The sequence below is a fragment of the Choloepus didactylus genome, chromosome 15 (assembly GCF_015220235.1).
Source record: "Choloepus didactylus isolate mChoDid1 chromosome 15, mChoDid1.pri, whole genome shotgun sequence".
Taxonomy (NCBI): Eukaryota; Metazoa; Chordata; class Mammalia; order Pilosa; family Megalonychidae; genus Choloepus; species Choloepus didactylus.
Window position 1 is genome coordinate 45,351,868 of NC_051321.1, and position 72,089 is coordinate 45,423,956.

Consider the following 72,089-nt stretch of genomic DNA (forward strand, 5'->3'; position numbering starts at 1 on the left):
CAATGAATATTTAAGTGCCATGTGAAGTTGTGAGTTAAATTTCTGGCTCTGTCTTACTCCAAAGGTGTTAGTTCTCAATGTTACTACCATTAGTCATGTGACATTTTGCTAGCTGATTTAATTCCCAAAACTTATGTCCTTATCTATATCATGGTGATAATAACACCAAACTTTTAGGGTTAACTGAAGATGACATATAATTACTATAATGTATTGGACAATGCTTGGCACTCAATAAATAGTAGCTATTGTTATAATCTTACCTTCTATTATTCGGTGATTGTTTCAGATGTGTATATCTTTGTTCCCCAAGTACGCCACAAGCTTCTTAAAGGAAAGAACCACATTTTACACTTTGCTTGTATTTAAAATTTTCTTACATTTTGAGTCCCTAGCCTTGTTCCTTCTGGAAGGTTCACATTATTGAACTGAGTTGTGAGTATATGACAACATATTTTATACCAAGCATCTCTCCTCAAATAGGATCAATTAAGAGCAGTTCAGAATTTTTGTTTTCTTATTTCTTCTACAACATTTCTCACTTTTGGATATATAAAGTGCCTTACCTACTTAATCTATAAGTCTTATACTATAGATGGAGCATCTACATACTTTACAATGGTAATTGTTTTCTTTTCTCTTCACTTATTCTGATAAGAAAATTGGGACTTAAATGTGTTAAATAAATTGCTTACCATCCCATAGCTAGCAAATGCCAAAGCTAGGATAGAATCAGATCTATTTTTCTCCATGTTCCTTCCACTGTCTTGTTCCCTCTTAAAAAATTATTCTATAATGAAAATTTCTCAAAGTTAAGTATTGGTAGTCTTTAGAAATTTGGGGCACAGTATAACTTAGTAGATGAGTAGAACAACATGACAATTTTATCTTAACAGATTTGAGTTTTAAAATACTTATCAATGACAAAGTTGAAAATGGCATAGGGCCTAGAAATATGAAAGCAGCCCACATATGCAGGTTATCTGGCAACCAAAAAGGCAAACCTATGTAAACATGTACAACAAACTGGCAGATGTGACATCTTCATAGCTGAAGGAAGATGTGACAACAGGGAAGACAATTATATATAATGTTAAAAGGAAGCCAACTGTAACATTAGTAATCTGAGCTTCCTGTTATCAGTGATGGCATCGTCGTTGGTTTCATATTTGCTTGTTAAAACAAGCAGAGAAGGATAGAGAAAAGAAAGGAGGAAGAGAGTGCAACACAATTACCTCATAGATAATTATTTGGACAAAAGGATAAAAGATTCAAATGTTTAATGAATCAGTCTTACCTATATAATTGCAACCAGCCTAAACTCCAAACTCAAGAGCACTTATTATGCTCCCTTCCCCAATTCCTAAAGAGTAAGAGGCAGGAAGGGAGAAAAGTCTAAGAAAGAAAGAATTACACATTAAATAAGTTTGGCCATTCTGAATACTGTTTTTTTTTTCACTTATTGTCTTAATTGGATATGTTTGAGCAATTTTTCCATATTCAATCTGACAATGTTAAATTTTTACCTGAGCCCTGTGATCCTGTAAAAACAGCAAAGGTTAAGAAATCCCACCATCCTCCGTATTCTGGAAGACAGCTTATGGCAAAGGACCAGGCTTCTCCATATGACTTAGATAAGACCCCTTGTTTACCTGTGACAAAGCCAGACACAGACCCTCCACAGGCCCATTCTTTGCCTCATGAATGATTAGCTGAACTGCTTGTCCCCACTGATCAATCAAAACAAATTTTGTTAATCAAACATTTGTTAAGTTTTTCTCCTTCCTCCAAACCCCTGAACTTTAAGGGTGTCTCCCAGAAAATAGGCTGCTTCCACATAAAATACTCTCAGATCTCCTATCTGACCAAGCCAACCTTTCACCCCACTTCACACCCAGTGCTTTCCTTTCTATAAAAATGATGCTTGTGGACCTTATGGTCAGAGCATTCCGTATTGCAGTAATACCCTCCCACTATTGGAATAGCCTCTTTCCCCCTTTGCAATAATCCGTTCGAATAAAGTCCCTTCTTACCAAGTCCAGAGTCACTTTTTATTTGACAAGTTGGTAAACAATGTTCTTGGTAGACACAAATAGGGCTGGACTTGAGCCATGAATTTCTATATATTTCCCAGTGAGATATTAGCAGAAAGTTTTATGACAATTATGTACCCAATTTGTTTTTTGCTCTGTAGATCAAATTGTACATCAGTATTTCTCCAAATGTACATATGGCAGGGAAAATATATTATACTCTTCTCCTTCACAATGTAAAATTAGCAGAGGTACTACTGGGGGTTAGGGAAAGAATTCTAGAAGGGTCAGTAGCCAGAAGGCCTTTTGTTTGGGACTTTCTTTTCCTATCTAGGATAATACATAGACTGGAAAAAAAAAAACCATATTCGGGGCAGCCTACCTGATAAGGTTGTTGTGAGGTTCCAATGAGCTAATGTTAAAGAAAGCATCTTAAAATCATTAATAATTATAAATCCAAAAACCTAAGACATCTATCTTCCTTCTGGAAAAACCCAAGAGAGAATGTGAATGCCTTTTGCTGTTTAGCTAAATTCATTTGAACAGAATTTGAGACAACACCCAATCTCTCATTTGCCATCCCTTGAATGAGGAGATATGGCAGAGGGTGGAGGGACGTTCCGAGAAATCTGGTATCACAACCAGGTATCTAGAAGGGCTTTGAGTTTGTCCCTATGTTTACCATGTAAATGAGCTGGATGACAAAACAGACAGCACCGTGATCAAAACACGTGTGCTGTCTCCTGCTGGCTTCCTATTCTCCCACTCCTTTCCTCACTTCTGGTGTTCTGATTCCAGCCCCACCATTCTCTGGCAACATCCATGGCTTTTCCTCCTCATTCCCCTTAATCCAATTGCATCACGTGTTCTGCCCACCGCTTATTCTTTTCTCCCCATACTCATTCTCTCAGCTGTCTCCCCCGACCACATGCTTTCATATGTTCCCAGATGAGAAATAAACCCAAACCGATACGTCCTCTCTTGACTACTCATCTGAGCTCTAATCCCATATTTCTCTGAGACTTCAGGACATAACCACTTTGGTTTCTTCTTGAAACTTTTAATTCAACATGTTCCCAAATAAAAAGACCTCTTTTCATTTCTTGACTTCTCTTTTGTCTTCTCAGTTATAGACCTATTTTTTTTCTAATCTTGAAAGCAGAGAAAGGAAATTTCTCTTTTTCTTTCACTCTTTTAAAAAAGTTTTCGATTACTGCTGCTTCCTCTCCATCCCACCATCGTATCCCTAGCAACTAGATCACTCTAGTGGGCCCCTAGCTTTCATTTTCTAGTCATTCTGGCCTCAAATCATTACCTATACTGCAGCCAGATTACTTTTTATAAAACCGTTTCCATTAGGTTAAATTTTTACTCAAGAAACCACAGTGAAAGTCTTCCACTTCCAACCATCATGGAATAACTCATACAAAACCAGCTCTCCCACTGTTAAAACATACAAGTCAATTGTTTACAGGCATTGGACAAACAACAGGGTGCAGTTTTGCATTCCCTGAGATAGCCAATAGAGGAATCAAAACAGAATGCTGAATATGTATGATTATCTTAGAAGAAGACAGGAAAGGAGTAATAGAGAAACAAGAAAGAAAGAAAAAGAAGGGACAGATGGAAAACAGAAAGGTGGCACGATTGTAGACTTAAACCCAAGTGTACAAAAAAATTTACATTAACTGCTAATGTACAAAACACTCCAATTAAAAGGTAGGTATTGTCAGACTGGATTAAAAATAAGCAGGGCCCCAGTATATGTTTTCAAAAAGAGACACATTTTAAATATAAAGAGAAATGGGTTGAAAGTAAAAGAAACAAAAAGCACACCATGCAAACAGTATTCATAAGAAAGCTGGCATAGCGTATCAGTGTCAGATAAAGTAGGTTTCAAGACAGAGTATTAATGGAAATAAAGACAGATATTTCACAATGTCAATTTATCAGGAAGACAAAGTCAAGTCATCAGGGAGAAAAAACAATCCTAAATGTGTAGGCATCTAATAATTGAACAAAAGGGAATTCACTGGATCTCGGGGAAGATGGCGGCATAGAGTGGATTGGAAGCTAAGTAGTCCCCCTGGAACAACTAAAAAAAAACAGAAACAACTAGTAAATAATCGAGAATAACTGCGGGGGGACAAACGAGACCATCCACTCATCATACAACAACCTGAATTGGGAGGAATGCCCAAGATCACAGCATAAAATCTGTAAGTAAAACCTGTGGATCCAAGTCATGAGACCCCCTCCCCCATAGCCCAAGCTGCAAAGCCTGGTGGTGCCAGAAAGAAGCTCTCTCCCAGCAAGCAAATATAGCTCAGCTGAGCTCCAACTGTGGTTTTAAGTAGTGAGTGTGAACTGCTCACTACAGGTACGAATCCCCAAAAAATAGACAGAGGCTTTGGGTGATGACCAACCTTGGAGAGCTGGAGGTTCACCTCAGACTAGGTCTGAAGGGGACTCTCTGTTCCTTTTTTGGCTCAGTGGAGAAAGCCCCAGCCATTACAGTTCCTAGGGCTGTGACTCAGAGAAAGGTGGAGACAGCACAAGCAGAGAGAGACCATTGAAATGCTAATGACCTCCACCTGGGGGGTCTATCTTCTCTAAGAGGAAAGGGGTGGGGCCCTTTCCATTCAGAACCAGACCCCAGAACCTGGGGGAAATGGCCATACCTCCTCACACCAGTCAAGAATTATAGGCTAACAGGTATCACCTGCTGGGCAGAAAAGCACAGTGACCTGAGGCATCACAGGGTGAAGCAATTTTCTAAGACACACCCGCAGGGAAACCAGATACTGAATATTTCTTCCCTCTGGGACCTGAGCCTGTTCTGGTCTGGGAAAACCTGATTTGGATAACCAAGGAAACCATGCCTAGACAACAGAAAATTACAACCTACACTAAGAAAAACAAAGTTATGGCCCAGTCAAAGGAACAAACGTACACTTCAACTGAGATACAGGAATTTAAACAACTAATGCTAAATCAATTCAAAAAGTTTAGAGAAGATATTGCAAAAGAGATAGAGGCTGTAAAGAAAGCACTGGGCATGTATACGGCAGAAATCAAAAGTTCAAAAAAACAACTAGAAGAATCTATGGAAATGAAAGGCACAACACAAGAGATGAAAGACACAATGGAAACATACAACAGCAGATCTCAAGAGGCAGAAGAAAACACCCAGGAACTGGAGAACAAAACACCTGAAAGCCTACATGCAAAGGAGCAGATGGAGAAAAGAATGAAAAAATATGAGCAACGTCTCCGGGAACTTAAGGATGAAACAAAGTACAATAATGTACGTATCTTTGGTGTCCCAGAAGGAGAAGAGAAGGGAAAGGGGGCAGAAGAAATAATAGAGGAAATAATTAATGAAAATTTCCCATCTCTTATGAAAGACATAAAATTACAGATCCAAGAAGCGCAGAGTACTCCAAACAGAAGAGATATGAATAGGCCTACGCCAAGACACTTAATAATCAGATTATCAAATGTTAAAGACAAAGAGAGAATCCTGAAAGCAGCAAGAGAAAAGCGATTCATTACACACAAAGGAAGCTTCATAAGATTATGTGCGGATCTCTCAGCAGAAACCATGGAGGCAAGAAGGAAGTGGTGTGATATATTTAAGATACTGAAAGAGAAAAACCACCAACCAAGAATCCTGTATCCAGCAAAGCTGTCCTTCAAATATGAGGGAGAGCTCAAAATATTTTCTGACAAACAGACAATGAGAGACTTTGTGAATAAGACACCTGTCCTACAGGAAATACTAAAGGGATCACTACAGGGTGATAGAAGACAGGAGTGTGTGGTTTGGAACACAATTTTGGGAGATGGTGGCACAACAATGTAAGTACACTGAACAAAAGTAACTATGAATACGGTTGAGAGAGGAAGATGGGGAGGATGTGAGACACCACAAGAAAGGAGGAAAGATAACGACTGGGACTGTGTAACTTGGTGAAATCTAGAGTATTCAACAATTGTGATAAAATGTACAAATATGTTCTTTTATGAGGGAGAACAAGCAAATGTCAACCCTGCAAGGTGTTAAAAATGGGGAGGCATTGGGGGAGGGATGGAATCAGCACAAACTAGAGACTGTAACTAATAAAAAAAAAAAAGAATATAGAAAATCCTAATAATACTATCAAACAAGTTGCTCTAATTGGCATTTACAGAACATTTCTAAAGAATCCATAGATTACTGAAGGATTCAAAAAGGAAATTAGAAAATATTTGCAATGGAAGGATAATAAAATCACAAGAGATCAAAATTTGAGATGGAGCCAAAGTAGTGCTTAGAAAGAAATTTAGAGATTTAATCGCCTATTTTAGGAAAGATAAAGGTTTACAAACAATAAGACAAGCTTCCCTCTTTTAATAAGGTAGGGTAATAAAAAAAGGCAAATTAAACCCAAAGTAAGTAGGAAGAGAGAAGACAAAAGAAAAGAGGAAAAAAGTCAATAATAGAAAAAAACAGAGAACATCAGAGAAAATCAACAAAGGCAAAAGCTGGTAGTCGAATTCTTGATGTAAGTGGTTTCAAAGTCACACTTTGAGAAACATAGGTTTCTAAACTGATTTAAATCCTATTTCTCTGACTTTGTCATTGTGTGATAATCCCAATGGTAATTTCCCTGAATTCTGTCTTTCTTGCTTGGTTCAGCTCTTTTGAGCCACTGGCTGACTGCTCATTGCTCTTTGCTTTAGACTTTTCTTTTAATGACTGCCTGTGACTCCAATAAATATCAGAGCAGTTTTCAATTGTTTCATTTGTGTTGTCTCTTTAATGAGACAGAAAGCTCCTTGAAATATCCTTTCTTTATAAACTTATTGGAAATGAAAAGGACATGTCTTTTCCATCCTCACTCTTAAAATAGATCTGATTTACAATGTTTAAAGAAATAACCATGTGCTTTCCTCTAGATCATCAGTTGGAATTGCTCTTTAGTTTCACTCCTTGGCTGAAAGTTAACTTAATTGTTGAAAACAAAATTCCTTGACGTTTTGCTTTTTATTTCAGCTCCCAATGCTCATTTTAAAAGCAGGTTTTTGGATCTGGTTTCCAAAAGAGAACTTGTCTTAGTATTTGGCATATAGTAGATAATTTGATAGTTGTTTGAATCTCTTTTAACTGACAGGTCACAGAGCCAAATTCATTCATTTCCACATGCTACCACTGGGATGTATGTTATTCAGATTGATTCTTTTTCAGATCTAAACTTTGCACAGAAATTATATATCTTCCCTTTTAAAATGATGTTTTTACAAATAGATAATGGATCAGCAGCACAGACATGACAGAAAGCCGATAGTTCATAAAACCTTTATGTTTCTTTCAGGAATATATACTCGTACTTTCAAAACTCATCTCTCTCTTCTTCTAATCACTAGCAATAAAAACACTATTAGTAATAGTGTAATATTTGAAAAGCAATTAAAATAACAGCTACCATTTTTAGTATCTATCATGATAATAATTACAAATATTAATTTCTTTATTGGCCACATATTTCCCTCAATGATATTATCTTAAAGTACTCACATAATAAGATAACATTTATAAATAATTATGTGTAAATTTAAACTCAGTGACCTCTGTTTAATGCCTTAGGAGTCTTTTTATGGGCAGAGTCCACAAATTTTAGTATATCCACCTTGTAATTACAATTTCATCAGTTACTGGCTTTTTTTGGTTACTACACGATTTTTGTCAGGGATGCAAATGATTGAGTTTGCTAGAAGACTATTACTGTCAATTAGAATGTTTTGGTATCTGCCACATTTTCCCCGTTTAATCTGACAGTTTCAATCTAAAACCAATTGGGGTGTTCACAAAAATTTAGGTTCTCTGGTGCCTCTACCTCCATGCCCTTCTCAAAGCTCTGATATTCTCAATCTCCACCAAAGAACAGTGACTCACATGTTTGCACAACTAATAGCAGCAAAATTAATCAGAATCTAGATCTAAACTGGTTCTCTGCTTTCTGGAATTCCCCCACCCATGGAGCGGAAGACTTAATGAATCAGGAAGAGTGTGGAGACATATCAATAAGAGAATGAAGGAAATATTTACACAGTAGGATACTCTAGGACTGCAAATTTCAGATTTGGCCGTTCAGGCACCTCTGGATCAAAGGAAAGACTAACCAGGCAGCTTTGACAGGATCTTCAGATAGGGCCGGTAAGTCAGAGGCAGCTGAAGAGAAAAGAATTTTAGGATGAATGGGAAATAAAATGTCCAGGGGAAGAAGGAAAAATGAATAGCAAACATCTAGAGGGCACTATATTTTCTAGTCTTGTCTACAATACTAACAAGGACAAAGCGTAGCAAAATGGGCTCAAAAAGATTGCTGCTTCAAATTAGAAAATAATAATAGGTTAAATAACAGTGGAAGAACTGTGCAGGAACTAATTTTCCCTCAACTTCTTACACAATAAAGTGGAGATGGATTAGGTGGTAAAGGAATGTTAAAGCAACTTGTATTAGAATAAAACGACTTCCTTTAACACCGCTTTCCTATCCCCAAATTTAGTTACACACTATCGTATTTCCAGTCTGAAGTGCTAAGTGTGCTAATGCGATTATATTTTGGAACTGGTTTCTATTTTTCAGACATGAAGAAAGTCTGGTAACAATTGCTTTCTTATTTCTGAAAACAGAAAATAAAGTATAAGTATTTTGTAAAAACAAACAAACAAAAATAACAACTGTTTGGCTTTTACATATAAAAATCAAAGGGCGCACATTGACTCTCCATGCCTAAGGGGATATTATCCATCAGATCCACTCATCCTTGTCTCCCAAGCTTCCAACACAGATCTGCATTTACGAGGGGTGGAGAAGCAGGATTCTCTTCCATACCATCCATATTAATGTGAACCACTCCTCACCCAGTAAGGCTATTTATTTCAAGGCAGCAGAAAAGCAGACTTGTGTGTCCTTCAGAAACTATTAGAAGGGTGTTCATTATTTCCATAAGCACGTAGTACAGTGACTCCAGTCGATCGCTTGGCCCCACATTCCCCTACGGATGATCCTGTTTATAAGAAAGAGTAATCATGCTCAAGGCCAATGGAATGAGACAATGAAGGGCTTTTTGAAAACGCTAAACACTTCAAAAAATTTTTATAATTACAAAAATTTTAAATGTTATCCCAACATTATCTCCCAAACCCCTTGGTGCACAACCCTAAAGAAAGTTCTCTTTAATCAATAAGAGTATCTATCACTGGCCTTTCTCAGGTGTAGATCTGTGGTAGTTTCCCTCACTGAAATTCAAATATAGCTATGTCTGCTTTCTAAATGCTACAGCTTTCCGAAAGGAAGACACGTATCATGACATGTCTAAAAACCTCCACAATTTAACTCTCGTATTCAGGAGTGGTCATGTTGCATTCTTGCTCTCTTGTGCTTAACTTGATAAAGTCCAACATTCTTCACTAATATTTAAGATTTATACCTCCAAAACTTCCCATGTATCACGAGATACCATGACCCAGACTCTGCAAATAAATGAACAGTTATTACCTGATTATTGAAGTCTCTGGGGTCTGTTTTCCAGTCCTGGGAGCTTCAGATTATTTCCAGTTCCTTCCAGAAGCAGCTGTCAGTGGAGCATGCTCTGTTCTGGACAACTCAGATGTTGTAATCAGAAATTTCTCAACTGGGGGCAGATTAATTAGGGCTACAGATATGACAGGAGAACCTTGTTGGGTGAGTTCTTAGACAGTGATGAGAAGAGAGTGCTAATGGGACTGAAATCCCTACTCCTGCCAAGCCAGTTCCTGAGTGCTGTGCCTCATGGATCAGAGGGATTGAGATGTATAACTATATATCCTTCTTCTTGTGACCTTGTGATGGCAAAAACCTTGTGACTGACATCCCCTTTATCCAGTGTATGGGCAGATGGGTAATAAAATAAAGACATCTATTAAAAGAAGAAGGAGGATTGGGAGCTTCTTGGCAGAATGTAGACTCAGAAAGTCTAATGGTGGATGCAACGACCCTAGTCATAAAATCACCTGTTTTTAAGGTGTCTAATCAACCTGCTTACCCAAGTGCAACACCTCTAATGGTATGACATTCCAAATTCTTGCTATCTATGGCTTTCCTAAAATTTCTTCTACCTAGTTATGTAAATTGGGTGTCAGAAATGGCAGGAAACCCAGAAAATATTGTATTCAATTCTTTCACATAAAGCCTAGAGAGAGGTTCATTCAAGACCTCCGTCTACCTAAAGGAAGAAACCAGCTTTTTACGAACTCTCCAACCTCTTTCCTACCATATAACAGCTCTAGCATCTGAACGTGTTGAAAGTTTCATATTAGATAACCTGTAAGAAATTTTAGAACTCCATAGATTTCTATTTTTAGCTTTCATAATTATGAGGGTACAGACCTAATTTGGTTAAGTTAAACCAACCCATACTTCTAAAATTATTCCAAAGCTAATTTTTGAAATACCTAAAAATTTTCTGAAGAGGAGTGTTAAAATAAAAACTTGGGCAAAATTTAGTTAGATCTCAGAGAGTTTTATTGAATCAGTTCATGAATTTGGGTGATTCCAATTGCCACAAGGTAGAGAGGAATTCTGCTGAACAAAGAGAGCAACTGGCTTTTATTGATAGAACAAGGGAGCACTTTGGGAGAAAAATTTTCATTGGTTAATGCCGATGGTTGTGCAAGTGGTTGCTTAGCAATGAGGAAGTTAGCTGGTGATAGCTGATTGGCTGGTTTATTCATATTTTCTGAGGAGCCAGGCATTTACAGGGAATAGAAGCTTAGATTTTGGGTTTGCGTTTAGCACAGGCCCTCTAGTTGGGTCTACTAGATTTTGTCAGGAGGAAGAGTATTCTTGAATTAGTTTCTGAATTTTATCGTTGGTTCAGAAGCATCTATGTTCACTCAGAACACGGTCGATAGCTGCAATCGCATTTGTATCAGAACCTGCTGTCACAACCCAGCTCAGCCCTAGGACCAAGAACATGCCAGGCATGGAGTTAAACATGAGTTAATAGGACTCACTTACAGGAGTTATGGTTCCACGGTGGTGGCAGGCCGGGAAGGGTGGAAGTTAGCGCTCTGCAAAAGCAGGGGCTGCTGGGGGATGGTTTATAAGGGTTAGGATAAGGGTGTGTGTGATGGTTAGGTTCTTGTGTCAACTTGACCAGGTGATGGTGCCCAGGTGTCTGGGCAAGCAAGCACTGGCCTAACCATTACTGCAAGGACATTTGTGTCCAGTAATAAACCAGAAGGCTGGTTTATTAAATCGTGAGTCAGTTGTTTGCATCTGTGGCTGATTACATCAATGAAGGGTGTGTCTTTCCGCAATAAGAGAATTCAACCAGCTGGATTGAATCCAATCAGTTGAAGACTTTTAAGGGAGAAGAGAGAGAAACTTCGTTTCTTCTTCAGCCAGCCAGCCTTTCCTGGGGAGTTCATGGAATACCTTCATCAAGTTGCCAGCTTGCTGCTTGCCTTCTGGAATTTGGACTCATGCATCCCCACAGTTGCATGAGATGCTTTTAAATAATCTCATATTTACAGACATCTCCTGTTGGTTGTGTTTCCCTAGAGAACCCTGACTAATACAGTGGGTGTGATAACAGAGTTTCAGCAGGGTTTTGTGACACAAGAGTGTGGAGATTGTTATCAACAGTGATGGGGGAGGGGAGTTTCAATGCTTTGTTAACAATCCTTCTTTTCCTTCCCTGGGGAGGTCTGATGACTTTTAACGTCTGTCCTGGTCAAGTAGGGGACTATGTGAAATTGACTAGGGCAGCCAGGATTCAGTGGCATGAAGCTGATTTAAATGCGTCAAGCGTCCTTTGCCTTTGTGAATGAGAAAATTGGAGTCAGTTTGATTTAAATTGTATTGGAATTGGTTTTGCTTCTCGTAGTATAATAGCATCAGCAGTTAATTAAAATTGTTCATAGATTCATTTCCTTTATTATAAAAGTTTTAAATTCATGTGTATTAAAGAGGCAATTCCACTTACAAAATATTTTTTTTTCAAACATGCCATTTTGGCAGTATTTAAAAGAAAAAAAAACCTACTGGAAAGATAGCTCGTGTGTTGGCAATATATAAACAACTGGAATCTGTACTATGCTAGAAAATACAGATATACTTGGGCAAAAGAAAAGGAAAGAGAGTTTTTGAGTTTTACATAATTTATCAAGATTTTTCAGTAGTGCATCTTTCACTAAAAGGAAATACAAATTGTAGTTTGGAATACTGTTAAACTGACTGAGTTATTCATCCATATAACAGCACTAATTACTAATTACTTTGGGAATTACTAATTTTAAAGGAAAAAACAAACAAACAGAAAAATAGAAGAGTCAATGCATATATTCAAGAGCAAGTATTTTTTGGGTAAAAATAATTATATTTAAAAAAACAGATAAGAAAGTGTGTATAATTCTTTGTACAGAGAGAATTTAAAAACAAATGTAAGGAAATCCTTTGAGACACTATGTTATCATTTCCCAAAGTATACAACTTAGAACAATAGTCCTGTAAAATGAGTTGAACCACAACAAAATATCCATGGTCAAAAAAGTTTACAAAAACCCTTACATTGTACTCTTAGAAGACATTCATAGTGCACATTATCTTTTAGATACTTCTGGATGAAACGGAAATGGAAATATAAATGATCAATATTAACTCCACATGCAAAAGAAAACCTGACTAGATGAATACACTGAAAAGAAATTTAAAAAGCAGTAAAAGCTCTCTTCATGAAAATGCACCAAACTCATGAGATGCTAGTATAAGTATACATTTTTGTGCAAACCAGGAAAGGACCTGAGTTTTATATCCATGTTAACATCCAGTGAAACAGAGTCAATGTATACTGATATGGACATTGCAGGCAGCGATTTCTGAGACAGTATTAGCCCTCAAGATGAGGATAAGAAACCATGGAGAGGGCTTTGGGTTGGCACAGGCCATGGAATAAGGTAGTTCAAATCATATTTATAGCAAGATTACTGATGGGCAGGGGAATTCCAGCTTAAATCAAAGCTGCACATAATTTATCACCTACTCTCTGCTAACATGTTGGCTAATTATCTGTTATAATATGATTCTTTACTGGTAAGCATTGTAAGAAATTCTTAAATACTCAAATCTCACGTTACAGAATATAAATGGTTAAATGAAGATAAGTCTCACACAAGAAGTTGGCTAAATTGAATTAGTACATCATCAGATAAGTAATTAGCTTCTTTGGTAAAAAGACATCAAGGCAATATTTTAAAAGATTTTAGTAGAGATAAGTTCAAATAATCATAACCACTTCAGGGTTAATGTGGTTTTTCTAGTTGTGCAGAACCATTTCCAGGTGTTTTCAAGTGTAGGCTGCAGAGAAATGCAGGCATATTAGATTCACCTAAAATATATATTATTTCCATTGCTACTAAAGTGTCTTTTTAAAAATAAAGTATAATATTCAGAGCATGAGAATAAAATATCAGCTAGTCTGAAAAAAGTTATATGAAGTACATATTGACCATTATATCCTGACATTTTCAAAATTCTTTATGATACAATATAATCTAAGTCCAGAAACTAATATTTTTTTGAGAAATTATGGCCCCATATTTAATGATTTTAAAGTCTCCTACTTAGTATCCATAATCATTAATAGGCATACATGGATAATTACTTATTTGATAAAAATATTTTTATCAAATGTGATCTAGGATTATAATTATATTAAAATCATGGATAAAAGTATTATCTATAAACTTTCCACACAAACATGTTTCTTCTTAACATTTGAAGTATTTCCTACAGTCTTTCCTACCATGTAAGTTTTAAGAGAGCTGTAACCTGAGTGTTGATACAATGTTTATACACCTTTATAAAATTAATTTGCCATAAGAATTTGTCATGCATTTTATATCTTGTTTGAAATGTTTTTGTTTTTTAAATTTTTCGATAAATAAAGCTTAAAAAAACTAGGTCAGTAACTTTATTAGCAAAACTAGATTAACAACTTCTTAAAACAAAACTAGGGAATCAACTCCTTGTAAATATTTTTTCAGTCAGTACATGTTTGTTTCATCTCCTGTATCTTATATCATTCACTGCTGTCAAATATTGCAAATTAATGTTGAGGTTGATTCTTAATAGAAAAATGCTGTATTTACAAGAGAAACACCACTCCTGTTTGTGTAACTTCATGAGGAAAGTAAAGACAAATAATTTTAAATTATTACAGGCATATCCACATCCAAGTATGTGTGTGTGTGTAAATGTATAAAAGAGATTTTTTAATCCAATTTTCAGTTAATATAATTCCAATCTTGTAGAATAAAATTTTTGCCTTTATGAAAATATATAAAATGAAAAAGTCTATATGCTTTCTCACTACCAGAAAATAAGTTAATCTCCTAAAATGTGTATGTGTATATATATTTAGAAAATTGAATAGAAAAGGAATGAAAAAGAGATTATAAATTGTTAATTTGCTCCTTTCTGTTTATTTAGAGGGCATTATAGTTGATGTAGTTTATATATTTAACCACAAAATTAAGATGAACAGGAAGAGATATAGAAGTTTTAAGATTTTTTTTTCAAACGCATTGTTTTAAGTTCCATTTATCTTACATTATTCACTTTTTTAGACTTCCTTTAGATATTTATCCACCTGTCTTAATAACTTTTGAAGTTAAAATTCTCTTCAAATGCTGTAATAATCCTACATGAGTAACATTTGATTTTCTTAATATAAAATACTGTCTGTGGTACCAGTTAGCAATTGTATAAAAACCAAGCACAAAATCTCAGCAGAATTCAACAATAATTATTGATTCAGGTGTCTCTACATCATCTCCGTTCAGCTAAAGTAGGCTTGAGGTCCAGCTGGGAAGGCTCCATTAGGGCACCTCAACTCCACAGGTATCTCAGCAGCTACTTGGGACTAGCTGGCGAACATAGGCTTGTTCTCCCCACTGTGACAGCAGCAGCACAAGTGCAAACTCAGCTGATAAGCTTATTTTCCAGAGCTTTCCTAGGGCTACCCGGAGCCATAACTACGCCTAGATCCATTTCTATTTTCTTATGGAAAATTATTGTATTTTTATATTGGTAATGCATTTGATCTCATGACTTTAAAAAATATAAACATTACAAATGTGTGAACAGTAAAAAGTGAAAATGTCTTTTCCAGCCCACGCCAGTTATAATCTACATCACAGAAGTGAATTTTTAATAATATGGCTGTTATTTTAGATCCTTTGCTTATATATTCGCATGCAAATAATTGTATGCATGCATGCACATGTAGAAATTATTGGTTTGCAGTTTTCTACTCAAAATAAAAATACTTTCATGAACATCTCAACAGTCTACTTCATAAATATGTGCAAGAGTGTGTGTGTGTGTGTGTGTGTGTGTGTGTGTGTGTGTAGGGTGGTTACCCAGAAGTGTAATTATTAATTTAGGATGCAGCAGAGAATATCTGCTCAATATCCATTCTCCCCTTATTCCTTGCTTACAAAACCTCAATCGTTTTGGGAATGGTAATGTGGCCAGCTTAAAAAATAAATACAAAACCTTTATTTCTCAGCCTTCCCTGAACGTAACACTAAGTACTGACCAATGACATAACAGCTGTGGTGTGTCTTCAAAGTAATCGTATTTAAATAGATGCAACATGGGACCTGATACATAGCAAGAAGCATGCCCAATAATGACTAAGAAAAGAAATAAATTAGATTCCTGTGTTATAGTGGTAAATCTTATCTTCAGAAATTTTCCTTATATGAGAGAAATTTTAGCCACTGTACTGGGGTCTTCTGAGCAAGCATCCTTATGCATTTCTTAATTGTGGCAAAAGGCATGTGTATTTCAAAACAGAGAGACGCTGCTAAATTATCCTCCCAAAGGAAGAAAAAAGCATCACTACAGAACTCCAACACTGTTAAGAAATATTTGTTTCTTCACATACTTTCCATTATCAAGTATTATGCCTTTTTTGTTGTTGCTCCAACAATCAGAGGGAAGAAGTGTTTTATTTGTCCTTCACAATGTCATTTTAAATTATGCATTTATGATCATGATGAGGAACAGAGTCTTAATATTATATTCACCATTTATACTTTACTTTTTATGGATTTTCTACCCTAATTTTGTTATTCAATTTTTACCTTTTCCTTATTAATTTTAAGAGATTTATGTGTTTATTAATCTACATAATTAAATCAATCCCATTCTTTTTATTTCATGACACAATAATATCATGAATCCATGTAAATCACTTATCTCCTTTTATTATGTTTAATTTTGTTTTACTGATTTATTTTCCCTCCTATCCCTTAATCACTTCTCCCATTTTAATAAATGTAATATAGTTTCTATATGTGTGTCAGTATATCATGGAAAAATATATAGCATTTGAGTATGCATTTTTAATTAAAAATACTAATGTGCACTAAATCTCTTTTTCTTACTTATTTCATTTAGCAATAGATTTGTGAGAGCTACCACTGCTGCCAAAAGTGAATATCTTACATAGCATTCTTGCACTAATTTTATCCACCCATCCATCCAGTAATTTCAGTGAGGAATTATTTACCAACAACAAAATACTAGGTTTTAAGAGTACAGCTTGGTAGTTTATATGGGTTTTGACAATTGTATACACTCCTGTAACTCCAACCCACAGCAATATGCTCAAATACAACCTCACTATCTCTTTCCTTGCTCCTTCCCAGTCAATTTCATCTCCAGAAAGGCAACCACTTTCTAATTTCTATAGCAATATGATGGTTTTATATGTTCATGGATAATCATCTATTTCTGACTGTAGCTCAAGGTAATATTTCTGAGTTTTGTCTATATTGTTTTCAATAATTTTTATTAACTAATATTTCCTGTTGATAGTTGGGTTTACAATTATGACTTTTATAAATAAGATTGCTATGAAAATTATTGAACAAGGATTTTTTTGTGGACAGTGTTTCTTTTCACCTTAGTAAATATCTAAAAGTGGCTTTGCTGCATCAAAGGAGAGATAAAAAAAAACTGCCAGCTTTTTCAATAAGTGCTTGCTGATTGTTCCTGTATGCCTTAGTGTCTAATATTATGAAATATATAATATTTCACTACACCTGCTTGTTAAAAAAGAGGTATTAATGTGTGAAGAATTTAAAAAGAAAAGAAAAGAAAAGGGGAGAATAAAGAGAAAACATGGGAGAAATACCCATTAAACTCAGAGAGAAAAGTGTGCACACTTCACGACCTGTTACGTTGTTCATGGTAGAGAGGCAGGTGGGTTTAGAGTTTAAGATGCTGGCTGTGGGGACTACTGCATAGGTTTCAATCTCGGCTCCAGTGCTTACAAATTGTAAGCTCATCTGGATTTAGTGTATGCCTGAGATTTCTTTTTAGTAGTCAGGTGGTGGGTTTATCAGGAGGGGTGAACTTGGTAGGGACAATCGGGAAACAAGCTCATCCTTCTCACAACACTGCTCTCACACACTCTCTGTTGGATTCTCTTCCTGATCCTTCATGACATCTTAGGGGGTGCTCAGATCTTTCTGGTCATTTCAGGGGCTTTTGTTTGCTTGCTTGCTTATTTTAAATTCACTGCATTCTAAATGAAAATTTTCGTCACATCCCACCAAAATCTTTTTCTCTATGTACAGCAAAGGACTGCTATTCTTGAGGTCCTGCCATTGAATGGGCCAGTTCCTGCCTGCTTTCCCCCACCCTTTGCACCAGGTCTTCAAATATAGGAGAGATGGACAGAAACTGAGCAGAGGCCTTTGTATTAACTGGGGCTGAATATTGTTCTCTAGCAGCTGTCCGAAATAGTCTGAAATAATAGTCATCCAAATGACCACTCTTCTGTGTTTTAGGAGCACCCTCTTCCTATCTTCCCTTGAGGCTGCACTGTTTCCTATTCTGTGCGGTAACATCTCTAACTGACTTCCGCCAATCCTCCCACAGATTCTGATCCCATTGGTAAAACCCTTGGAATGCTCTGGTATGAGCAAGCAGTCCTTGTGAGCCAGGTGCTCTAAAACCACTGAAGGCTTTCCACCATCTGAGGCATCCACTTTGCCCTGGGAATGCTCATGCCGTGTGGGCTGCTTCTCTGCCTTTTTTCCTTACCTTGCCATTTTGGGATGTCCCTCCTCTAGCTAAAAGAAGGTTGCTGTGCTAAGGGAGCTCCTTACTGTGAGAGGGAGGAAAAGTGCCACAGCCGCATCTACCCACACAAATTTTTCACTGAGTAATCTCCGCATTGAGTCACTTGCTACCTATTGCATGGGTTGGAGCAGTTTGTAAATTCGGCACAAGCATGCTGTGCACCTTGCTGTTGAATGGTATGTCCCGTATTACCTATTGCCCTTGTCTTCAGGGCCTTTGTTGAAAATCCCAACCAAAGGAAAAGTGCAATAGCACCTATTTACCTCCTTTTACTGTTATAGTTATTAAATAAGGTAATGCATATGAAAAGTGCTGAGAACTAGGTCTGGTACACATTAAGAGTTCAGTAACTATTAGCTCTTGCTATTACATACGTTTGAACTCTGAGTGTTGATCTTGGAATCATATGAAATATAAAGAAATCTTGTTGGTTTTTACCTTCCCTTTGTTTTAATAAGAGGATTTGACTTTAATATTTTAAGGTTGTTCAAGAAGATTTTGCTGTTGTTTTTGTTTATAATATAATAAAACAATGCAAAACCAAGGGTTTAAAATGTCATTAAAGGACTAGCAAAGAATATTCGTGCAAACTGCAGACAGGAAGATCATATTCAATAAGTGAAGGCATCAGATGATACTCATGGTGGAGGGAGGATATGCTATCACAGGTAAGGATTCTTGAGACAAATGCAGTGATTTAAAAAAAAAAAAAACCCACTTCTGAAAATATATTGCTGCATGTTTTCTAGATGATGAGTCACTGCAATTAGAGATTGTATTTAGTGTTTTCTCTCCTTCTACTTGACTTTTCACAGTTCTTGGGTTAACATCTCTTCTAAGTAGTGAGTAGGTATAACATTGGAGGCACTTAGGCATCTAATCAGTGACAAACATACACTCCCAAATTTTGATGATGGTACCACTAACTTATGAGAAATTAAAATTTCCCTCTGTCCCCTTGCATATGGTTAAATGGAAGTAAAATGAAATAATTTCTGATGGTGCAAGAAATAATTGTCAAATTATTTCAGTGCAAATTGTATTTGCTGAGGCAAAATACCTTACCCTGGAGCACTTTACAAATAGAAAATATTAAATAAAACCGATATTCAATACATAATCTTAGAGTTTGTGAAGCAAATATTAAGTTGACATTTTTATGTATCTTGGAATATTCGGTTAAAATATTTGATCTCTTAATCATTTGTAGATTTCAAAATATTTCTATATTATTAAAGTTCCAAATCATTTTAATCATTTTCTTATAATTTAAGACAGATAAGGTTTATTTAAACATACTTAAGTCATGTAAGCATGAAATTATAGAAATTAAAAACAAAGTATTAAGGACCTATAACAGTTTAAGAATTGTAATTTAGACATTTAATTGTTTCTGTTATTCAGGTTTAGTCTATCCATTCTCTCCAAATACATGGTGAAACTCCTTCAGAGCCTCCTATAAAATGGAATGCAATACTAAGGATATAACAGATGCTCAACAAAGATATACTTAATGAGGTCTACAGTACAAAATGGTAAGATTGCAAAGCTTTGGAGTGATGAAGACCTAGATTTAACTCCCAGCTATACCATTTACTAGTTGTTTGGCCTTGGGCAATTATGTAATTTCTCTCTCTGTTTCTACAAATTGTTGAGGAAAATAATTTCTAGTTTATGGAGCTGTTGTGGATGTCATATAAGAAATTGTATGCATAGAACACTGCTTGCAATTGAAGAAGCACTCTGCGTGCTAAAGATCTTTTGTTTGACCTTTTAGATACAAGAACCCCCTTCTCCACTCTGTTCTCAACCCTGTGAGGCTGAGCTTTAGGAATCCATCAGCAGACCCCCTTGACATCTATCTTCCTATTTAATTTGGTCAATGGAGAGCCCCTGTAGTAGACCTGAGGGAGAGAGGTGGGAGGTCAGGGGTTTTATTCCTCTGGCCCCTTCTGTCCAGGGTTGCCTAGGAATAAAGGCATCCCTCAGTTGAACCTGATAGTTCCTGTCACAACAGGTTACCTCTACTGGACTTTTTCCAGAGTGTTGATAACCTTTCCCATTTTTTGATCCTTTTAGGTCAAGGGATGTACAGACCCCACTCTTCTAGCACCTGGTTGCTCTGTCATTATGATTTCCCTGCACCTGCACATACCTTTGTAATGAATGCTGGTAAGGAAATCTCATGATCTTACTCACCTTGATTTTGCCATCTCTGTCCTGTGGGGATCCTATTAAACTCCATAAATAGATGCTTTTATGCCAATTTTTTTTTTGGTGTTCTTATTATTTAATTTTCTTTTGATTTTATCATTCAAATGGGAATGTATTGTCAGGGAAAGGAATAATTGATAAAGAATCTGAGAACTTTGTCAGTTGAAAGTGAAAAACAGCTTCAAATTTTTTTATGTTTAAGTACATTATTTTGATAGTACATAATTTTGATAGTATCAGTTGCACATTAAAGTTATAGGTTTTATGACTTAAATATCAAACCTGAATGGAAAAAAGTCATCAAAATATATTGCATGGCTATTTCATAGTAAGCAAAGAATTGTAGGTATATGAATTTGTAGTACTAGGAAGTGGATCAGTCTGGTCATGCTTTTTATTTTCTAAGCACTCAAAAGAAGCTAGATATTATACAACATGTAAAGTGTATCTGATAATTTCTTGCCTTTTATGAACTTAGAGACTGTTAGGACTGTTAATGAATAAAATACACCTTACTCAAAAGTACTGTAGGAGAAGTAAAAAATAAATTTCTGTAGCAAATATGATAAAAGAGCAATTACTTCTAGTTGTGGGTAAGAGAGAAATTATAGAGAAGATGGGGAAAAAAGAGGCAACTTAGGAAATTCTAAACAGGTAAAAAAACAAAGTATGTGGAAATAGAGTGATTAAAATGTTTGTAAAGAATAGAATCAGAAAAGAGAAGTAGTTGAGCAATAAGACAAAGGTTATATATACACATAGGTGATTATATGATGCTTTTGGTAATATGGGATATATAGATATTGTGCATAATCAAATATTTAATGTAACATGAATGCCATCTGATTTGTAGGCTAAGTTGCTGTACCACTTCTTCCGAATACCCAGTGGGAATGTTTATCCATCTACATACTCTTTTTCAGGCTTCCCTTAGGAAAAATATAGTTTATGTAAATATATAAGAGACAGACGTTGGCATTTCAGGTAAAACTCATGAAATAGGGTTTAAAACCTTGACTTGCCTCTAAATCACTCCATTGATTTGTTACCTCAGACTTAACATTTTCGTTTTATCAATAGAAGTTCTAATGTATGTGAAATGAGATTTTGACCTATGTATAAAACGTCTTATTTCAGTGTACTGGAAAGAGAATGAAAACAATCCTAGGAATTCTGGGATGATAGCATTTCATGAGTACAGCCCTGAACCACTCTCCTCAAGGAGGCATCTTCCCAAAGACTGAGTTGGGTAAGTAGAATGCAGTTTCCCTGGATGGACGATGCAATATGGATCCTGAGACATTGCAAGGAGGTAGGACATAGTGCCCTGATTCTCAAGGAACCCAGCAACAGTCACAGAACCTACTTATTCTCCTCTAGAAGTAATGGTTTCCACCTCAATTATTACAAACTCTTTCTTCACTAGATATCCTATCAGTGTTATCAGGAGTCCATTAAAATGTCCTTAATGGTCTCATGCAATTGACAACAGAAAGCAAGGGAGCAGTTTTATTTTCTCTCTTATGACATGAAATCCTAATTTAGAAGGCATAAAGGGAACGTCAAGCTTTGGTAATTTCTTGAGAAGGAGAGAGGATAAGAGAACAAAAACACGTCTCAAAAACTTTCATTTGTATGACAACTAATTTACAAAAAATCTTATTCTATGTTAAGTTTTAAAAATTTTTACCAAAATCTGATTTCGCAAATGAAAATTATTGCATTACTAGAGTTTACTGAGAACTCCAACATTATTTTTTAAAAAGGCAATACTTGTTGAAAAAATTGCATGTTTTTAATGCTAAGTACACAAGATATAGTTAGGATGCTATAAATGTTCAGGGGAAATACTATGTTACCAGTTCTCTCAAATTATTTGTTTAGTTTCTTGACTTTTATTGTAAATTACAGCTATTTTAACTTTACCATTGTTGGTTGAACCTCTGTTCTGTTGTGAAGTATGTTTACATGAAACTATAATTGGCCTATCTCCAATAATTGAGACATGCATTCCAATTAAAATATGAATCATCAATACTCACCTTACTAAAGAAGTTGTAAATATTATGCCCAACATAAAGTACTATATACAAAAGTGAACTTTGATGATATATTGACATGTTTTCTACTAGTTACTGTAGATACTATTAGACACTGTAAATACGTATGGTGCTGTCAGCGATCCTTGTCTCGTGTTGGAACTGTTTGGCATTTTGACTGCCATGTGGATATGTGACCTACGCAGAACTTAATTCACTCACACACAAATGAGTACAAGTATAACTAGAAAAAATATGAATACTTATTTTACATACTGATACATACACCTATAATGATACTGATACTGAGCATGAAAGCATATCATGAAACAAACACTATTTGAAGTGCTCTATTAAATAGTTGTATTGTTTCCAGTAGAAGAAACATTCAGACCTTTTCAGCAATACAATTTTATACACACATACATGAACAAATACATAGACACATATGTAAACTAGGTAAGTAAAAAATAAACTTTAGAAAGGATTTATGTTTATCCAAAAATTAAGCTCATTTTTATTTCAAATATTTTGGCAAATAAGTGTGCAGGTGTTTTCAAAGGATTCATGGCCCATTTCATAAATCCAAATTCCAGAGGCCAGGGAGAAGTAATCCAATTGTGTATCTTCAAATAATATCTTTTCTCCAAGTAAAATATCTATCTTTTCTGCATTTCTCTCTTTTTAATATTTATTTTTATTTTTTAAAATTCAGTTTTATTGAGATATATTCACATACCATACAGTCATCCGCAGTGTACAATCAGCTGTTCACAGTACCATCATATAGTTGTGCATTCATCACCCCAATCAATTTTTGAACATTTTCATTACTCCAAAAATAATAAAAATAGGAATAAAAATAAAAGTAAAAAAGAACACCCAAAGCACTCCATCCACCCCATCCCACTCTATTTTTCATTTACTTTTTGTCCCCATTTTTCTACTCATCTGTCTATACACTGGATAAAGGGAGTGTGAGCCACAGGGTTTTCACAATCACACAGTTGCACTGCATAAGCTACATAGCTATGCAATCATTTTCAAGAATCAAGGCTACTGGGTGGCAGTTCAGCAGTTTCAGATTTTTCCTTCTAGCTATTCCAGTACACTAAAAACTAAAAAGGGATATCTATATAGCACATAAGAATGTCCTCCAGAGTGACCTCTCGACTCCATTTGAAATCTCTCAGCCAGTGAAACTTTATTTCGTTTCATTTCACATCCCCCTTTTGGTCAAGAATATGTTTCAATCCCACAATGCCAGGTCCAGGCTCATCCCTGGGTCTGCATTTCTCTAAAATCTTCATTACCCTCTGTAAAGGAAGTTCTCCTAACTTCTACTGTATTAATTGGGTAATATATAGTTTACTGAAATTCTAAGGTAGAGTAATGTGTGCTCAATGTCACTGCTATTTACATTGACTTATAACTGACTAAATGACCTTGGTCTAAGAGTATTGTCCAATGCATTAAGTTTGAGTGGAACCACTGAGACTGTTTTCAACCCTGGCTTGATATATATTATTAAAACTAACTTTGGCAACTTTGATGACATGTCAATCAACTTTACAAATAATCCAGAAGTTGGAGTGATTGTTAATACATTGAATGCTTACCAAATGTCTTAAGCTGAACAAATTGACAAAGTTATATAAGACGAAACAGAAAAGGAATAATTATAAAGTTTTGCACATAGGTATAAAATGATATCGTGTAAATACAGGTTGGAGAGATGTGATTAGAGAGCTGTTTGAATTTAAACCTTTAGCTGAATTTACTGCCATCAAAGCTCGAGGAAAGTTAGTCCAAATGAAGAGAACAGTTTCCAGAACCAGGGTAATGGATGATAATCCCACTCTACTTCATGATGCTCAGACCCTACCTGGAGTAATGGGTTCAATTCTAGAGTCTGGAATTAAATGGGATATTCAAAAATTGGGATACTTAAAAACGATTGTGGCCAGAATTATGATTGGTACTCAAATCCATCTTATATGAGGACCAGTGGAAAGGCATGGAGAAGTTGACCTCAGACTGGTGAGACTTAGGGGAACTTTGGATAGATTGCTTCAACTGTCTGACAGGTTTACACTAAAGAAGAGAAATCTGACATGTTCTAAAGCAGGGCTGCACAGCAGAACTTTATAAAGTTCTACATCTTCACTTATCCAATATGTTAGCCACAAGCCACATGAGTGCTTGAAATGTGGCTGGGTGATTCAGAAATTTTCTAATTCTTTGTATTCCTGAAGGCTTGTTTAAATTAAATAATAAAAGTAAACCACTTTATTGAACAAGAAAACTCTATATGTGTATAGATTTTTACATTTCTAAGTTTTTTAAGTTTTACAATTAAAATTTATGTAAAAATTCTACATACAGGCAAATGCTATAATTGATATTTTAGCTTTGCTTAACTTGAATTCTGGTTATCAATGTTTAGATTCAGGGCTCCTGGACATTCCCAGGGCACAAGCTGTACTATAAAATGTTTTTTTCAAATTGCTTGACTTAAAGTGTTGCTCAGTATGCCACTGAGTAAAGTCAATTACTATTGCTTTGGGAACCAAATGGATGACAGTTAAAATGTGTATTATGCTCTGTTCTAATTTTAATATGAATGTAAAATATTTCTACTTCTTAGGTTATGTTGCTACTGGAGCTAAACTATTAGAGATCTATTATTAAACATTGTATTCCTTGATAAATGTTTTTTCCTTCATAGGAACACTATATTAATAGGAACTTTTGCACTCTCCATACTGGGTTAAATTATTTTACTCACTATAGCTCTGAGGTCCTACAGGATTTCATGATCTTCTTAAACACCCAAGGAAGGATAATTTATATACACCATATTTTAATGTTGATTATTATTGTTTTGCTTTTGAATTTGGGATTTGAACTGTGGATGTCATTCTGCAATGAGGCAGAGTACCAAGGAGTTGGCATATGTTATTGGTTATTGATCCCATTGTGTAAATTTATATATGTTGTGAAAAATAAGAATTATTATATATTGAGATATTCTAATCTGCTGGCCAATATGAATATTGTTGCAGTATGGATATAACCACTGGTACCTTATCAAATAGATACTCTTCAATACCTCAATCTCAATCCAAAACACACATACATACATGATACAAACAGCGAAATTTACTTACTGTAACTTTATTTCACGTGTTCTCACATTTGAATCAATCAATATTATACTACTTATCTACCTTACCTACCTTACCTACCTACCTTACCTTACCTACCTTACCTACCTACCTTACCTACCTACCTACCTACTTACCTACCTACCTACCTATCTGTCTGTCTGCCCGTCTATCCATCTGTCTACCTGTCTACCTATGTACCTGTCATCTATTTTCTGGACATTTGAGAGCAGGTAGCTCACATCATATTCCTTGAACTCATTACACTTCTAGTACATTTCCTACAGACAAGGATGTTCACTTACATACCACCTTTAGTGCCATTATCAACACTGATATAAAGCTTACATTCTATGTTCCCATTTTTCTTACATCCTAATGTCCTTTTGAGCCTTGTCTCCTCCATTGTTAAATCCCAGCCAGTGTCATGTATTGCATCTAATTGTCATTATCTCTTTAGTTTCCCTTTCTTTTTCTAATTGTGGAAACATATATTCAACATAAGTCTCCCCATCCCAACCCCTCCTAGGCTTACCACTCAGTGGGATTGATCACAGTCTCAGTGCTGCAGTACCCTCACCACCAGTCATTACCATTGCCTTCCCGTAACCCCAAACAGAAACCCTACACTATACTCATTTTGCGTTATGTCCCCATTGCCCAACTCCCAACAACTGGTAAACTGTACTCTATGTTCTGTCTCTAAGAGTTTACATATTTTCTGATGTTTTCTTTCTGGTTACAATGAGGCTTAAATTTAGCATCCTACATCCGCAACAATCTTGCTTGCTTTTTTATACCAACTTAATTTCAATAGCACACATAAACTATGTTCCTATGCCTTTCCATCCCCCAACTTTAGGTAGTTCTTGTCACAAATTACATATTTATACATTGTGAGTCACAACCCATTGATTTATCATTACATTTTATGCATTTGCCTTTTAGATCCTGTAGAAAGTAAAAAAGTGGGGTTACAAATAAAAAATATGATAGTACTGGTATTTATATTTACCCATATCATTATCTTTGTTTCTTAAAGTGGCTTCAGTCCATTGTCTCATGTCCTTTCCTTTCAACTTGCAGAACTCTCTATCTCTTGGAGGGCTGGTCTAGTGGTTACAAACTCCCTCAGCTTTTGTTTATCTGGGAATGTTTTAATTTTTTTTTTGAAAGACAGTTTTGCCAGATACAAAATTATTTGTTGGCAACTTTTTGCTTTCAGCACTTTAAATATTGCTTTCAGCTCTTTAAATATTTTTAACATTTAAAAATTTAAATATCCAACTGCCTTCTTGGCTACATGGTTTCCAATGAGAAATTGGAAATTAATCCTATTGAGGTTCCCTGTATTGTTGCTTATCACTTGCGGCTTTCAGAATTCTCTCTTAACCTTTGGTATTCAACAGTTTGATTATAAAATGCCATGGTATGGGTTTATTTAGTGTGGATATATTGGGGTTTATCCTGTTTGGAGTTCATTCAGCATCTTGGATGTATATATTTGTGTCTTTTTTTTTTTTTTTAATTTGTGAGGTTTTCAGCCATTATTTCTTTGAATATTCTCTTTCCCTTTCTCTCTTTATTCTCCTTCTGAGACTCTCATAATACAAACATTGGTACGGTGTCCCACAGGTCCCTCAGGCTCTGTTCACTTTTCTTCTTTCTTTCCTCTGTCTGCTCCTCAGACTGGATGATTTCGATTATCTTCAAGTTCACTGATTCTTTCTTCTGCCAGCCCCAATCTGCTGTTGAACCCCTCTAGGGAATTTCTGATTTCTGTTACTGTGGTCATCGGCTCTATTTGATTCTTTTCCATAATTTCCATCTCTCTACTGATACTCTGTTTGTGCTCACCTATCATTTTCCTAATTGCCTTTAGTTCCTTGTCCGTGTTTTCCTTTAGCTCTTTAAACATATGTAGGACCTTTTTTTTTTTTTTTAAGTTTTTGTCTGGTATATCCCAGTTGTGGTCTTCTCCTTTGTCTGGGCCATCACTTCCTGTTTCTTTGTATGTTCTGTAATCTTTTGTTGAAACATGGACATTTTGATTTTAGTGTGTTATCACCGGAACTTGGACTCTGAGGTTTTGTTCCTTAAACTTGTATCCCAATAGTATTATGATGGAGCTTTCCCTGAGTGCCGGTGCCACTGCTGTTGACTCAGGAAACGCCATTGCTGCCGCTTAGTGGGAAGTGGCTGGTCTGCTCACCTTCTTGCATCTCGTCGCCTTGCCCTCTTCTGACCTGTTGTGGACAGGCAGGCGGGGAGGGGCACAGGTACGGGTTGGGCAGAGGAGCTCGGCTGGCCACCCGAGGTGCAGCAGTGGCTTGCACGGGGCTTTTCTTCTGAGCTGTGGGAGTGAGAATGCAGTTTTGCCCACAATGCCAGCAACTGGTGGCCGAGTGCTCCCCTCAGGTTTTGGTGGTAGCCAAATAAAGAGAGTTGCTGAGAATCAACACACCCTGTTACCCCTCCCCCCATACATTTTCTGCACCCCCTGTCTAAGGAGCTCCCAGTTCAGATCTTACAAACAACTAGTTGGTGAACCAAAACAATGATGCATTCTATGATGTGTGTGAGTAAAGGAGTGTGAAGAAGGATGTGAACAAGTAGTCAGGGGCCTGATGCCAGAAAGTAGACCTGGTCAATGTACTTTCTCATTTAATCTGTTTTTTACATATTCAATATATAAAGAAGGAGGAACAGCAGGAGAAATGAGAGCACAGTGCTTCTACTCAAACTGTGGTCTAAATGTTATGGAATATGATCTGTCAGATTTCTATTTTCTCCTCAGAGATATATTAAGGAAGCAAGTCAGAAGACTGAAATGCCTTTCCTATCCCAAAAATCTACATGTTAAATAAGTCCTCTTGTATCATATTTTGTTGCCCCCTCAAAAATTCCTCTGCAGTTTTGATACCCTTTGAATTCATGTTTATTTTCTGGAAAGTGAATTAAATTTATGTCAAATGGAATATCAGAATATTGCCCATTATTTTTATGAAAAATTGATTCCAGTGTTAGATGTCCTGGAGTGATTTTAAAGCACTAACCATATCACATTAAAATAATTTTTATGGTACTTAGAAAGGATAAGTGACATGTTCAGTATCACTGGATCCCAGGTTTTCAAACTCTTATTCTTGTAATATTTCTAGTGTACTATACTGTTTCCTAGCTCATTTATTTAATGCTAGAGTTCAATAAAGAAGTCAGAAAATACTTAGATTTGGCAAGAATTATCATCAGTAAATTCAAGGATATACAGGCATACCTTGTTTTATTGCACTTCACTTTATTGCACTTCGCAGATACCTTTTTTTTACAAATTGGAGCCTTGTGGCAATCCTGCATCAAGCAAGTTTATCATTGCCATTTTTCTGACAGCATGTGCTCACTTTGTGTCTCTGTGTAACATTTTGGTAATTCTTACAATATTTCAGACTTCTTCATTATAATTATGTCTTTCATCGTGATCTGTGATCAGTGATCTTTGTTACTATTCTAATTGTTTTAGGACACCACAAACCACATCCCATATAAGACAATCAGCTTAATAAAAAATGTTATGTGTGTTCTGACTGCTCCACCCACTGGCTGTTCTCCATCTTTCTCCCTCTCCTTGGGCCTCCCTATTCCCGGAGACACAAGAATATTGAAATTAGGCCAATTAATAACACTACAGTGGCCTCTAAGTGTTCAAGTGAAAGGAAAATCACACATCTCTCACTTAAAATCAAAAGCTAGAAATGATTAAGCTTTGTGAGGAAGGCATATCGAAAGCTGAGATAGACCAAAAGCCAGGCGTCTTGTGCCAAACAGTTAGCCAAGTTATGAATACAAAAGGAAAGTTCTTGAAGAAAATTAAAAGTGCTCCTCCAGTGAACACGTGAATGATAAGAAAGCAAAATAGCCTTATTGCTTATATGGAGCAAGTTTTATGGACTGGATAGAAGATCATAGAAGCCATAACATTCCCTCAGATCAAAGCCCTAATTCTCTTCAATTCTTTGAAGGCTGAGAGAAGTGAGGAAGCTGCAGAAGAAAAGTTTAAAACTAGCAGAGGTTGGTTCATGAAGTTTAAGGAAAGAAGCCTTCTCCACAACATAAAAGTGCAAGGTGAGGTAGCAAGTCATCTGGAAGATCTGTCTAAGGTAACTGATGAAGGTTGCTACACAAACCAACAGATTTTCAATGTGGGTGAACCTGCTTTCTATTGGAAGAAGATACTAACTAGGACTTTCATAGCTAGAGAGGAGAACTCGATGCCTGACTTCAAAGCTTCAAAGGACAGGATGACTCTCTTGTTAGGGGTTAATGCAGCTGGTGACTTTCAGTTAAAGCCAATGCTCATTTTCTATTCAGAAAATCCTAGGGCCCTTAAGAATTATGGTAGATCTACTCTATGCTTTATAAATGGAACAACAAAGCCTGGATGACAGCACATCTGTTTGCAACATGGTTTACTGAATATTTTAAGCCCTCTGTTGAGAGCTACTGCTCAGAAAAAAGGTTCCTTTCAGAATATTACTGCTCATTGTCAAGTACCTGGTCACCAGGAGCTCTGATGGAGATGTACAAGATGAATGTTGTTTTCATACCTGCTAACACAGCATCCATTCTGCAGCCCATGAATCAAAGGCTCAGTTTGACGTTCAAATCTTATTATTTAAGAAATACATTCGTAAGGATTTAGCTGCCATAGATAGTGATTTATCTCATAGAATCACTGAATCTGATGGATCTGGGCGAAGTCCATTGAAAACTTTCTGGAAAGGATTCTACATGCCATTAAGAACATTCATGATTGATGCGAAGAGGTCAAAATACCAACATTAACAGGCGTTTCAAAGAACATGATTGCAACCTTCATGGACAACTATGAGGGATTCAAGACTTCAGTGGAGGAAGTAACTGCCGATGTGGTGGAAATAGCAAGAGAACTAGAATTAGAAGTGGAGTCTGAAGATGTGACTAAATTGCTGCAACCTCATGATGAAACTTAAACCGGACTTCCCCTCAAACTCGGCGTTTGGCTGTGGGTTCTCATGCGGGCTCAATATGTGTAGCGAGAAGTGTTATTTCTGTTCTGGGCCAATCTGTCCCGGCCACGGCATGATGTTCATCCGCAGTGATTGTAAGGTGTTCAGATTCTGTAAATCCAAATGTCATAAAAACTTTAAAAAGAAGCTTAATCCTCACAAGATCAGGTGGACTAAAGCATTCTGGAAGGCAGCTGGTAAAGAGCTTACAGTGGATAGTTCATTTGAATTTGAGAAATGTAGAAATGAACCTGTCAAGTATCAGTGAGAGCTATGGAATAAAACTATTGATGCAGTGAAGAGAGTCGAAGAAATTAAACAGAAACGCCAAGTTAAATTTATAATGAACAGGTTAAAAAAAAATAAAGAACTGTAGAAAGTTCAGGACCTCAGAGAAGTCAAGCAAAACATCCGTCTTATCCGGGCTCCTCTTGCAGGCAGAGGAAAGCAGCTGGAAGTAAAAATGGTACTGCAATTACAACAGGATGTGGACATGGAAGATATTTCTTAAAAATCTCCTGTCTGTAACCATTTCTATACGTGCATTCGAAAATCTCTTCTCGAGACTTGGAACTTCTAAACTATTGATTTATTTTTTTCATGTGGTCACTCAAATGAAAGGTAATTAAAAATACATTTCTCCTGCATTGCTATCTATAAAACATCACATGTTATGGATGTTAGATTGTGTCTCAACTTTAAACCTTCACTGATAAGTTGTGCTATGTAAATCCTTCACTGGTAAGTTGAACTACGTAAATCATGAAAATTCTGTTTGTAAGTATAGAAGTGAATTGTGGACATAAAATGGTCATGTCATTTGGATAATGGCCCTAGGCAGCTTTTATGTAATAAGTAATGACAAAATTCATGGCTAATGATACATAAAATAAAACTTTCGCTTTCTTTGCAGTGAGATTCTCCCTTTATTAATGCTATAGAAGTGGGGCTCAATAAAGAACTAACAATCTGTGTGAAGACTGACCTCAAATGATACTTTTATTTTAAGATTTCCTGCTTTGGTTTTTACTAGCATCTTCTATGAGCATTTTGGGCCCCTGGAGATTGAGGCCTAATTATGTTGGACTGTGCTGACCTGGTTTAAGTGTCCCGATAGCCAGTTGTGGGTGTTGTGGGTGAGAGCTGGATAATCTTTTCCTGAAATGGCTCTCAACACTGTTAATTTCCACTAACTTGAGATTCCTGGTGGGACAAGCTTTATTTTTCCAGCTTGGCACTAATTTAGGAGCTAAGGAATCCCAGTGCCTTTTAAAATTTGTTGTGTCGTTTTCTTTACAAAAGCTCTTGTTGTTTTCAGAAAATAAAGCTTATGGGCAGAGTGTTGGTTCATTATTTGCATATGAAATAAAATCATTTCTAAAGTAAAAAAAACAAAACTTAAACCGATGAGAAGTTGCTTCTTATGAATGAGCAAAGAAAGTGATTTCTTAAGATGTAACCTACTCCTGGTGAAGATGCTCTGAACATTGTTGAACTGATAACAAAGGTTATAGAATATTACATAAATTTAGCTGATAAAGCAGTGACAGGATTTGAGAGGATTGACTTCAGTTTTGAAAGAAGTTCTGTGGGTAAAATGCTGTCAAACAGTATTACCTGCTACAGAGAAATTTTTCATGGAAGGAAGACTCAATCCATGCAGAAAACTTCATTGTTGTCTTATTTTAAGAAATTGCCACAGCCACTCCAACCTACAGCAACCACCATCCCGATCAGCAGCCATCCACATCAAGGCAGGTCCCTCCATCAGCAAAAGGAATACAGCTTACTGAAGGTTCAGATGATGATTAGCATTTTTAGCAATAAAGTATTTTTAAATGAATGTATGTACATTTTTTAGACATAATGCTATTGCACACTTAATAGGCTACAGTATAGTGTAAACCTAACATGCACTGCAATATCTGCAAGGTATGCCTGTAATCAAATATCCATAACAGTCACTAAGAACATAATACTAAGAGATATAGGCAAAAACAGCGTAGATAAATAAAAATGGAATTCTAAAAAAGTGTTCAAGTAACCCACAGAAAGGCAGGAAAAAGATAATAGAGAAATGAAAATCAAAGAATAAATAGAAATTAAAAAACAGAATGGGAGACTAAAGCCCTAACATACCAAGAATTACATTAGATGTAAATGATCTAAATACAGTATTAGAAGACAGATCAGCAGAGTAGATGAAAATACATGACCTGCCCATATGCTGCCTACAAGAAACTTTCTTTAAATTTAATAATTTAGGTAGGTTGAAAGTAAAAGAATGTAAAAAGATGTATCATGTAAACATTACTCAAAAGAAAGGAGGAGTGGCTAAACTAAAGACTTCAGGGCAAAGAAAGTTATTGGAGATACAGAGGGGTATTATATAATGATAAAAGGCCATCCACCAGGAGATCAGCAATCCCAAATTTGTATGCAAGAACAAAACTGCAAGATAATATGAAACAAAAGTGGATAGAACTGAAAGGAGAGAAAGATAAACTGAAGATTATTATTGGGCACTTCAACATTCCTTTGTCTACAATTGATAGAACAATTAGATGGAAAATCAGTAGGATATTAAAAAAAACTCCTCAACACCATAAACCAATAGGAGCTACTTGACATTTGTAGACTACTCCTCCAAACAACAGCAGAATACATATTCTTTTCAACTGTTGGCATGAAACATATGCCAAGATAGACCATACCCTGGGTCATAAAACAAACTTCAACATATTTAAAATAATTGAAATCATAGAGTATGTTCTCTGCCGTAATGAGAACTCAATAATTGAAAGGTAACAGGAAAATATCTAAATACTTGGAAACTAAGTACCATATTTCTAAATAACCCTTGGGTCAAAGAGGAAGTCTCAAGGTAATTTGAAGTGAATAAAAATGAAAACCTTACGAACACCCCAAAAGCCCCCCTTGAGCTCCCTTCCATATATTGTTGCACACAAATATAATGACTGTGAACAATAGCTTTGTTTTTACTGTTTTTAAATGTATCCATAAGGAATCATTCAGTATGATTTAAATTTGTATTTGGCTTGCTACTTTCAAAATTATGTTTGTGTGATTTATCCATATTTTTGTATGTAGTTATAGAGCAATGTCTCATTGCTATATGGAATTTCACTGTGTGAGTATACGTCAAAAGATTTATCCATTTTAATGTTGATGGGATTAGGGTAGTTTCTAGTTTTTGGCTATAACCAACAGTGCTGCTGTGAACATTCTGAAACATGTCTTTTAGTGAACAAATGTGTATCTGTCTATTGGGTATAAATTTGAGATTCAATTGCTAGGTCGGATGGTATATATATGTCCTGCTTTGTTAGATACTACCAAACCATTTTCCAAAGGTATTATGCCAATTTTCACTACCACCTGCAGCATTTGAGAATTTGGTTGCTCCACATCCTCACTTGGCATTTTCCATCTTTTTCTTTTTAGCCATTTTAGTTGAACTGTAATAGTATCTCAGTGCATTTTCTTAATGACTAACAAAGTTGATATTTTATTGGCCATTTGGATATCTTCCTTTTTTTTTTTTTCCATTTTTCTTTTAGGTTTTCTTTCTTTTTCTTACTAATTTGTGGAGTTCTTTATTTGTTCCAGATATGGAGTCCTTTGTTCTATTCAGATACATATATTATGAATATTTTTACCCAGTCTATGCCTTGGTTTTACAGAATATACTGTCTTTTCAATGAATAGAAGTTCTTAATATTAATATAGGTCAATTTTTTATTCATGGTTATAACTTTTGGTGCCCTATTAAGAAATCTTTACTCTCTCCATAGTGATGAAGATATTCTTATGTTTACTTCTAAAATCTTTGTTATTGTACATTTTACATTTAGAGCTGCAATTCATCTGAAATTGATTTTTGAGCATGACATTAGGTAAAGATCAAAGGTTAATTGTTTCCCATAGGGGTATACAGTTGACCCATTGCACTGCAGTGTCACCGTAGTTCTAAATCAGTTGGGCAGGTTTGTTCTGTTCCATTGGTCAATGAACCTAACCTTGAGCTAATGCCATACTATCTTAATTATTGTAGCTTTATAATAGATTTGGATTCTGGTAGTTTAAGTTTTCCAGCCTTGTTAATCTTCTTCAAGATGATCTTTGCTATTAGGCCCTTTGCATTTCTGCATGATATTTATGATCAGTTCCTAGGTGATACCAAAATACTGCAGGGGGACTTGGACCAGACTTAGAGTAGCAAGGCTAGTGTGCAGGCAATGTGGAATAGAAAAAAGTGGCTGGATTTGAATTTGACTTGGTCACTTTCAAACTGGTTGACTTTAGCAAGCTCCTCTGATATTTATTGATAATGAAGACAATTATGGTAATTATGATATAACTGTCATTTCTTGAGCGTCAACTATGGGACAGACACTGAGCTAAGTGCATATCCTGTATATTTTAATCCTCACAAAAATCATATGAAGTATGAAGAATGCCTTCATTTACAGATGAGGAAACTGCTTGAAGAGGTTAAGTAATTTATTTAAGAGCATTCAGCTAGGCAGAGGTGGGTGGGAGCTGTTTGTGCTCTTTCCTCATTTGTGAAATGAGGACAGAAATAAATATGATGATAACATGCAATGTGTCTTCCATAGTGCTTGATGTTTTTTAGACGCTAAGTAGGCAAGCAGCTGCCCCACCCCCCCATCCAGGTACTGAGTCCAGCAGCCCAGAATATGACACTATGGCCATGGCAAAGGGGCTGGCAGTGCTGAGGGCAAACAGGATGGCAGTGAAGTGCAGAGTTTCTATAGTTGGCCTGATGAATCTTTTGTTGAAATGGTCAGTACCCTAGCTGTTCAGCAGGATATTCAACAGAATATAAGGAGCAATAATTCTCCAGTATTGACAAAATTCTTGAACCACCTGAAGACGGAGATGAAGGAAAGTATGAACATTTAAGGCTAGTGTGCCTTGAGCTAAATGGACTTGCTGTCAAACTTCAGGGTGAGAGCCATCCAGATACTTGTCCTCAGTGACAGCAACTGAACAGTGGCCTTTTCTCTGTGCAGCTCATAAAACTCCAAAAGAGTGTCATGCCCTAGACTACATGAGGCACACAATTGATGGTGCTACACATCTTTGGAATAGCAATAAATGTTTTCCCAGCAGAGTTAGTATAAAACAATCATCTGAGCAAAACTAGGATCAGTATACTATAGGATTTACAGAATGTTTTCACATGCTTATTTTCATCACCAGCATATATTTGATGAATATGAAAATGAATCATTTTTGTATCATCAGTTTACCAAATTTGCGATGAAATATAATTTGATGCCCAAGGATAACTTGACTCAACCAATTTTAGAAGAGGAAGTCCAGAATTCAGTTTTTGGAGAAAGGGAAGTATGAAGGGAATCAGAGAAAAATGTACTGAACACACCATTAACATTACTTATGTACTGTAGAAATTAAATAAATGTCAGTGCCCAACATTACTTATGTACTGTAGAAATTAAATAAATGTCAGTGCCCTTTCCTCTTTAGGAAATGTCTGTATTATATATTTAACTATGGTTGGAAAGATGGTATCATACGTATCAACATGTGAGTAGGAGAACTCTGGGAAGGCAATGTCCTTAAATTCCGTATTTCTCCTTCCCGTTAGATCAGTTCCATTTGCCTGGGAGTCATGGTAGTTGGTGGCCACTTGCCCTCACCATCCTGTTCTCACAGAACCTGATGAGAGCAATCATGAAAAAGGGCCCAAATCCCACAGCCTCCCCACCTATACCTCGTCCAGTCAGTAGGGCAACTACTGAGACCTCTGCCATCCAGTCTGCATTTCTTAATACTGTTGGAGGTTATCATAAATGGCACTGCACTTGGAAAGGATGTTGTTCCTGGAATTTTCTGTTAGATCAAGTGCAGGTGTAGGCTCTAGTAATATTATATGGTACTATACAGTGACTTAAATAGACTTAGATGAATGGGCCCAGGAATTCAGCCACATTGAGAGCAGTGCTATTCAAATTGTGGTCTGTGGGTCAAGGAGAATCAGCATTCCTGGAAACTTGTTAAAAATGAGTTTTCCTTTGGTCCCTCTCCAGATTTATTGTGTCAGGAGCTTGGGGCTCTATGTTTTAACAAGCTCTCCGGGAGATTTTCATGCATTCTGAAGTTTAAGAAACTGGAGCATTGTTTTCATAGGAAAATGTGTTGTAAGTTCCAAATAAACAATAGAAATTAACATTCAGAGAACAGCCCATTATTAAGTGCAAGTACTACCAGCTTAATGAAAATGAAAAAAGAGACAGACCCCTTTATTTGCCACAGAGGGCCATTGACACTGTCTCCAAGGCACAGATCAGATAGGAAAGCCTCTCTTTCTTCCTCTTCCAGCCTCAAGCAGATCTATTTATCTGAATACCCTTGGTCAACATAAGGGTTCCACATGACTCTGATTCATAAGAACAGAAAGAGCCACAGACATGCAGAAAAGCCCAAGTTTGCCCATCTTTCTCAGAAGTTAGGTTTATTCCTGCCCTATCACCCTACCTCTCCAATTGTATTTTCACCTACATGATGCCCTAGCTTTGGAAGGACAGCCTATTATAAGGTGAACAAATATACACAGTCTTATTCCTCCTGTTGCTTTGTTTCCAGCTTAGCCGAATTAACCTGATGCCAAACCCATGTGATGAAAGGCAAATTTCAGATCTTCAGGTCTGTGTATTCCTGAAGTATTCAGCATAACTTTTTTTACACAGATTCACTGCTGATTAATTGAGGCAACTTTCTTTCCTCTTCAAGAAAATGTTTGATCCCCTTTGTCCAGTGTGTGGATGGATGAGTAGAAAAAAGAGGGCAAAAACAAACAAAAAAAAGAAAATGTTTGAGATTTATTTTAGAAAACAAATTGCTCAACGTAAAAGAAAAATTCTTAGATGTAATAAGAAAGAAAATAATGTGATTCTGTGATATCTTTCTCTCTCCCAATAGCTTTGTTTCATTTGAGTGTGTCTTAACAGTGTTTTCCACTCCAATCCTGAGGGATAATATATATTTGAGCCATATATACATCTATCTATCTATCTGTATATATATGAGCTATATTTTGGATCATTCAAAACTATCATCTAAGAGATACTTCGGTATCAGGACATTTTTCGGAAACATTTGGGGAAGAAGAAAAATGACTTGGTTCTGGTGTCTCATGTAGGATAACTGGCAGGCATTGTATTTCTGAAGCAACCACCGTACTGCGGCCTCAGTGATCAGAGCTCCTCTGGAGTTATTTGTTTTTCTGATTACACCATGCTGCTTATTTATAGGATATAATAAGAAATAGCTTATTAATAGGCTACAGTATAGTGTAAACATAACATACACTGGGAGACCAAAAAACTCGTGTGACTCATTTTATTGTGATATTCATTTTATTACAGTGGTCTAGAACTGAACCTGCAATATCTCTGAGGTATGCCTGTAATCAAATAAACAGTCACTAGGAATGTTATACTAAGAGATACAGGCCTATTAATAAGAAAGAGCTTCTAATCATTAATGAGTATTGTTAGCTCATCTGGAGGTGGTGTATACGAGAATCAAATCCTGATATGGACAATAGACTAACCAAACAAGTCCAGGAAGAAAAACCTCCCCATCAAATGCCAATTATTCTTGAAGACATAGCTTGATATTTTGGTAGCAGGATGAAAATTTGGGGAATGGTAACATTATCTTTAAAAAATATAAGCGTATTAATACTATTGCAGGTCTGTCATATCATGGGAAAACACTTTTTCAGGAGAAACTCAGAAATAAACTTGATTCTAATTTGGGGAATCAAACTCTCTGTTGGTTAAATCAAAAGCTAGATATTATGAGAGGCTCCTTAAGTTGGGTTTGACTGGGAGAGATGACAAAACCAAGGCTTAGACATTCCAGCTCTAGTATGAAGCTGAGGATGGAAGACTTATAGAATCTATATTATATGTAAGGAAATGATGGGGGCTGGGAAGCAGGGAGTGAAGTTTCATTGGAGATATTGCACTTGCATAGAGTTTAATGTGACCACTTTGGTAAAAAAAAAAAAAAAAAGAAAAATGTTAAAAGCTAAAATGGGGAAATAATTGGATAGACTTTGTGATCTTAGAGCAAAGGAATTGCACTAGAAAAAGACAAATCAGTATAAAATATTCTCAAGGATGGATTACAGTATCAGGATTGGGGAATGTCAATCCGAATTTTCTAGAGGTGAATTCTGTGCAAAATCTGACAAATCACCTGGGATGAAAAGCAGTGTTTCATAGAATTCAATACAGATTTTTTTTTTTTTTTTCTGTCGAGCTTCAATGCATCTAAAAAGCTGGCATTTGAATATGCCAGCTTTAAAAGGTGGTCATGTCATCAGTTTGTTCTGAAGAATTTGAAGTATAAAGGACACAGGTCTGGAAGACCAGTCATTCTGAGCTAGTCAATCTTGAAAAGATAATTTGAGGTTAAGATAGGAGGGTTGGAAATTCCAGAGACAGACAGGAGAAGCCAAATGAGCCATACCTGTGATGAGCAGAGAAAGGGTGGGGTTCTTTCCCTGCGTTTACCCTCCCTGTATGCAGTTAGGGTTTGAGGAATTCTATCATTGCACAGTGGAGTTATGGGAGAGTTAGTTGTGGGTTCTTAGAGAGAATGACAGAGGCATCTACAAAATTGTCCTGCTAAGAAGTCAGTACACTTTTATTGAATGGATTATTTAAATTAATAAACATGACTTGCTGAATTGAAAGAGAAAACACGAGAAAAGAGCAAAAAAAGGAAACAAACTAAACATGTTTGAAAGAGAAATGCATGTCTAGCTTTCCTATTGCTTTCAAAGGGTTTTAGCATTATTTCTGACCCATGATAACTGACACCTACTCCCACTTCAGAGTGTTAGGAACTAAATGTCCTCTCTCCTCCAACTCCCAGTTATCTATGAATACGGGAGTATGGAATTTGCTATTGGTCATCTTAACTGAAATTAGTAGTGGGATGAGTCAGATCTGGCTCTGTTTAGGGTTAAGGGGGCATATAGAAAGATTTTTGGTTAACAATGATTTTATTTGTTTTGTTTTGCTTTGCTTTCAGTTCAGTTTCAGTCAAATACTTGGGACACCGAGTTTTATATTACTGTTGTTCATCAGTGCTAAAGATATTTTGGAAAAACTAGTTCTAATTGCTGGATGTGTTAATATTCAGAGATTTTAGAAGAAATACATTTGAAGTCAGTCCTGGAAAACTCTAAACTTAGCCTATTTGCTTTGCAAAAATTAAGAAGGCTGATCATTTATGCTCCCCATTAAGCCCCAAAGTAAAAAAGCCAAGCCATGCACTTAAAAGAGGGGTTATTTTTTTGTTAGTTTAGTGTGGCAGTCGGAGGAAGCCATGTGATGAGACAAAATGATTGGAAATCAGAATTCCCAGAGACTTGATCAGTAATGCAGCATCTCAGAGGATTGCTGTGTAATATTTAAGTTTAGTTCATGATGGGAGTATTTTAAGAAAAGAAGAGAGGGAATTTTCCAAATACCTCTGCTTGAAGTATTCCAGTCCAAAAAAAATCTAATCTGAATCTGATCAAGTCTCAAGATCCAAATATAAGTTTGCAGGAAATACAGGGGTGAGAGGAACCTTTAAAAGACATCATAGGTAGGGTACAATCAACCAAACCTAGAATGTGGAAATTCTACAGGAAAAATGGCCTTTTTTTTTCAACAATTAAGTGGGAAGAAAAGGAAAAAAGAGGAAAAAAATAGGAAGGAAGAACAGATATGGATTTAAAGAGTCTTAAGATACTTACAAACCAAACAGTTTTCAGATGAAAAGATACGATGTCTAGAAGTTTGCTTTAAAATAATCCATTGCTAGTTATGTTGGTGTATAAATGAAACACAATTGACCTTACGCTAATAATTATTTAAGCTGGAAGGTGGCTATTTTGAGATTTTATTATTTTATCAAATTGTTGTATGTTGGAAGATTTCCATAATAAAAAGTTTAAAAATAAATAACTATTCGGATGATGCAGTAAATCAAACCCAGGGAACTGAAACTTATATTAAGTTTAGGAATATATTTTGTAATGGTCAAGAAAATCCAAATGTGTTGTCATGTTTAATAAAATCTGGCACATTAAAGAAATGGACAGATTAGTCACATAAAGAAAAACAACTAGTTGTTAAATCACTTGTTAATAAAAACTGAGTGAGGGCATTAGTTATATAGGCTCCTACGTGTAAGGCCTCTGCTATCCAGCAGAAGAGGTATAATGAGAATCAATTTGGTTCCCTAAATTTACAGTTTACAAATCAAGGGGTGAAAAAACACATCACACATACCTGCTGTACAAAATGAAGAGGTAAGAGTGTTGTCAAAGGTAAAATGTACTATGTAGTCAAAGGTAAAATGTACTATGTAGAATAGGATCATGTGAAAGAAACATTTGTATTAAGACTTGATTTCTTGGATTTACTTGGGTTCTGGAGTCAGACTGACCTGAATCCAAGCCCAGGATCCACTGTGTGCCATGAGGCTTTGCACATATAATTTATCCTCAGTGTCCTTACTCTGTAAACAGTTGTAATATTACCAATTTTGTAGTCTTCTTTGTTTTCCTATATGTGAAGTAGTTAGCAGAGTGTTCATTTTCCCTACTTTCCAAATGTGAACTTCTCTAAGACTTAATTCCTGGCTTGTTTTCTAAGATAAATTTTATTACATTTTTTATTATAGGCTGACTTAAGAGGCTAATACGCTAAGTAAAATGAGCACAAGCTCCATCTATTGCTTAAAGTAAATGCCCCTGAACTAAGAGGGGAAACTCAAGCAGTGCCCAAACCCACCCTCTAGTGGCAAATCTGGGTAACTACATAGTTCCTATAAAATATTGTAAAAATCGATTGTGAATATGCAAATACCATTTAAAATCACAGTAAATGGTTTTCAGAGAAGATAATTAGCTGCATGTCCCTGTCCATCGACTTAAGGAGTCAGTTTCATACAGGGTGAAATTTTAGAACTGTAAAAATTTTTTTAATTAGATTTGCAATAATTCAGATATAACCACAAAGCATATTTCAGTATAAATGGCATAGATTACTGGAACTGTATGCAATCTAAAAGATCCAAATATTACTGTCATTTAAAACTCAATTTTGATCTCAAAGCCTTTTTACAGCTGAAGAAACCTAGAATACATTGTAGTAGATGAAATAGTATCAACATTGAAACACAGGTTTCTCAGGCATAGAATAAACAATCAGTGCATCTCGTAGTTAAAGGCTGGAATGTCATTAATATGAGCATTAGGCACAATGTTAGTGTTCAGATTATTAAATATCAAGAAGTAGAATTTTTTTCCATCATTTTAACTGCCATCTTTGTTTCATATCTGGATTAACCAGAGTTATTAATAGCTGAGGTTTGTCTGGAGTGAAAGGATGAAGTCAGTAAGCTCAAACACGTTGTGAGACATAAGAATTATTGCTAATAAGAAATTTGTTATTTACCAGGTTTAATGAAATGAAAGATATCAGTCGGTGTAAGTAATTTAGATTTGTGAGTTGCTGATGATAAAGCATAGTCAAATGAGAGCAAATCAACAGTAGCACAGTGAAGAAGTGGCCTGTTTAATAGACTTAAAACAATGATTCTCAAAGAAGGGAATCCTGACCAGCAGCATCACCCTCCCCGAGCAGTTTATTAGAAATGTAAATTCTTTGACTCACCCCAGAGGTACTGAATTGGGAACACTGGGGGTGCGGCTCAGCAATTTGTATTTGAACAGGCCCTCCAGGTGACTCTGATTAACCTAAAGGTTGCTGTTGGGAGATTATTCTCCCTGTCATTTCTGCACTTCTTAGATCAGTTTTTGTTCCAGGCTCTCTTTTCAAGGATGTTTGTATAATGAACAACCTTGGAAATTTAGAAGTAGTGTCTCCTTCTGGGATAAAGGACTCCTGACTTCTGAGTTTCCTGTCTTCTGCCTGCATCTAAGAATCTGCAGCAGCCTACCTTATTAGCTGCAAGTAGCATGAAATCTCCGACACATCACAGTTCTTGACAGTTTAAAACTACTGGATCAGAGCATGCAATTAAATTGGTTGGCTCGCTCTCATTATAGTCAGTTCTCTGTTCAGTTGTCCCTTTTCAGAGGGATCTCTTCTGACCACTCCATTTGAAGTAGTGTCTTTTATCCTTCCTACTCTCTTAGCTGCTATATTTTATCAGCAATTATTTTTGCCTATTATATTAAAATATATGTTTAACTTGTTATTATCTATCTCTATTAATAGAATGTAAGCTCTATGCTGGCAAAGGCTTTATCTGTTGTTTCTGTACCTAGAACAGGGCCAGGCTTGATAAATATTAATTGAATGAATATCAATATGTTATCTATGAATAGTAATATAAATATTTTAAAACTGAATAAAAATATTTTCCCCAAGAGGTGAAAATTTGACCAAGAATTTTTTTTTTCCAATATCCACTCAATACATCAACTTTGGCCTGTTTTCATAGTAAATTTCACCACATTTCATATCATTGCATTGGCACAGTTGACAGAAGTTATATAAAATAGCCCTGGGAGATCATTTCCAATGCCTTCTCACCTCTTTTTTTTTGTTTAATCTTGCCTTAGATTCATAGCATCTGCAAATCCTCTAATCTTTTAATCTCCTCTGTTGATTGGACATGTTTTGAAATCAAGCAGCCTTTAAGCATTCTGAATAATAGTAAAAAAATGCTCTAAGGTGCTTCAGAATGAAGGTATGAAGCAGAATCCTAAATGTACTAGAATGCAAATTTTTAAGTTCTGACAATATGTACACTTATCCTTAGAGGTTTGAAATTGATTAGCAGAATATTTATCCAAATCTTTTTCTGACTGTGTGGCTCTGTATACACACACATATTCTCTCTGAATGATGTAGTTGTCTACACACACACACACACACACACACACACACTCACACACGGATAAATTCTCCAGTAGTTATGTAACCTGGATTAACATATTTAAAATAAGCAGATAGGTATCCACAAAGAGCCAATAAATATTTTTGGATCCCACATCTCCACATAGTAGGTATTGGCATTGCTACAGTAACATAAGTAGAACAATATAATTAGTGGTAAGCCAGAAAATTGTGGGTATTACTGAGTGAGTTGCATTCACTCCAATAAAAAACAGTGGATTACTGGGACTTATGGAGAGGTATTGAATTGAAGAATTTTTAAAAAGCATTAATATTCCTCTTAAATGTTGAGCTCACAAATAAGGCGAATTAAGGAGCCCTGGATGACGTGTATATTAGAAGAGAGAAGGACTTGAAAATGAGCAAGTAAACCAAGTGAATGCAGGAAGAAGAGAATTTTTCAGATGCTTCTCAGTTTTACAAATAAACCTTGAAATGATTATACAAGAGGATTAAAATTCAGAGAAACATAATTCATTAAGGGTCAAAATGTGTAACACTAAAATAAAATAATTAGATGGATGCCAATTTGGTTCTCAGATTGGGTCTAACTTGGTTCCATTATTGTTTGTAAACTTTGGCTTCTCATGTACATGAATATGATTTTTTATTAGTTTACTTAGGATAATTAGACTTTCAGGAACTGATTTGTCCTAACCAAAATCACAAAAAAAAAGACCTGATAAGCCAGGGTATCAATATTTTATGTGTACAGAGAAATTACCTGCTACTCGATAGATCAGAATACCCATATTGGCTGCCGTATGAATTTCTCACTTAGTAGATTAGTCTATCTTGAAACGAAATTATCATAACAAGACTGTCTGGTATTAGGCGCAAAGAAAGTTGATATTAATGGATAGTGTTTTGGAGCTATAATAATACCTAATGTTGATTTAGTGCTACCTTAAATCATCCACCAATTATAATAGAATGACATAGAGAAGCCATTCGATAGATATTTGTTTTATAAGGAACACAGAAATCCTCACAATAACCTTCTGAGGTACATAATTTTGTTATTTCTATGGGAGGAAATTGAGGCTCACTGAGCTTTCCCCAACTAATAAATAAATGGCTAAGCTGGAACCTGTACCCAGATCTCTCTGATTCCCTAGTCCCTGCTTATAACTTTTTTGTTATACCGATTTTTTGAAAATGTATGTACTCTTCTCTGCCTTTAAACAAACCCAAATTCACTCAGTTTTAGGTTCCCATATATATGAGCTTACTGTAAACTTTATCATTACATCACTTTGTTATGACATCTTGAATTGTTTTATACTTTATTTTAGCTATAATTTAATATCCTCGAGATTTTGGAGACTCTGTGTTATCATCAGCAACCCAATTGAGAACTACTTCTTAGGATGGGTTATTTAAGTAGGTAATTTATCTCATCTATTTTTCTCTTTGTTTTTCTTTTCAAAAGAAAATTCCAGAGTGGCATCTTGCTTATATGCATTACTTTTCCTTGTTTGCCTTATAAATGGCTTTAAAAATATAGTCTCTGAGTAGACCCTGGAACAATGACCAGCTAAGACAAGGCAAAGCAGATGAGATTTGCTAAGGAAGTTCAGGTTCCTTTCTGCACCTTCCAACATCTTCCTTTCTTTACTTTCTTCTTGCCTCCCTTCATTCTTTCTCATTCTAACTTCTGCTATTTCTCACTTCCTTTCTCTAATACCTTCAGAGAAAGCTTATCTTCAACTGGCATTTTTCTTTCATCAAATTTCTGTGTGGCGTGAAGGAACTCAGATACCTAGTGTTACCTCAGTAATACTTCATAAGATCCTCAGTACTTATTCCTTCCCTCAGTTATCTCTAGGAATGTTTAATTTGGCAAATTAGAAGAGCTATTTATGTCAGCAATGTGCAGGAAAAAGAGTGCTCAAACTAAGAAGTATGGATTCTGGGCCTGATAGCGCCAATCCTATGACATTCACCAAGGTATTCAACCTCTCTGAACTTTAATTTCCTCACTTGGAAAATGGTGGGATTAGATCAGGTAATGCTTAGATCTCTTTCAATTCGAAAATGCAGTGATTTTTAAAAATATGAGTCAGTTCATTTTTTTTGGGTTTTAGATTGCAGCATAGTTCTCTGCTTATATATACTAGGTATTCATGTGAGTTACACGTGGAGGTACAGACCCCTACTTGCAATGCCCAAAAAAGAAAGAATTTCTAGGAGAATGTGAGCCACAATACAGTGGTGCAGAGTAAGGGTTGTGTGTGAGGCACACTGGTGAAGGAGTTTGACTAGCACAGTGGGGAAGCAACCAAGTAGTTGGAGAAGAGATAGTAGAGGTTAAAAAAAAGAACAAAACCCTCAAATTTAATGAGGATTTTGAGTGGCTGGTTTACTATGAATTGAAGAGGTTGAAGAATGGGGGTTTTAGGAATCAGTTTGGAATGGAAATGAGAGAGACTAGGGAAGGAAGGGCCATTTGAAATGCTAATGTTACATTTTAAGTTTTATGTGTTGATAGCTATGATGGTAGAGAAGGAGATGAAGCGCTGATATATATATATATATATATATATATAGCCAATTTGCTATGTAATTGTGATGTTGCATACAGAATTGCAGTGATCACAGTGCAGTAAGTTCTAATTTCTGAAGCCTAATTTACTGTACTATGCTATGGCTGCATAATAATAAGAAATAAATGATCAATTTTGTGATACTAATTATACAACCTGTAAATTCCATGAGGAAAATATTCAAACCAGCAGTTTGAATCTATCATGCTGCTGAAGTAAAAAGTTAGCTCCCCCACCAAACATCCCCTAAGTCCCTGCACCTTCTGAGTCCTGTGGATTCTGCCCACGCTCACAATGCCCAGTCTTGTCTAACAGTTCCTTGGCACACATACCAATTTCCTTACTGTTCCTTATAGGCTTCTTGAGGTGATGGTTCAGGTCTTATCTTTGAGTCACATTCAGTGCTCAGGAAATACCAAATGATTGAAAAGACAAGTAGTTCATAACAAAGGGTGGCTTTATTATCTGGAGCAGATAATGAAGATGGGCTGTATTCATCACCGCCTTCCTTTCCTCTCTCCGCACCCCCTGGTAACCTCTTACCTGCTGTGGAAGCTGATTCGGTAGCTCTGTGGGAGGGGCCTGAGGGGCTGTGTTCCCAGGTGATGCTGATGCTGGTGGTTCATGGACCATGCTTTGGATAGCAAGGCTTTCGATTAAAAGTTTGATTTTAACTCAAGCCAAAGGAAGTAGATTTGACTGGATTCTAAGTGTAATAAATCATTTCTATCCAAACATACTCAAGTGTGACCTCTTCACAAGGTCCTGAGTCATTTATTTTGCTTTGCGTTGACTTCCCAGGATGTCTAGTTTATAGGCTAGCCAGGCAGTATTTGTTGAATATTTATCTGGTTTTACTAAATATTGGTTCAAATTCTGAGAAAAGCTATCATGAGCCACATTTCCTGTTTCCAGAAAATCACTATTCACACTTGGAATTTAAGGAGATTCATAAAGCAGGACCAGGGAACCAGAGAATCACCTCCAATTTTCCCATGGTTCAGAGAGAATTTTGTTACAACATAGTATCAGCACTATTAATTCAATATAGTAAATTTCCTCTGTTTTTACCTTATGTAGTAGCCAACTTTCCATAACAGAATATTTTATCATATGTAATTTTCCTCACTATTTTGACACTTTCTATTACATCCTCATATTTTGGAGAAAATAGAGTATAGAGAATATTGATAATTATAAACCCACTTAGACTTACTTATATTCCATTGTTCAAAGAGTTTTCTGGATGCTAGGTCCTGGCTCTTAAATTAGTGTCACTTCATCAGTAGTTGAAGACCACAACCTGAGCTCTTATTGGTTAGTTGGAGGGAGAGTGGACAAGGGAAATGGGTTTTTCTGGTCCCACTTTGCCCTCTGAATACTTGTATGAGAGCTCAGTAAACAGATGGAATCGAAGCAAGCCAGTGTTTGGGGGGTTCGATGGTTGGGAAAAAAAATACTTTCAACAAAAGTTTGATTTCATGGTGGTCTGAAGACCTCGTTAAAGACACAAAGATCTAAAAATCAAAGGGTGGGTGGGGCATCTTTTCTACACTTAGGGTATGTTCTAGTTTGCTAATGCTGCCAGAATGCAAAACACCAGAGACAGTTGGCTTTTATAAAAGGGAGTTTATTTGGTTACACAGTTACAGTCTTAAGGCCATAAAGTGTCCAAGGTAACACATCAACAATTGGTGTCCGGTGTCCGGAAAACCTCTGTTAGCTGGGAAGGCACGTGGCTGGCATCTGCTCCAGAGTTCTGGTTTCAAAATGGCTTTCTCCCAGGACGTTCCTCTCTAGGCTGCAGTTCCTCAAAAATGTCGCTCTTAGTTGCACTTAGGATATTTGTCCTCTCTTAGCTTCTCCAGAGCAAGAGTCTGCTTTCAATGGCTGTCTTCAAAATGTCTCTCATCTGTAGCTCCTGTGCTTTCTTCAAAGTGTCCCACTTGGCTGTAGCTCCTCTTCAGAATGTCCCTCACAGCTGCACTGAGTTGCCTCTGCCCATCAGCTCATTTATATGATCCCACTGATCAAGGCCCACCCTGAACGGGTGGGGCCATGCCTCCATGGAAATTATCTCATCAGAGTTATCACCTACAGTCAGGTGGGGCACATCTCCAAAGAAACACTCAAAGAATTACAATCTAATCAACACTGATTACATCTGCCTACACAAGATTACGTCAAAGATAATGGCGTTTGGGGGATACAATATATTCAAACTGGCACAGGGTATTTATTATGAAAAGATTTATAGCTCTTCTAAATATTTAGTTATAGAAGCAGATGAAAATTAGTAGAGTTAAGCTGCTACTTGGATGGGAAAATTGAGGATAGGGTAAGGAGGAGGAAAGAATTGCAAAAAAAAAAAAAAAAAAAAAAAATGCAGGGTCCTTCCCTTATTCAAAATTTGCCAATGATAATGTGAAAATTTACTCCAAACTAACGGCTTATAAATAATATGCCACTAAATCCTGTTAGTAACTCCCTGAGGTTGGGTCGAGAGATGAAGATATTGTTGCCCCAGCTCATATTGACCCAAGGTGGGATGAACTCCAAATCTTGGGCTCTTTGTGCTACGAGAGTGAGGCTGGGTATATTGAGGCCTGCTCAATTTGTCTGCCTATACCGTGAGGCCCCTGTCTGCTGAAAAATATTTCCATTTTTGACCTGCAAACACACCATCCTTCTTCTATCAAGGAATGTGTTCCACTGAATTCATTCCTCTGGCTAGATGGCAAAGGAAAGGGCATTGTTTAAGAAGGTTGACATTCCAGCTCTATCTCATGAACAGCTAGAATTATTAGTTTAGAATATTAGTTAATTGCACTTTAGAAAGGAGACAACAGGATGCTAGGGTGTAGTATTGTTTTCTTTAAGATCCATCTCAACACAGCTTTGATCCTTCACTGGAGGCCTGTCAGTTGCCCTTCTAGGGCTCTGGGCAGAAGCCTGTCTGTTCTCCTTCTTGAACATCTATTAAGTCCAGATCCCACCCTCTTCCCTTATCAGGTTTTCCACTCTGGGACCACTACAGACCTGGCCTCATCGCCCTGGGGCCAGGTTTCTGACAACTTGGGAGAGCCCCTCTGCCCCAGAGCCTGCCAAAATGTCTCAAATTAGTCTTTACACAAGGAGCCTGCGAAACCAAGCTAACCCCACCTCATTAAGCTGCTTCCTATGGTGCCAGCTTGCTGTCCTCCTCTCCCTGGGTACCATCTCCTGTTTGGCAGCCTTCTCTCATTTGGAGCTGAAAGTAATAGAAACTTCTGCTTTTCACCTATCCACATGTTTCTGTGTTATGTCCTGCCATCCAAAGAACATATAATTAGGTATAATCATACCTAATATCTTATAGGTATAAAATATGGAGGTATGGGATATGGGGCAGGTCTGTTTAATGGTGAGGGGTGGTAAGTTCTGGGAAGTTTCTCATCTGTGGGAGTTTGGGACTTTGAGGGCTACTTAAATAAGCACAACCAGTGGAGCAGGGCTGCACAGTCAGGTGGGAGAATGGGAGTCTGGGTGAGGTGTGACATTTGGAGGGATTCTAAGGAGATAATTGTCTTCTTTACAATTCCTTTAAGGACAGGGCTGGCCACAACAATCTTTGGAAAATATATTCAGTTATAATTTCTTCTTAACATTTTATGCCTTTGTCTTTTGAAATGTGAAAGCGAGTGATTTCAACTTTCAGAAGTTTACCTGGTTATAGTGCACTGGGTTCTGAACTGAGCTTCCCCAGTCAAAAAGCCTGGAATTTCCCAGTCTCAACAGTCTCAGATAGAGAAATACACAAAAACAAAAACCCTGAATCTTCATAAATTCATAGAAATCTAAAGAAATAAAAACTCTTCTCATTACATGAAAAACAAAATTCAAACCATTTCTAAGGAGTTATGTTTTCAATTTAAAAATCATTAAAAACCATTTTTCTTACCTGAATCTGTTGAATAGTAATCCAGAAGACTTGATTCTTGATGATAATTGTATAACTGTATAGCTTTTATTGTGTTACTGTGTGATAGTGAAACCTGGTGACTGATAATCCCTTTAACAGTGTATGGGCAGATGAGTATAAAATAATGACCAAAAATATATAAATAATAGAGGGGATAAGGAGTATGGGATTGTTTGGCTGTTCTTTTTAATTTTTTTATACTTGTTTTCTTTATTTTGGAGTAATGAAAATGTTTGAAAATTGTTTGTAGTGATGCATGCACAGCTATATGATGATACTGTGAGCGATTGACTGTATAGTTTGGATGGATTATATGGTGTGTGAGTATACCACAATAAAATTGCATTAAGATACATTTTTTCTTATTCCAAAAATAAACATTAGTAATCATCTAGGGCAAGGTATTCATGCAACTTTAAAATGCAGCTTTGCTTGAAATAATTTTCTTCCAGCCAGGTCATAAAAATCATTCATTTCTTTGCTACTTAAAGTGCCTATTTTCACTAGGTTTTCATTCACAAGGATTGAGAATCCTTTTAAGCTGGCATTCACATGCCAAAAAATTCCCTACCAGGAGTATTTTGGCAGGATATTACAGATTGTGCTTTAGGTAAAGTGCTAAGGATTCAGGCCTGCAAGGTAAGTTTTAACAAGCACTTGAGAAATCATACCTGGGTACAGTGCCGCACATTCTCAGCAGAAGTTCCTGCTGGATTATGTGATAGAAACACATCATATCTAGAAAGAAATGCACGTACGGCACTTACTGAAAGGCTGTGATCAAAGGAGATGTGCATCACTCCACAGCTTGCAAAGTGCAGTTGTCTAATTTGTTGCCACTGGAAATGGGAATTGGGGCCCAAAGAAGCCTAGAGAAATGGCCAGGGTCACACAGCTAGTAACAGGGTGGAGCCAGAGACTTTAATCTGGGTCTCTCAGTCTAAAATTCTCCATTTTCTCCTCTTTTCTACCCAGTACCAGAGTGCAGTGGTTTAAAGATAAATATCCACACACGGTCCTCTCTCCTGACAGACCTAAATATTTATATATATATATACATATATATATATATATATATATATATATATACACATATATATATACATACACACACATACATACACACACACACACGCACACACACATATATATATGGTGTAGAACTAAATATATATATGTGGTATAGAACTAAATATTATATATATATATATGGTGTGTGTGTGTGTTTACAGTAATTGCAACACTTAGTAATGTCTCCAAAAATATTAAGTGAATATAGGAAACCATAGGTAGAATTATACCTTCTTATCTATGAACTTGATTTTCTTAGGTGTTCAGGGGTCTATAACAAAGCTGACAGATTTGAATGAGGATAGTTGTCTATATATAATAGTAATAATAGCAAAACTTACTTGATGTTGCTATGTGCTATATACTTTGTACTATATGTTCTATATGCTTTACATGTATTAGCTTATGTAATCTTTACTAAAAAAAACCCACTTTGTAGATGAGGAAACCAAGACAGAGAGGTTTAAGTCAGTTCCAAAGGCAGAATTGGAACTTAAGCTCTCAACCTAAATCCATACTCTTAACTACTTTCTGGTACTGCATTTTATCACATATATTTTAGAACCCAAACTCAGTGCAAAGCAATTTAAATAGCAGAAAAAGAAAGAAGGAAGGTTTTACATAAATAGCTGTTTTTAAATATGCTTAATAAAATTTATGGGAATAACTATCAGCATTAAGATTATTTATAAGAATGTTTATTCGATGCCTAGATATTTTTCCCATAGAAAGGCCTGCCAAAATATAAGGTTCTGTACTTACCTCCACAGAATTTAAATGTCATGCCAATTATTTAGGTGGCCATAAGTGAATAGTGAGTTATTTTTTTCCTACATGCTTCTTAATTAGGGGAGCAATTGGAGTGATGGAAGGGAGCTGGAGGTGACAAAACTGAGAGCAATGATTTATGATTTTTCTTGGGTTTGTCTGCATTATGGATATGACATTGAAACTACTCTTAGTTCTTAGAAAATACCGTTTATAAGTGATGATGGGACAAGTAATTAAGATGTTGTTCAAGATATTCAGAATAGAAATTACAAAGATACAAACCATGTTCAAGTTTTTATTATCAAATCCACAAATGATAAATAAAGCACTTCTGCAGAAGTGATTCAGTATCTCATGGGAGCACACTTTGGTAGCAAGAAGTTGACCAAAAAAAGTGGTGTGGGTAGAATATTTTGTTCCAAATATAATCAGAAAAAAAAAAAACATCGTTAGAGGTAGCAGCAATCAAGCTGCAAAAAACTCACTAATTAATCAAATGTACTTATACAGACATGGTATGGCTGGTATTTTCTTATTCCTACATGTTTTAAGAATTTCAGTAATTCCCATAGTAAAGTTGTGAAATGGACAGGGCAGGTATCAATATTGGATATCTATTGTATTGAGTGCTGCTGAGAAGCACAAGGCACAAAGTTACAGTCTTCTTGGGGTGTTAAGAGTTTTGGAATAAGATCATAAAGCAATAAGGCAGAATGTCATTATTAAATGCCCAGATGTGTCATTTTAGTAGTAAATTGCGAAAAGTTCAGGAGGGAAAATGGTGACTTTGAGCTAGTATTTTCAGCAAAGACTTTATAAAGGCAATGGAGCTTAGTAGAGTTTAAGAAATGAAAGGATTTTCCCCAACACTTCTTTTAAAAAAATTATGTAGTAACCTATACATGACATAAAATTTGCCATTTAACCATTTTTAAGTGTACAATTTGGTGGTGTTAATTACATTTACAATGTTGTGCTACCATTACCAACACTTTTTCATCATCAAAAGGAGGCAGGCATTTGTTATTATCCCCATTTTATAAATGAGGCAATGAGGTTAATAAATAGTAACAGTTTGGGGCTAATTAGAGCCGGATTATGGCTAAATTCCTGGCCTAAGTCTTTGACTTGATGTCTAAAGCTTTTCTCACCACTCTCGGTATCACCTCAGAAAATCTGAGTTCAAGTAGGAAATAAATCAGTTCTGGATTAATGCAGTCAATAAGTTTACTCAGGGTTATTGCAAAGTTTTCTATTTTGAGTAAAATTTTTACTAATGCAATTCAGCTTATGAAAGTCTCTTGTCTGAAGTTAAGAATGAACCTAGACTAAGAGAGCTCTGAGACAAAAGGCAATAATCCAGTGGCTGAGAAAATTCACTAAACACCACAGCTTCCCAAGAAAAGGGGGGTGTCTGCTCACAGCCACCATCCTGGTGGACAGGAAACACTCCTGCCCATCGCCAGCCCCATAGCCCAGAGCTACCCCAGACAACCCAGTGTGACGGAAGTGCTTCAAATAACAGGCACACACCACAAAACTGGGCATGGATATTAGCCTTCCCTGCAACCTCAGCTGATTGTCCCAGAGCTGGGAAGGTGGAGCAGTGTGAATTAACAAAGCCCCATTCAGCCATCATTTGAGCAGACTGGGAGCCTCCCTACACAGCCCAGCAGCCCAGAACTGCCCTGGGGGGATGGCACTCACCTGTGACATAGCACAGTCATCCCTCAACAGAGGACCCGGGGTGCACAGCCTGGAAGAGGGGCCCACTTGCAAGTCTCAGGAGCCATACGCCAATACCAAAGACTTGTGGGTCAGTGGCAGAGACAAACTGTGGCAGGACTGAACTGAAGGATTAGACTATTGCAGCAGCTTTAAAACTCTAGGATCATCAGGGAGATTTGATTGTTAGGGCCACCCCCCCTCCCCGACTGCCCAGAAACACGCTCCACATACAGGGCAGGCAACACCAACTACACACGCAAGCTTGGTACACCAATTGAGCCCCACAAGACTCACTCCCACACTCACCACAAAGGCTAAGCAGGGGAGAACTGGCTTGTGGAGAACAGGTGGCTCGTGGATGCCACCTGCTGGTTAGTTAGAGAAAGTGTACTCCACGAAGCTGTAGATCTGATAAATTAGAGATAAGGACTTCAATAGGTCTACAAACCCTAAAAGAACCCTATCAAGTTCAGCAAATGCCACAAGGCCAAAAACAACAGAAAATTATAAAGCATATGAAAAAACCAGACGATATGGATAACCCAAGCCCAAGCACCCAAATCAAAAGACCAGAAGAGACACAGCACTTAGAGCAGCTACTCAAAGAACTAAAGATGAACAATGAGACCATAGTACGGGATATGAAGGAAATCAAGAAGACTCTAGAAGAGCATAAAGAAGACATTGCAAGACTAAATTAAAAAAATGGATGATCTTATGGAAATTAAAGAAACTGTTGACCAAATTAAAAAGATTCTGGACACTCATAGTACAAGACTAGAGGAAGTTGAACAACGAATCAGTGACCTGGAAGATGACAGAATGGAAAATGAAAGCATAAAAGAAAGAATGGGGAAAAAAATTGAAAAAATCGAAATGGACCTCAGGGATATGATAGATAATATGAAACGTCCAAATATAAGACTCATTGGTGTCCCAGAAGGGGAAGAAAAGGGTAAAGGTCTAGGAAGAGTATTCAAAGAAATTGTTGGGGAAAACTTCCCAAATCTTCAAAACAACATAAATACACAAATCATAAATGCTCAGCAAACTCCAAATAGAATAAATCCAAATAAACCCACCCCGAGACATATACAGATCACACTGTCAAACACAGAAGAGAAGGAGCAAGTTCTGAAAGCAGCAAGAGAAAAGCAATTCACCACATACAAAGGAAACAGCATAAGACTAAGTAGTGACTACTCAGCAGCCACCATGGAGGCAAGAAGGCAGTGGCACGATATATTTAAAATTCTGAGTGAGAAAAATTTCCAGCCAAGAATACTTTATCCAGCAAAGCTCTCCTTCAAATTTGAGGGAGAGCTTAAATTTTTCACAAACAAATGCTGAGAGAATTTGCTAACAAGAGACCTGCCCTACTGGAGATACTAAAGGGAGCCCTACAGACAGAGAAACAAAGACAGGACAGAGAGACTTGGAGAAAGGTTCAGTACTAAAGAGATTCGGTATGGGTACAATAAAGGATATTAATAGAGAGAGGGAAAAATATGCCAAATATAAACCAAAGGATAAGATGGCCGATTCAAGAAATGCCTTCACGGTTATAACGTTGAATGTAAATGGATTAAACTCCCCAATTAAAAGATATAGATTCGCAGAATGGATCAAAAAAAATGAACCATCAATATGTTGCATACAAGAGACTCATCTTAGACACAGGGACACAAAGAAACTGAAAGTGAAAGGATGGAAAAAAATATTTCATGCAAGCTACAGCCAAAAGAAAGCAGGTGTAGCAATATTAATCTCAGATAAAATAGACTTCAAATGCAGGGATGTTTTGAGAGACAAAGAAGGCCACTACATACTAATAAAAGGGGCAATTCAGCAAGAAGAAATAACAATCGTAAATGTCTATGCACCCCATCAAGGTGCCACAAAATACATGAGAGAAACACTGGCAAAACTAAAGGAAGCAATTGATGTTTCCACAATAATTGTGGGAGACTTCAACACATCACTCTCTCCTATAGATAGATCAACCAGACAGAAGACCAATAAGGAAATTGAAAACCTAAACAATCTGATAAATGAATTAGATTTAACAGACATATACAGGACATTACATCCCAAATCACCAGGATACACATACTTTTCTAGTGCTCATGGAACTTTCTCCAGAATAGATCATATGCTGGGACATAAAACAAGCCTCAATAAATTTAAAAAGATTGAAATTATTCAAAGCACATTCTCTGACCACATTGGAATACAATTAGAAGTCAATAACCATCAGAGACTTAGAAAATTCACAAATACCTGGAGGTTAAACAACACATTCCTAAACAATCAGTGGGTTAAAGAAGAAATAGCAAGAGAAATTGCTAAATATATAGAGACAAATGAAAATGAGAACACAACATACCAAAACCTATGGGATGCAGCAAAAGCAGTGCTAAGGGGGAAATTTATAGCACTAAATGCATATATTAAAAAGGAAGAAAGAGCCAAAATCAAAGAACTAATGGATCAACTGAAGAAGCTAGAAAATGAACAGCAAACCAATCCTAAACCAAGTACAAGAAAAGAAATAACAAGGATTAAAGCAGAAATAAATGACATAGAGAACAAAAAAACAATAGAGAGGATAAATATCACCAAAAGTTGGTTCTTTGAGAAGATCAACAAGATTGACAAGCCCCTAGCTAGACTGACAAAATCAAAAAGAGAGAAGAGCCATATAAACAAAATAATGAATGAAAAAGGTGACATAACTGCAGATCCTGAAGAAATTAAAAAAAAAAAAAAAAAAAAGAATGAACCTAAAACCTTCATTATACTAATTTCTTTTCAATTTATATGAAATTTTGAGTGGGAGAGAGACGAACCTCAAGTAGTAGGACAGTGATATCATAGGATAGAAATGAAATAGACGGGGGCTCCTTGGGTTTTTGCCATTGGCTCACTGCAACACTCAGGTTAAACACTTTCAATTTTCTGGATCTCAGTTCCTTCCTATGTTAAGCCAGGAATCAGACTCCCTGAGAAGGATTAGCTTTAAATATCTATGACTGGTGTATATTCATGACTCACTGATATAATAACATTTCTTTTCAAAAAAAAACATTTTTAACATTCTCTTTAATTTGTTCTGAGACTATATCATCCAAATCCTTTACTTTTTCTTCCACATACGGCTCCTCTATTTTTTCTGTCTTAACATCTGTTTTCAGAACAAAACTATAAACATTTTTTTTTCGTTCTATGATTGTGGAACTCTAAGTAGAAGGGTCTTTAATTTTTTCTCTCTCATGGTTGTAGCCTTTGTTTGAGGGAGGTAGAACAGCCTTACAATCCTCCCTCATCATTTCCTTCTGTCCTAAACCCACTGCCAGTGAGCTTCTACCCACATCATGCCACAGAAACTGCTCTCTTGAGGCCACCAGTGAATTCCTAATTACCAAATCCAAGGGTGATGTTGCTAGTCTCTTCAAAGTTGACCTCTCACTTGTTTTGTCACACCTGCTTTCCCTGTCACAACTAGTTTTCTTCCTATGATACTGGTTGCTTTTTTTATAAAGATCTTTATTTTGACTTCTTTCCTTCTCTATCTCAGAAATACCTGTACCTTCTCAGGTACTGGGATGTTCAAGATGGTAGCCACTGGCCACATGTGACTGTAAATTTAAATTAGTTATAGTGAAATAAAATTTTAAAATCCAGTTCCTCAGTCACACTAGCTACATTTCAAGTGCTAAACAATCATATGCAACTGAATTGGACATCTCAGACATAGAACACTTCTACCATTGTAGTATCATTGTAGAATCGGACAGTTCATCAATTCTTGGGTGAGCTCTAGACACATATAACAAGAGTCCAGCTGATATTTCCTCTTGAAGTCCTCCTTATGCCTGAAACTTACCCTATCCCAAGACAAATTCATTATTATTCCCTTTACCACGGATCTTACCCCAAAGTACTACTGATCTTGGTGAAATGCATTGACATCACCCATATCAGAAATTTGGGGAACATCCTTGCTCATCTTGTTCCTCTTTTCTACATCCCATTGATTAAAAACTCCTGTTTAACATGTCTCTTAAATATATTTACCTTAACTCTTCTCCCTGCAAAATACTTCTGGACTTGGGCTCATTATGAGAAAAACAATAGGACATGTATCGAGTATTACTTGTACCAGGCACTGGGCTAAGGGTTTTGGTTTCACTGTTTCATTGACTACGCTCTTGGTGCTTTAGTCCAAGTTCTCAATATTTCCTCTCTTCCTGTTGTAATAACAACCTAACTGAACCCCTGCCTTTACTCTCCCCTTCCTTTCATTTATTTCCCACATGCTGTCGAGTAATAGTTTCCAAAATACAAACGCCATTATTTTACTCCTCTAATTGAAAATCATCCAGTGGCTTTCTGCTTTCATGGTAAATTATTTAAGATGACCTGGATGAGTTGGCACAGTGTGTCCCTTCGTGATCCTAACTGCCTCATGGTCTCCTGCACTCCCACCACAGCCCATGCCCGGCCAGGCCAGGCTACTTGCGTTGATCCACTTCCTCCCCAAAACATCTATTCCTCTGCACATGCTTTTCCTCCTCCCTTGTTCAGCCTTGCGTTCTTTTGTTCGTATAGGGCTCATGAATGAAATAAAATTCTTGTACTGCTACCTGCTGCCTGTATGAAATGCATCAGTTTCAGCATCTTACTTCCCTGATTTGTAAAAATTAGGATGACAGTTTCTACTTCTCTAATGGTTGTTTGGAGACTCCAATAAGATAATTTATTCAATGTACTTAGCATTAAGCAGGCAAAGATACTCAGTAAATGGTAATTATTATTTTGAAAATGAATAAATTAATTTCCCAAGACCTCACTCATCCATTGATCAAATACTTATTGAGTGCCTGTTATGTGTTGGACACCATCTCAGAAACTGGAAATACAGTATTAAAGAAGACAAGCCAGGATCCTGCCCTCTAGGAGCTTACATTTTAGAATGTGGAGTGACAGACAACAAAGAAATGGGTAAAAGTCTTAACATTGTGAAAAGTGCTGCAAGGAAACAAAGGGTGATACGAAAGAGAGTAACTGGAGAGTTCTGCTTGGGGTAGAGGAGCCAGGGAAAGCTTCTCTGAGCAGGGAGCTGGGATCTGAATGACAAAAAAACACCAGCCTTGTGAAGAGCAACCCAAAATACATTCCAGACAGAGGTAAGTACAAAAACCATGAAGTGGAAGAGGCCTTGCATGTTCAAGGAACAGAAAAGAGTCCAGTGTGTTTAGGACAGAGAGCAAGGGCAAGAGTGATATAAGGTGATGTTGGAAAACAGGCAGAACTGGATCATATGGCTCATTGATCTTCCCAGTCCATGAGAAGGAGCTTCAATTTCATTTTAACGGGTGTAGTAGATTGAATTATGTATCCCAGAAAAAAAAAACACATTCTTAATCTTACTCTATTCCTGTGGATGTGAGCTCACTATAAATAGGATCTTGAGAAGATGTTATTTTTAGTTAAGGTAGTGGCCCAACTGAATGAGCTTGGGCTTTAATTGTATTGCTGGAAGCTTTATAAAGACAAAGCCCTGTGAGAAGAAGACAGAAGTGAACAGAATCCAGAAGAGAAGGGAGAGAACATTTCCATGTAATGGGAGAGCTAATGAACCCCAAGGACTGCCAGCACACCAGAATGTGGCGAAGCCTGGGAGAAGTAAGCCTTCCAGCCTCTGAAACCATGAGACAGTAAATTCCTTTCGTTGAATGAACCCAATATGTGGTATTTGTCACAGCAGCCAGGAAACTAAGACAAGGGGAATAGAATGCAGGCAGCAACTTGTTATATGTATTTTAAAAATCAACCTGGAAGCTCTTGGAAAAAGAGGGGCAAGGATGGGATCAGGAGTACCAGTTAGGATCTGTTGCAGTGCTTCATTTAAAGGATGATAAAGCCTTTGATTAGAATGGTAGCAGAGGAGGTAAGGAAAGAACTGATTCAGATGTATTTTTGGATGTTGACCTGATAGAATTTGATATCATACTAGATATTCCCACTCATTTTGAGGTATTCTTTTCTGTTGTTGTTGTGAGAAGTAGGGGAAGATGAGAGAAATATGTGATTCATGATTATGTAACAATTTTTTTAATAAGTGTTTGTTGGATCAAAAAAATCTTAGACCTATCATTGTACTTTGACTTTTAAACAGAATGCAATTGAATGAAAAGAAATTACTTCTCAAACACCAGTCCTCTCACAAGACATTTCAAAGTCTTTCACCCCGTGCAGTATAATTCTTGGCTTCCTCCCACATTTGTTCCCAATCTTCACAATTCTAAACTTTGATCTTTACAGTTCAAAAGGGCTTTCAACTTAGTGACTGAAAACTCAGAATAGACATTATAGCTCAGTTTTTAAAATTTGTTTTAACTAATTTATTGCAGTGACATATATGATAACATATCTATCATAAAATTTGCCATTTTAACCATTTTTAAGTATATACTTCAGTAGCATTAATAACATTCACAATGTGGTGCTCCTGTTACCATCATCCATTACCAAAATTTGTCATTCTAGAAACCTGTACCATTAAACAATAACTCTACATTCCCTTCCCTCTAGCCTTTCATAACTTCTAATCTACTTTCTGTCTCTATGATTTTGCTTTTTCTAGATATTTCATATAAGTGGAATCATCCAATATTTGCCCCTTTGTTTATGACTTATTTCACTCAGCATAATGTTTTCAAGGTTCATCCCTGTTATATCAGCACTTCATCCATTTTTATGGCTGAATAATGTTCTCATATATATACATATACCATATTTTGTTAATTTATTCATCTGTTAAGAGACACTTGATTGTTTCCACCTTTGAAAATGTTGCTATTAACACTGATGTACAAATGTCTAAGTCTGTGCCTGTAGTTTTTTTGGAAATAAACCCAAGAGAGGAATTGCTGGGTGATTTGGTAATTCTATGTTCAACTTTTTGAGGAACTGCCGAATCATTTTCCACAGTGGCTGCACCATTTTTTTTTTTTTTTTTTAATCATCATTTTATTGAGATATATTCACATACCACGCAGTCATACAAAACAAATTGTACTTTCGATTGTTTACAGTACCATTACATAGTTGTACATTCATCACCTAAATCAATCCCTGACACCTTCATTAGCACACACACACAAATAACAAGAATAATAATTAGAGTGAAAAAGAGCAATTGAAGTAAAAAAGAACACTAGGTACCTTTGTCTGTTTGTTTGCTTCCCCTACTTTTCTACACATCGATCCATAAACTAGACAAAGTGGAGTTTGGTCCTTATGGCATTCCCAATCCCACTGTCACCCCTCATAAGCTACATTTTTATACAACTGTCTTCGAGATTCATGGGTTCTGGGTTGTAGTTTAATAGTTTCAGGTATCCACCACCAGCTACCCCAATTCTTTAGAACCTAAAAAAGGTTGTCTAAAGTGTGCGTAAGAGTGCCCACCAGAGTGATCTCTCGGCTCGTTTTGGAATCTCTCTGCCACTGAAGCTTATTTCATTTCCTTTCACATCCCCCTTTTGGTCAAGAAGATGTTCTCCATCCCACGATGCCGGGTCTACATTCCTCCCCGGGAGTCATATTCCACGTTGCCAGGGAGATTCACTTCCCTGGGTGTCTGATCCCACGTAGGGGGGAGGGCAGTGATTTCACCTTTCAAGTTGGCTTAGCCAGAGAGAGAGGGCCACATCTGAGCAACAAAGAGGCATTCAGGAGGAGACTCTTAGGCACAAATACAGAGAGGCCTAGCCTCTCCTTTGCAGCAACCATCTTCCCAAGGGTAAAACTTATGGTAGAGGGCTCAACCCATCAAACCACCAGTCCCCTATGTCTGTGGTCATGTTAGCAACCATGGAGGTGGGGTAGGCGAATACCCCTGCATTCTCCACAGGCTCCTCAAGGGGGCACTACATCGTTTTTTTTTTGTTTTTTTTTTTTTTTCCTTGTTTGTCTTTTTTCTTTTTTTTTTTTTTTTTTAACTTTCCCTTCTTTTTTCAAATCAACTGTATGAAAAAAAAAGTTAAAAAGAAAACAAACATACAATAAAAGAACATTTCAAAGAGACCATAGCAAGGGAGTAAGAAAAAGACAACTAACCTAAGATAACTGCTTAACTTCCAACATGTTCCTACTTTACCCCAAGAAAGTTACATACTATAGCAACATTTCAGTGAACTTGTTCCTACTACATCCATCAGAAATTAACAGACCATAGTCATTTCTGGGCATCCCCAGAACGTTAAATAGCTTATCTGTTCTTCTTGGATTATTGTTCCCCCTTCCTTAATTGCTCTCTACTGCTAGTTCCCCTACATTCTACATTATAAACCATTTGTTTTACATTTTTCAAAGTTCACATTAGTGGTAGCATATAATATTTCTCTTTTTGTGCCTGGCTTATTTCACTCAGCATTATGTCTTCAAGGTTCATCCATGTTGTCATATGTTTCACCAGATCGTTCCTTCTTACTGCCGCGTAGTATTCCATCGTGTGTATATACCACATTTTATTTATCCACTCATCTGTTGATGGACATTTGGGTTGTTTCCATCTCTTGGCAATTGTGAATAATGCTGCTATGAACATTGGGGTGCAGATATCTGTTCGTGTCACTGCTTTCCGATCTTCCGGGTATATCCCGAGAAGTGCAATCGCTGGATCGAATGGTAGCTCTATCTCTAGTTTTCTAAGGAACTGCCAGACTGACTTCCAGAGTGGCTGAACCATTATACAGTCCCACCAACAATGAATAAGAGTTCCAATTTCTCCACATCCCCTCCAGCATTTGTAGTTTCCTGTTTGTTTAATGGCAGCCATTCTAACCGGTGTTAGATGGTATCTCATTGTGGTCTTAATTTGCATCTCTCTAATAGCTAGTGAAGCTGAACATTTTTTCATGTGTTTCTTGGCCATTTGTATTTCCTCTTCAGAGAACTGTCTTTTCATATCTTTTGCCCATTTTATAATTGGGCTGTCTGTACTATTGTCATTGAGTTGTAGGATTTCTTTGTATATGCAAGATATCAGTCTTTTGTCAGATACATGGTTTCCAAAAATTTTTTCCCATTGAGTTGGCTGCCTCTTTACCTTTTTGAGAAATTCCTTTGAGGTGCAGAAACTTCTAAGCTTGAGGAGTTCCCATTTATCTATTTTCTCTTTTGTTGCTTGTGCTTTGGGTGTAAAGTCTAGGAAGTGGCCTCCTAATACAAGGTCTTGAAGATGTTTTCCTACATTATCTTCTAGGAGTTTAATGGTACTTTCTTTTATATTGAGATCTTTGGTCCATTTTGAGTTAATTTTTGTGTAGGGGGTGAGGTAGGGGTCCTCTTTCATTCTTTTGGATATGGATATCCAACTCTCCCAGCCCCATTTGTTGAAAAGACCATTATGGCTCAGTTCGGTGACTTTGGGGGCCTTATCAAAGATCAGTCGGCCATAGATCTGAGGGTCTATCTCTGAATTCTCAATTCGATTCCATTGATCTATATGTCTATCTTTGTGCCAGTACCATGCTGTTTTGGCAACTGTGGCTTTATAATAAGCTTCAAAGTCAGGGAGTGTAAGTCCTCCCACTTCGTTTTTCTTTTTTAAAGTGTCTTTAGCAATTCGAGGCATCTTCCCTTTCCAAATAAATTTGATAACTAGCTTTTCCAAGTCTGCAAAGTAGGTTGTTGGAATTTTGATTGGGATTGCATTGAATCTGTAGATGAGTTTGGGTAGAATTGACATCTTAATGACATTTAGCCTTCCTATCCATGAACATGGAATATTTTTCCATCTTTTAAGGTCCCCTTCTATTTCTTTTAGTAGAGTTATGTAGTTTTCTTTGTATAGGTCTTTTACATCTTTGGTTAAGTTTATTCCTAGGTACTTGATTTTTTTAGTTGCTATTGAAAATGGTATCTTTTTCTTGAGTGTCTCTTCAGTTTGTTCATTTCTAGCATATAGAAACATTACTGACTTATGTGCATTAATCTTGTATCCCGCTACTTTGCTAAATTTGTTTATTAGCTCTAGTAGGTGTATCGTTGATTTCTCAGGGTTTTCTAGATATAAGATCATATCATCTGCAAACAATGACAGTTTTACTTCTTCTTTTCCAATTTGGATGCCTTTTATTTCTTTGTCTTGCCGGATTGCCCTGGCTAGCACTTCCAGCACAATGTTGAATAACAGTGGTGACAGCGGGCATCCTTGTCTTGTTCCTGATCTTAGAGGGAAGGCTTTCAGTCTCTCACCATTGAGTACTATGCTGGCTGTGGGTTTTTCATATATGCTCTTTATCATGTTGAGGAAGTTTCCTTCAATTCCTACCTTTTGAAGTGTTTTTATCAAAAGGGATGTTGGATTTTGTCAAATGCTTTTTCAGCATCTATTGAGATGATCAATTGATTTTTCCCTTTCGAGTTTTTAATGTGTTGTAATACATTGATTGTTTTTCTTATGTTGAACCATCCTTGCATGCCTGGAATGAACCCCACTTGGTCATGGTGTATGATTTTTTTAATGTGTCTTTGGATTCGATTTGCAAGTATTTTGTTGAGGATTTTTGCATCTATATTCATTAGGGAGATTGGCCGGTAGTTTTCCTTTTTTGTAGCATCTTTGCCTGGTTTTGGTATTAGATTGATGTTAGCTTCATAAAATGAGTTAGGTAGTGTTCCATTTTTTTCAATGTTTTGAAAGAGTTTGAGTAAGATTGGTGTCAGTTCTTTCTGGAAAGTTTGGTAGAATTCCCCTGTGAAGCCATCTGGCCCTGGGCATTTATTTGTGGGAAGATTTTTGATGACTGATTGGATCTCTTTGCTTGTGATGGGTTGGTTGAGGTCTTCTATTTCTTCTCTGGTCAGTCTAGGTTGTTCATATGTTTCCAGGAAATTGTCCATTTCTTCTACATTATCCAGTTTGTTGCCATACAGTTGTTCATAATATCCTCTTATAATTTTTTTAATTTCTTCAGGATCTGCAGTTATGTCACCTTTTTCATTCATTATTTTGTTTATATGGGTCTTCTCTCTTTTTGATTTTGTCAGTCTAGCTAGGGGCTTGTCAATCTTGTTGATCTTCTCAAAGAACCAACTTTTGGTGATATTTATCCTCTCTATTGTTTTTTTGTTCTCTATGTCATTTATTTCTGCTTTAATCCTTGTTATTTCTTTTCTTGTACTTGGTTTAGGATTGGTTTGCTGTTCATTTTCTAGCTTCTTCAGTTGATCCATTAGTTCTTTGATTTTGGCTCTTTCTTCCTTTTTAATATATGCGTTTAGTGCTATAAATTTCCCCCTTAGCACTGCTTTTGCTGCATCCCATAGGTTTTGGTATGTTGTGTTCTCATTTTCATTCGTCTCTATATATTTAGCAATTTCTCTTGCTATTTCTTCTTTAACCCACTGATTGTTTAGGAGTGTGTTGTTTAACCTCCAGGTATTTGTGAATTTTCTAAGTCTCTGATGGTTATTGACTTCTAATTGTATTCCATTGTGGTCAGAGAATGTGCTTTGAATAATTTCAATCTTTTTAAATTTATTGAGGCTTGTTTTATGTCCCAGCATATGATCTATTCTGGAGAAAGTTACGTGAGCACTAGAAAAGTATGTGTATCCTGGTGATTTGGGATGTAATGTCCTGTAGATGTCTGTTAAATCTAATTCATTTATCAGATTGTTTAGGTTTTCAATTTCCTTATTGGTCTTCTGTCTGGTTGATCTATCTATAGGAGAGAGTGATGTGTTGAAGTCTCCCACAATTATTGTGGAAACATCAATTGCTTCCTTTAGTTTTGCCAATGTTTCTCTCATGTATTTTGTGGCACCTTGATTGGGTGCATAGACATTTACGATTGTTATTTCTTCTTGCTGAATTGCCCCTTTTATTAGTATGTAGTGGCCTTCTTTGTCTCTCAAAACATCCCTGCATTTGAAGTCTATTTTATCTGAGATTAATATTGCTACACCTGCTTTCTTTTGGCTGTAGCTTGCATGAAATATTTTTTTCCATCCTTTCACTTTCAGTTTCTTTGTGTCCCTGTGTCTAAGATGAGTCTCTTGTATGCAACATATTGATGGTTCATTTTTTTTGATCCATTCTGCGAATCTATATCTTTTAATTGGGGAGTTTAATCCATTTACATTCAACGTTAAAACCGTGAAGGCATTTCTTGAATCGGCCATCTTATCCTTTGGATTATGTTTGCCATATTTTTCCCTCTCTCTATTAATATCCTTTATTGTACCCATACCGAATCTCTTTAGTACTGAACCTTTCTCCAAGTCTCTCTGTCCTGTCTTTGTTTCTCTGTCTGTAGGGCTCCCTTTAGTATCTCCAGTAGGGCAGGTCTCTTGTTAGCAAATTCTCTCAGCATTTCTTTGTCTGTGAAAAATTTAAGCTCTCCCTCAAATTTGAAGGAGAGCTTTGCTGGATAAAGTATTCTTGGCTGGAAATTCCTCTCACTCAGAATTTTAAATATATCGTGCCACTGCCTTCTCGCCTCCATGGTGGCTGCTGAGTAGTCACTACTTAGTCTTATGCTGTTTCCTTTGTATGTGGTGAATTGCTTTTCTCTTGCTGCTTTCAGAACTTGCTCCTTCTCTTCTATGTTTGACAGTGTGATCAGTATATGTCTCGGAGTGGGTTTTTTTGGATTTATTCTATTTGGAGTTCGCTGAGCATTTATGATTTGTGTATTTATGTTGTTTAGAAGATTTGGGAAGTTTTCCCCAACAATTTCTTTGAATACTCTTCCTAGACCTTTACTCTTTTCTTCCCCTTCTGGGACACCAATGAGTCTTATATTCGGACGTTTCATATTATCTATCATATCCCTGAGGTCCATTTCGAGTTTTTCAATTTTTTTCCCCATTCTTTCTTTTATGTTTTCATTTTCCATTCTGTCATCTTCCAGGTCACTGATTCGTTGTTCAACTTCCTCTAGTCTTGCACTATGAGTGTCCAGAATCTTTTTAATTTGGTCAACAGTTTCTTTAATTTCCATAAGATCATCCATTTTTTTATTTAGTCTTGCAATGTCTTCTTTATGCTCTTCTAGGGTCTTCTTGATTTCCTTCATATCCCGTACTAGGGTCTCATTGTTCATCTTTAGTTCTTTGAGTAGCTGCTCTAGGTGTGTCTCTTCTGGTCTTTTGATTTGGGTGCTTGGGCTTGGGTTATCCATATCGTCTGGTTTTTTCATATGCTTTATAATTTTCTGTTGTTTTTGGCCTCGTGGCATTTGCTGAACTTGATAGGGTTCTTTTAGGGTTTGTAGACCAGTTGAAGTCCTTATCTCTAATTTATCAGATCTACAGCTTCGTGGAGTACACTTTCTCTAACTAACCAGCAGGTGGCGTCCACGAGCCACCTGTTCTCCACAAGCCAGATCTCCCCTGCTTAGCCTTTTTGGTGAGTGGGGGAGTGAGTCTTGTGGGGCCCAATTGGTGTCCCAAGCTTGCGTGTGTAGTTGGTGTTGCCTGCCCTGTATGTGGGGCGTGTTTCTGGGCAGTCGGGGAGGGGGGGTGGCCCTAACAATCAAATCTCCCTGATGATCCTAGAGTTTTAAAGCTACTGCAATAGTCTAATCCTTCAGTTCAGTCCTGCCACAGTTTGTCTCTGCCACTGACCCACAAGTCTTTGGTATTGGCGTATGGCTCCTGAGACTTGCAAGTGGGCCCCTCTTCCAGGCTGTGCACCCCGGGTCCTCTGTTGAGGGATGACTGTGCTATGTCGCAGGTGAGTGCCGTCCCCCCAGGGCAGTTCTGGGCTGCTGGGCTGTGTTGGGAGGCTCCCAGTCTGCTCAAATGATGGCTGAATGGGGCTCTGTTAATTCACACTGCTCCCCCTTCCCAGCTCTGGGACATTCAGCTGAGGTTGCAGGGAAGGCTAATGTCCACGCCCAGTTTTGTGGTGTGTGCCTGTTATTTGAAGCACTTCCGTCACACTGGGTTGTCTGGGGCAGCTCTGGGCTATGGGGCTGGCGATGGGCAGGAGTGTTTCCTGTCCACCAGGATGGTGGCTGTGAGTGGACACCCCCCTTTTCTTGGGAAGTTGTGTTGTTTAGTGGATTTTCTCAGCCACTGGATTATTGCCTTTTGTCTCAGAGCTCTCTTAGTTCTGCTCTTGACTTGACGTGCCCAAATTTCAATTCTTTGAAGCTTTCTGTATTGAGCTTCTTAGAGTAATTGTTTTAGAAAAAGCAAAAAGGATTTAAAAAAAAAAAAAAAAAAAAAAAAAAAAAAAAAAAAAAACGGCCCTCCTCAGAGATCTAATGGGTTATTGAAATGCTAATAGACAAAGCAACCAGGGCCATTAAGGAAAGGTGCCCAGGGCAGAGAGATCAGCCTTGCTTCGGGATTTGCATATGCGCCTCAAGGCCTGATCTCCGCCCTTCCCCTTTCTGTGTTCACCAGAACTCCAAAAATCCTCTGCTTTTATTTTGGAGTTTTTCGTGTTGTTTTTTTTCTATGCCTGTCTCCTCTCTGCTGGGCTGGCTGCTCTCAGAGTCTCTGGTGTCTGGCCTCAGTCTATCTATGGTTGGAGTTTGAATCAGTAGAATGAGTTTCCGGTAAGAGCAGCCACTGCAATTCTCCCTTCTCCTTCCTGGAGCTGACAGCCCCTCCTCCCCCGGGACTGAGCCTGGCAGGGAGGGGCGCGGGTCCCCTGGCCGCAAAAACTTACAGATTTCGCTGATCTCAGCAGTTCCACGTTTTCATGAGTGTTGTATGAAGTATGCCCAAAGACAGATTGCTCTGTGGTGTCCAGTCCACGCAGTTCCTGGCTTTTTACCTACTTTCCTGGAGGAGTAACTAAAACATACAGCTCACCAGTCTGCCATCTTCCCTCTTTCTGCACCATTTTTCATTTCTACTAGCAATGCACAAGAGTTCTGATTTCTCCATATCATGGCCAACACTTATTTTCCATTTTTAAAATAATAGCTATCCTTGCGGATGTGAAGTGGTATCACATTGTAGTTTTGATTTGCATTTCCCTAATGGCTAATGATGTTGAGCATCTTTTCATATGCTTGTTGGCCATTTGTTTATCTTCTTTGGAGAAGTGTCTATTCAAGGCCTTTGCTCATCTTTTAATTAGTTTTGTCATTTTGTTGTTGAGTTGTAGGTGTTCTTTGTAATATTCCAGATATTAAAGTCTTATCAGAAACATGATTTGCAACTATTTTCTTCCATTCTGTAGGCTGTTTTTTTCACTTTCTTGCTAATGAGCCAGTTTTGAATCTGGTCTGCTTTGAACCAGTAGATGTATGTGTAAAAAGTTGAGCTAGGACTAATGGGAGGGAGCCCTTCCTTGTTAAGGCTGGGCCAGTCCTGAACCTGGCAGTTATATGCTGCATAACCATCTCCTGGTTCATAATCACTTGAGAGGGTTATGGATAGTTTAAAAATCTGATGAAAGCTGTGGAGCCTCTTTTCAGCAATGCACACACACACACACACAATATGTCTATAATTTCTGACGGTTTGTGCACCTGTTTTAACTCATCTGTCCCAGTGAGCCACCATCTCTTAGGAGTCAGCCTGTATACACTGCAGCTTGTCATGTTTCCCTTCCTGTTTTCTCTAATTCTGAGAATGAGCAGGAATATTTTCACAGATATGTAAGATCAAAATGTTGGAATCATTTTTTATAAACCCACCTATCTTTTGTCTTTACATTCAACCAGTCCTCAAAGCTCTACCAGGTTTGTCTTCAAGGCATCTCCTCTTTGTTGTTCATTTATTTCCCTTCCTCATGCCACTATACTATCCTAGGCTTTTATTACATCCCCTCTTGCATCCTTTTTTACTGTCACATCTTACTGATATTCCAGACTCTGATCTTTCAATTTTTTCAATGTATCTCTCAACTATTGCCCAATTTGCATCCTAAAGTACAAGTCCAGTTATACCTTTTTTTTTTTTTTTTTTTTCAGAAACTTGCTATGGTTCCTCACTATCCCCAGAATAGAGTACAAATAGCAAAGAATGTATTTCATTCAAGCATTTTTTTTGAGAATCCCCTGTTCCAAGGAATGAAGTGTTCCTAAAAATTCCTGCCCCCAACTGATCTCCCTTTTTCTTATGACTTCCTATTATAATTTGGTGACAATAAAATTTATTTTGTCCCTTAGAGCTCTGCTGTTTTGTATTGCTTTTTAATTATCATATATTTATATCACTATAGAGTATGGCATAGGACTCTCCACCCAGCCTGTGCTTAGTATTTTAGATATTAAATTCATTAACTTTCCCTGCATAATTTCTCAAATATATGAGGCTACTCTTATGCTATTAACTTAGTTGATTTGATTGTCTTCATAAAATACCATGGTTTCTTCATCATTTGAAGATAACTGCATTGTCATTACAACTACTCTTGGAAACCTAGTGTGACCCTTATCACTCTGAATCATTCCTTGAATTTAACATTTAAAGGACAGATATTCTTAACCTGGGGCCCATGTAAATTTGTTCATATTTATGTCTGCTCATTTCTAAGGTGAGTGGCTCCATTACAGTCTCAAACTTATCCTTCACTTCCATAAAGGTTGAGAATCATTAAGACTGATTGTATCTAACAGAACTTCATAAAGCAAGCAATTAGAAGTTTCTCAATAAATGCATGTTGAATGAGACCACATGGCAATGAAAGGTAGAAGGAAGAATATTCATAATGATGTAACAATTCCCTGTAGATCAAAAATATGATCCAGAAGGTGAATTCAGTGTTCAGCATTGAAAAATAATGATACAGATTATAAATGTCATAATGATTATTTCTATAACTCTATTTCAGTGAAATAAAATGTTATAGTGAAACTTAAGGAATAATTTGAATGTGGAAGATAAATAATAGCATTAAGGAAAAGAAATTCCATTGTCAATAAAACATAGAATTTTGCACCTAATAAGGTTTTCTTCATTATATCCCCAGATCAAATCCAATTGATTGTAAGAAGGTAGAGACAGATGGTGAACGAGATTAGGGATTTGATAAAGTAAATTGCTGGCATCCTTAGGATTAGACAATAAGCCCTGTCCCCATCCACAATACGATCGTGATTTTCGTGCAGGTTACATGATACCAGAGAGGAGCAGCCTAAATGGATACAAAGAAAGAAAAGAGGTTTCACAAGTCATCACACTTAAAAGCAACATTGGGTCTTTGTAAAAACAATGCGTTACTACAAGAGACTATATATTTTATCTATATTATTGTATTTATAGTAGTAGTAGTGAAAGTGAGTTGACTTTAAAAGGAGTTTCTGAAGAGAGATCACTTGCAAATTAGCAAAATGTGAAGGTTGATACCAGAGTAGCCACCATTATACTTGGCAATCTATTTGGAGCCCTTCTACACACAGACTGAGATTAGAGGAGAGATCGTTTTTATTCCTGACCTTTAAGGTAACAGTAAAATACATTATTGAAAATCAAACTGGATCTGCTTTTTTAACTTTTTTTGAAGAGACAAAGATAGGTTTTTGCCTTAGAATTTCTAGACAAAGACCAGTCTATTGTTGGCTATTCCCCTAGTCTGGTCAGTGGTCTTGAATTATATCCCTTTGGTCTAGGGAAAAGGGTGTTGATCCCACCCTAAGAGTAAAGGAGTTCCTGCCGTAATCCTGCTGAGCTCTGCCCCTCTCTACAGCACTTGTGTAAAATAACTTTTGAAGAGTCCCTGATGCAAAGGCGACAAGAGGGGAGTTGAAGAAGGTAGTTAAGGAGGCTTTGACCAAGAGACAGAAGTGTTGGGATACAATTATGGAGAAATATCTTGGGGAGAGAAAAATCTTGGGTGTTCTGAATAAGAGAATTTAAGGCTGGAATCTGCTGTCCCAATCAACACCCACGTATTTGACAGAAATTTGAGAAAAAAGTTGTTCTGTGTCTGTGTGGTATGATGCCTATAGCTGTGTGAACAGATTCAAAAATATTAAGATTCTCTTAGTTTTAGATAACACTTTATATTCTATATGTGCTTTTTCCTGCATTATTTCGTATAAGCTTTAAAGGCAACTTGTGAGATAGTCACTAGGTATTAGCTTCAGTTTACAAATGAGAAAACCTGCTCAGGGAAGTTCATTTGGTGAAGGGTGTACAGATGGGGATGGGAGAAGCTACAAGTAATGCTTCAGATTATAGATTCTCTTCACCTTCTGGGGTACTCTGGGGTTCTTTGAGGTACTTACCCAAAGTCACCAAACTCAAAATACTGGTTTCATTCATTTAATTAATGTTTGTAGAACATGGGTATTGTAATAAAAAAGAAATTTGTAATGTTTGAAGCATTTT

General features: G+C 36.8%; 2 pseudogenes; both read left to right on the forward strand.

Moving 5' to 3' along the window:
- Positions 1-30,706: 30,706 nt before the first annotated feature.
- On the forward strand, positions 30,707-31,198 carry LOC119510905 (annotated as a pseudogene).
- A 4,218-nt stretch (positions 31,199-35,416) lies between these two features.
- Positions 35,417-36,087, forward strand: LOC119509902 (annotated as a pseudogene).
- The last annotated feature ends 36,002 nt before the right edge of the window (positions 36,088-72,089 follow it).